Genomic DNA, 50716 nt, shown 5'->3' with positions numbered 1-50716 from the left:
CACATCACACAACAAATAAAGTTACTCAAATACACATCGTAAACTCCGTGAACACCATGGTTCCCCTTCATTTACATCGAACATCGCAGTTTTCCCCAATTCTCAACCATGTGCTTTCATCACAACAAATAGTTTTTTCACTACTATGGGAGATAATTCTATAAACACAGGTTAACTTTGTAACCTTGTGTTTGTGACTTAGATCTTTGAAGGTTAAAGCACTAGTTGGAAGATATATAGAGTGTCTAGCTTACCATACTGGTCCTTATCTCTATATTTTCAAGTTTATTTCAATAAAGACCAAACATTTCTTTGTACAAACCCGTACATGAGATTACTCGGCGGTACTGCATTAGGTCCAAGAACGCACAGTGTTTGGTCATAGCTGGTAAGTATTGCTGATTCTTTCACTGCCGATATACTCACATACATTTTGCTGCTAAAATCGGTAAAATGCCGCCTTTTCGAAGGCTTGCCAACAGCTGGCCGAGTCACATTTTCAATAACTGCAGTGATTCACTTGAAACAAATATAACACGAAACATCATTTTTTTTCAATATTTTTTTTTGATTCTCCGTGTTTGGAGGAACTTGTATCCCCAGACATATATATTACGACTGTGTCGAAAAGCACTATCTGTCTGTCTGTCTGTCTGTCTGTCTGTCTATAGTTACCATAGGTGTGAAACTCACAAGTTTCGTTTGGTATGGTAGACAAACGGGTGGAGTTCGCACCTTGGAACAACTGTGTAAAATGATCAGCACCTTATGTTTATGCTGGGGACACGGGCGGCCCAGTCGTCTAAGGCACCGCGATTCGCTGTGCAGAGTTGCGTCCCTTGGACACGCCAGAAACCTATGGTTGTGGGTTCGAATCCCGGTTCGCCCCGATTATGTTTCTAGGTTTGTCAGCACCATACCCGTGCTCGTGGGTTTCACCGAAGTGGTAAACGTCTGAGACCTGCATCACTTCGGGCTTTCCTCCCACATTAAGCTGACACGCCGCGATATAACTGGAATACGGTTAAAAGCGGCGTTAAACCCAACTCACTCACTATGTTTATGCCATATGCCAAGTCTGGAAATTTTTGGGCCAACACCTTCCGACATATATGGTGTTTTATAAAGTGTTTGATTAATTAATTCAATATGAATCCAAACGACGCAAGTTTTCACATGCAACCATGAAACGTTGAACCTTTAATGATGATGCAGTGTCTTTTGCAAAGTAGTCTAGCTACTAGCGGCTGCTGAACACAGCTCAATTTCACATGCATCTTAACAAAAATAAACATATAACGTATGGTGTTGATACATAATGCCAGTTTGCAATCTGTTCTGTGCAAAACGAATAACGACACGATTTTACCGCAAACTTTATGCCAATCTTTTTATCAAAAGTAAAATCATGAATTGAGCTACGTACGTTGCTCAAACTGAAGCCATTTTACCTCTGCATTCTCAACATTCCAGGAATTATATATGTTATACTGTGAAGGATCAGATTCATTGGCAACTGGTCAAGTATGTGAACATGTTTACAAGAAATATGTCATCAATTGCGTGTGAGCCTCCACATGTATTAATCTTTGTGACTTCCCCAGGACCCCTTCTGACTTGACGCCGGCATCACCTACGGAATCAAGTTTGTCCGAACTATGCGTTCTGCGCTGTGATCGGGCATGTGGGCGTGTTCAAAATGTCTAGCAACTGTAGCTGCAATTTGTTTCCGCAGCTTAGTATGGCCTGTTTACCACTTCATGAGCTCATTGGCAAACCCAACACTTGGCATCCTGCCAGTGATTACATCATGTTCGTTCACGTGGTGGCATTCTTATACTGCAGACGTTCATACTACATTTGACACAGTTGCAGTTTGTACTCCAAGCTAGCGACACTTCCCAAGCCAGCACAGAGCATCGCCTGATAGCCAGCCAAGGAGAACTCCACCATCGGTAATTATCACGTTATCCTTTCATCCTTACACACATACTCTTAACCCTCTTGGTGCCATGGGACTATACATGGTCCCTCACTTTTCACACCCGCATAGTGCCAAGGGACCATATAGATCTATGGTCCCGAGAAAGTGCCCTTTTTAAACCGTGAATTTAGATATCAAACACTGAGTGCACAAAGTTAAAATTATAACCGTCATCACCCCAATCATCTTAGCTTTAACATCGTGCAACTCATACTTTATACAATGCTACTGATTGTGCTATATTGATTGCGAAAATATGATTTGCGAAATATGGAGAGATTAGTAAAGTGGCTTCTCGGCCTTTCCTTGCCATGTTTGAACACCAAGCGAATGACGGCGAATTTTGATTATGCACCCATGTCACATACACGTAAATATTTTCAGACAAAATCCTTGTTCATAAGAAATAATATGACCAGCGTGGTCAGAAAGAGATGTTTCTCACAACTGTGTACTTATTCACACAAATAAATTTATCATATAATGGGTAGGTTTCACGGCAGGATAAAGCCAACGGATAAAAACGATATCCGTTGGGGTCATATGCGGATAGAGATGCAAATATCAAAGGTCAAGTAGGGACTACTTTCAGTGTTTATAAACAGATTTCAGTTGGAACTATATTGGCTACTGTCACTGTCCGACTGACACATCACTTACCCTGTGACGTAATAAATATTAATGCGCGCATTCCAGGAAAACTCGCAATGTTTCGGTAATGTTTAGGCTCGCTAAATACAATGTTTATTCCTAATGCAGGATATTTACCATCCCCAAACACACTCGCGTGATAACCTCTATTTCTGTGCACTCCTTTACGATCAAGTTTATTTACACGTTTTGTATATTTTCATCGACTATCGGTAACGGCGGGATGGTCGGTACACATGAGAAAACGACAGTGTATATTTCCATTACATTTATGACGTTCATAGAATGAAATTATAACCATCATCACCCTAATCATCTCAGTATCAATATCGTGTAACTCATATTTCATGCAGTGCTACGGATTGCGAAATATGGCGAGATTAGTAAAGTGGTAACCGCGCTTCTCGATCGTTTTCTGCAAAGTTGAACTGATGTACGGAAGCCTTTTAGGGCCATTTGTTGTTGTTTTTAAATTTCGATACTATCTTGAAATTTCGATACTATCTTGAAATTTCAAGATATTAAGTTGAAATTTCAAGAAACTTAGTTGAAATTTCAAGAAACTAAGTTAAAATTTCAAGATATAGAAGTCGAAATTTCAAGATATTAAGTTGAAATTTCAAGAAACTTAGTTGAAATTTCAAGAAACTTAGTTGAAATTTCAAGAAACTAAGTTAAAATTTCAAGATATAGAAGTCGAAATTTCAAGATATTAAGTTGAAATTTCAAGATAATAGTCAGAATAACTGTGTAGAAATTCAGTCTGGCCTGTTTTTATATTTTTTCCCCCTTTTTGCTTTCAAAAAAGTATTAACTTGCATGAAGAAAGACACAAATAGTAACATACATTCATAATGTTTGTATTAAGGTACTTTTGAAAAAAATTTAACAGTAATCTTGACTTAGAAAGGGAAAATGTTAAAAAATAATGTTGCAAAACAGTAGGGTAATTTCAATTGGCAACTGCTAACTTCATGTGATGAATTTTGTAATAAAACTTATATCATTAGAATCACAAATGCTTCAGGAATACTATAACGCACTGTAACGCGATGTTTTTCGCCAACTTCCATGCGTAACGCGGTGGCGAAGAAATATTAAAAGCAGGAGAAATGTGTTGGAATTGGTGGGCAAGCCGTTCGCGTGCGTTCAAGGGAGATAGCCGAGTGCGGCTTATTTACCATCAGCTGCCAAGAAGAAGAAGCGGCATTAAAATATACACCTCTAAGTACATCGTCATTATTAAGCGTAATACAATGTTGCCTTCAACTAAAAGGACATTGGAGAGAGAATGAGGAAATTCTCAAAAGCTTTGACTGTCTCAGGTATCCAAGAAATGACATTTCGTCACATTTTGAGAGCTCTTAAACCACTTGAAAATTCTTCGACCGGACCAGCTGACTACATGTGCCTAATGTCAGGTCTCATCGTATGGTCAACGCAAGTTACACCCTGTGAATTAATTATGGTAATTCCTACAAATACAATCGTGATCTTTGCTGTAACACACAGGAAATGTTAGGTTATGAGCATGTCGGGCAGGTGTTCTGTTTTTGTAAGAAACTTGTCAGTGTCTCCAAGTTGTTTATACAGTGATTTATGGCACCTCGTTAATAAAATTAAAGCCAGCATTTCCTCGAACCCACGAATTTTGCACGAGAATTTTTAGTTGTTTATACAGGGAATTATGGCATTTCTTGAATCCATGAATTTTACATGACAATTTTAATAAAATGAGAATCACAAATGCTTACGGAACACTAACGCGGTGGCGCAAAAAAGAGGAGAAATGTGTTGGAATTGAGACAGCAAATTTCAATATATTAAAACCATGATAACGCGGTTGGTTTCCGTGGATATCGCCTGACAAATATGTATTTGGGATGTTATAAATCTGCCGCCAAACAATTGAATCGAAAATTACAGTCCCCCCAAAAAAAATTTCAGAAAAGATCGAAAGCAGGAGAAATATGTTGGAAATTGGGGGAACATGAGGTATTTTATTAGCGATTTGAATTGTGACAGCATATATGTGTGTGTGTAACGGCGATACTCACCTCAATTGCTCCCTTCCGCCACTTTATTATGTGGCGATACGGTACGGAATAATTCGAGCATGCGAAAGACGTTCGTGTGATGTTAGTCATGTCAGTCGGCATTTGTCACCTCGAGTTATCGGCACTGACACGATGTTTAATGCCAGAATATATACATGAGAAATCTTTGTCACATGTAGTAACCAAGCACGATATGTCCACGAAGATTTCCATCCGAAAAACCGTCAGAATATAACGATTCATCAAAACGGTAACCATTGTTGTAATCTGACCAACCATGATCCGGCAAAATAGATGACGGACAAAACGTTAAATTCGGGCGCAGTGGGGACGTGGCATTACACCTAATTTGCATATCATGTGACACAACGTTTCGTAAACAAACGCGCTTATTCTGAAATTAGAAATGCAAGCCTTTCTGTGCGCTTTACATATTATTTGGCATAATTATTTAGACTGTTTTGCTACTGGCTATAAATTATCGCCAACTCCCCGTTGTCGCACGGGATATCATCTTAATTTTGCTCGTTTTCATTAGAAGAGAGAAATATTTATCCGAAAATGATGAACTTGTGAGGAAATATAAAAAACAACAACCCACAATAATCGCCAAGCTCGAATACAGCTTTATCAAAGACATGCGGGCAATCGCGACTAATTCATTCGAAAATTAAAAAAACACACAATAACGCACTTCCGTTCTGGCACTGCTTTCTATCGGTCAGTCATTTCTTTCCCAAAATACAATTCTGAAACCTATTTGAGCTGTACATAGCATGGGTATATATCGAAGTCCATAGTATATAAGATAAGCATGTAGAGATCGAATTTGGGGAATATTGGTTTATCAGTTTGCAGACGACAAATTGGTAATGTCATTTGTATAACTGAAGCGTATGCGTGATCACGTAGCACGTGCTGTTAACACGACGGGAAAGTTATAACAGAGATCAACTGAATCTTATTTCACGAACTGAAATCACGGAGTGACAGAAATGGCGATAACTGGTCGGTGACCAGTAGCTCTATCATGTCTGCAATGAGGTCATGGCACAACGTAAAAGTGATCTGTGCCGTGTATGTATTGAAATGTTCTGTAATGAGCATGTCGGGCAGGTGGTTCTGTTTATGTAATAAACTTATCAGAAGTTGTTATACAGGGATTTATGGCATTTCCTTGAATCCACAAATTTGATAACATTAGAATCGCAAATGCTTACGGAACGCTATAACGCGGTTGTTTTAACTATTTCCGCCACCTTCCATGCGTAACACGGTGGCGAAAAACATTTAAAAAGCAGGAGAAATGTGTTGGAATTGTGACAGCAGATTTCAATATTTTAAACCATGATAACCATGATGGTTTCCAAGGATACCGCCTGACAAATATGTATGTGTGGTTTTATTATACATATGAATAGAAAACAACAGTCGTCAAAAACGGCGATTACAAGAAAAAATGGCAAACATTTTCAGAAAAGATCAAAAGCAGGAGAAATATTTTGGAAATGGGGGGACATGTGGTATTATATTAGCAATTTTAATTGTGACAGCATATATGTGTGTGTGTGTGTGTGATGGCGATGTTCACCTCAATGTTCCACTGCATTATGCAAATGTTTACACATATGAACACACGGTTGTTTTCGACTATTTTCGCCAACCTCCATGGGTAACGCGGGGGCATGTGGCATATGAATTTTAATAGCAATTAAAATAATTGTGACAGCAGATTCAAATATTCAGAACCACGATATCGCGGTTGATTTCCGTGCGTAAAGCATTACCAGTATGGATCTGGGGTTATATTATATATGAATCTGCCGCCACACAATTGAAATCGATAATAAAATCCCGACTGTCCTCATTGGATAAATGTAGCTTAAATATACGATTAGCAAGCATCAGATTCCAACGTGTTGCGCATATGTCTTTTACCCTTTCAACTGGTGGTTCTTTAAGGGACCACCAGTTGAAAAGGGTAAAAGACATATGCCTGGCGAATCATATTTGCGTTACCAGTGGTGCTAAGCGCTTGCGGGCCTTTTTTATAAGGCGCCGAGACAGCAACAACGAACTTGTGGTAAAAATAGTTTTACGGAGTTTTTGCTCAGTCGAAGTAAAACGACGATTACTTGATTACTTCCATGACTTACGCCGTGGCGAAAAAAGATTAAAAAACAGGAGAAATGTGTTGGAATTGGTGTGCATGTGGATTCAAGCAATTGAGATACGATGACATGCCAGCAACCCATGCTTGCCATTAAAGGTTACCATGCTTGTAAAAGGCGACCAACGGGATCGGGTGGCCAGGCTCGCTGACTTGGTTGATGCATGTCATCGATCCCAATTGCATGGATAAATGCTCATGATATTAATCACTGGATTGTCTGGTCCAGACTCGATTATTTTACAGACCGCCGTCATATAGCTAGAATATTGCTGAGTGCGGCGTTAAACAAACAAACAAACAAACAAACAAACGATGACATGCATCAACAAAGTCAGCGACCCTGACTTGGTTGATGCATGTCATCAATCCCAATTGCGTGGATCGATGCTCTATAGGTCAATCACAGGATTGTCTGGTCCAGACTCGATTATTTACAGACCGCCGTCATATAGCTGGAATATTGCTGAATGCGGTATTTAATATATGTAGTGTTGGAGGGAGCGTTATTTACATAAGCCAGTTTGGCCTGTTTACATATCTCAGTTGAATAAAATATGATTAACCTATTATTACGTGTTGCGGGGTTTCTTATTTCATACAAAACCAATGTTCTTAAACACCTTGGGTGAAACAGAATTATTTCCTTGTTTTTAGCGTTGATTTCATAATGCTTGTATGCGTAGGGGATAACATAAGATTGTTATTTGATATTGTTAATATGCTGTGGGGCATTTGATATTTACAGTCCACATGCCCACGGTGATTTTCTAATATATATTTCATATGCATACAGTACTTCTAGAAATAATGAAAATTACCCAATCGGCATACACATCTGCCATACACAGGAAACTCTTCAAACTTAGTACATATAATCTGTGTCATATGGAAGGGTGCAGTCAAAAGAAAAAAAATGTTTTATGAATTTTCAATTTTTTTATACATTTTTCAAACCCTAACGTTCGTCTGAAAACTTTGTCCGCGCGATTTCTCTTAAACTATTCAGTGGATTCATCTCAAACTTAGTACATATAATCTTTGTCATATGGAGTCAAAAGAAAAAAAAATGTTTTTATGAATTTTCCAATTTTTTGATGAATTTTTCAAACCCTAACCCTATCCTAGCTATTTAATTTGTAACTACTGACACACTAGGCGGGTCGGGGGTATTAGTGAGCAACGCTCACTTTTGCACTTGTTCGAATAGGCTTATAGACGGTCGGTGATTTCCCGCCGCTGTGAATTCGTGGTTTCATTTTCCAAATAACAATATTCTCTTTGACTGAACTAGAAAGCATATCTAGAACATCACGATTGGAAAATGTCTACGGCGACCGACGAGTGAATGAGACCCCTTGTTATTTGACTAACAGTGTTAGAATATTTGGCGAAGTTTTCTAATTTTGGTATGTTGTATGTTGACATGTGCTTTTCATATCTGTTTGAAGGCTTGATATTCCCAAAAAATAATGTGCATTTAGTTGAGTAAGGGAATGTATTTTTTACAGTGAGAAAGCTGTCAAAATGGATCCAATCTTAAACAACCTAGATTTTCAATATTTCAGCTTCATCTGTTAGAATCTCGAATGGTTCAATTTATAACGTTAACAGAAAAAGTAATTAGATCTACTCACAATATATAGATAATCGATTTCTGAATGACAAAATGTTTGCAGTGTAAATGTGATTTCGTTTTGATGTTTTATATAGTTTTATTTATGTCTTTTTTCACTCTGCATTATCTAACTTACCATACCTCGATCTGTGACATAGTAGTAATTACTTTGTTGTGTATCCTTAGTATGAAATAGATTTTTTTTTAAATAAATATTTGTCTAAGAGCAAAATCAAAGCATTTTTGTGGTTCCTTTTTCACAATTTAATTTGTATATCTTCCCTCCAAGCTGTAGTCTAGCTAGGCCAAAATTAAGAAAAAAGGGAAAGATATAATAACTGAAAAACATTTATATTAAATATTTTGCTGGTTAAATTTTCGAAGTTCTATACCAAGAATATATTTTTCCTTTTATGACAAATAATTCCATTACCTTCACTGACCTACGATCATTAATTATTTCAAATTTTTCCTTCAGTAGGTTGGGATGGAATGGGAAACTACTGGAAATAAACTATCACGTATGTCCTCAGATGTACATGCACATACCTAGCTAGGTGTAAATACACTTCTAAAGTCGTATTTATAAATCAATATGAAAGAAAAAGTGGTATTTCATGGACTGGCCATGCAAGTATATTTTGAGCAAAGGTCTAAGTAAGGCAGCCAAGTACGGAATACTAGCCGAGACGAGGATGTATGTTTTCTGGTGGTCTGTCATAGTGAAACAAATGTGTTCATAGTTTTGAGCACATGAACTGTCGATTTATATACATTGAACACTACTTTAATCGAAGTAATTAATATTTTCGTAATTTTCTCTTTCACTTAATCTAGATATTATTTATAATTGTACCGTAAAACAATAATATTGCCTTCTTTCACCTGTACTGTGCAAGTTATCGTTTCCTTGTATTAGATCTAGATCTAGCCTACTCTACTCTTCTTGAGTAAATATTAAAATTGTCCAATTACATCTCGATTCAATCTCTATATTTATATTTAAACCATTAACAAGACGTCATGACACCCTAAGTATCAATAAGCGGTCCGTGTGATTGCACAACGAAGCAATGACATATGGCGCCCGAGTTGCGAGTGATCGAAAATAGGTTTGTTGAGTATATTTTCGCTGCCCATGAAAACGTTTCGACAATTTTGATTAAATCTACATGTACTTACTCTTGGGTGGTATTACGTTAGTATAATCTTGTTAATTATTAACAAATAATAATGATGCCCGAAATTGAGCGATGTCAATTTGAATATTGTTAAAGCTGTTTAGCGATCTTTCACATTTTGTCCTTTGAAAATGTACGATGTCAATTAACCCGTTGTTATAAAAGAGCACGGTCACTGAAACATACATGGACGTTACCGGGATTTCTTCAAGATATTCATTCCAAACTGTCATTCGTATTGTGACATAATCTTTGAAAAAGTCTACGTATGAATTAATCACGACCATTTCCGTCAATTTTGTTTTGACGTCAAAAACACGCACATTTTCATCGGGATGTTTTATCGGTAACTATAACTCACGGAAAATTCTCAGTGAATGTGTACTTCAACATAAATGTCATATATGTCTATCACTGTTAGGACATGTACTTGCCAATGACATGAATTATTATACATTTAGATTCCAAACAAGGGCGCTTGCTTGACTTGCTTGCCATTTTTGGGTGCTTTCATATTAGGATTAATGTAGAAAAGTAGAAAACTTATAATAGCAGTCCTTTTATCGATGGCTAGGCAGTGCTTATATCTTTTGGATTTGGTGACTTTAGAAAGACAATCAATCAACGCGAGTTGCATGTTATACAATTTGGTTACACTGTGTGAAGAATTAAGACGTTGTAACACTTTTGATACAATGTATACGTTTTTGAAACCGCGACGTCAGCACAGTGCGGCACTGAGCGGTATGCAGGCTGATTGACGTCAAGGCACCATAGCACGGAAATTGAGCCAAGCGATGTAAACTGATTTGTTGCCCAGGTCCTGTATTGACAGCTAACACTTTCAGTAGTCATGCCTGCTTATAGCAGGGGAATCCCGCCTCCTTCTGGTTCTACAGCGTCTATGGAGAATGTAATTTGATACCAGGCTGAAACACCACTGATCAACAAGAAAGTGGTGTCATTAGAAATATCTTATTTACTCAGAAGTTAAAGTAAAAGAAGCCCTTACTTTTTCACATATGAATTCATCAAAGGTCCACCTCCAATTACAAGTAATAACCAAGACATGATACAGCCTGGCTCCAGTAAACGGTCCAAAAGTAGTATGTTCACACTTCCGGTTGTACAGTTTTCCCCTGTAGTTCAAGTTCAATATCAGCATCTTTTTATCTCAAGCTATATAAGGCATTATTCTACATTTTGTATTGGTTGTTGGTGTATTTGGAAAAGAGTCAATCACAGAAAAAGGTGGAGCTTTAATATTGTGTAGCAATCTGGTTGGTTAAAGATTGATGGTTAAATAGCTGTTTCTGGAATTTACTTTGTGTCAACAGTTTACACTTTATCGCTGATATGTGTGATCGTGGTGAAAGACCTGTAACCCTAGGTCAAATATATCGTCATTATTTTGTGTAAATATAATGATATCATCTATTCAAATGGACAGTTCTTCATTAGGGGTAAACTATGTGACTGGAGGGTCACATACTTTGAATTCAGGATCTTTCTATCTCAAAAGTGTTGTAAACAAACTGTCATTGCTATACCCTTGTGGGATAATTAAATAAACAATTTAATAAATTATACTGACGCTTGTACCCTGTCGAAATGAAGAAAAACATTCAGAAGCCACTAGTTGATTCTGCCCCCATAATGAAGTGTTTAGGTCATGTGACCAAACCAAGACGCCGGATTGGTTGGAAATGGAAAACTGTCGTCTGCTCCAAATTGCCATACATTTTTAGACTTATATTGCAAGGTAATACCAGGGAGATGCTTCTTTGTATTGTTTCTTGATTGGATTAAGAAAGTGGTATATTTTTAAACATAGAGATATGAAATTATCATCTGTATATACAGTTTGCGTTGTACTCGTCTTCCAAACGTGGCATAATATCTATACATGTACAGATACAGAAATTATAGTTTCAATCTCATTAAAATCAGACCTTAGTTCTCGCTACCGCTAAACAAAGATCTGAAGACATCCCATTAGGTGTCACGTCAGAACGACCTTTCATCCGACCAATCAGAGCGTCACTTACCAGGTCATGAAAGTGACAGTCGGAATGTGATTTCTAATCATACAACCTCGAAAACATTAACACTATATTCCGAACGAAAGTTACGTGTTTAACGACTGAATCCATACAATCTAGACCATCTATTAGCCATTCCAGAATGTTCTTTTGTTCAGGTTTCAAATTTGTAATCGAGAATTTGTCAAAATATGTTTCGAAGCGTAGTCGCCAATTTGAAATTAGTGCCGTAAAGCACGAGAAAGCTGCCTTCTGATTGGTCATTCCATTGGTCGGTCAAAGTTCACGGAGGAGGTTCGTGCATGGTTGGACTATCTTGTTGACACAACTAAATATATTACATGTATTCTTTTAACAGATACACATGTCAATGGAATTTTCTGACTTAAATCAAATATGGGGCTCAACACTATCATGATTTTTTATCATGATATGGCAAATGAGTCAACATGGTAATGATCCTCAGTTAATAACCTATATTTCCTCTTTAATCACAGAATTCATGCCTGTTGAAATTAATGGAACTGTAACATAATAACATCTTTGTAAATGCATGAAAACAATATCTGTGATGTTTACAGTTTGTAAAAGTTGTATCATATTGTTGTTAATACATAGTATCCTTGTGTATTTTTGAGCATAATTAACAAATGTAACATAAACATTATGATTTTCCTGACAATCTGTCACTAACATAACAGTTTGATTCTGTCTGTGATGATTATATTTAAAAGATCTGATACTGGAGTATATTGTTTTGTGTTATTCTTTGACGAATGTACTAACACAATTATTACTGCAGACATAGGAGGACACCATGTTTGTGTGTAACTACTCTCTGCCTCTCTAATGGGCCAGTTTCAGATATCACATTTCGCATTCTCAAAGCGAGGTCATTAAAACGCGGCAAAATAAAGAAAATGGGGAATACCCTGCTAAAAGTGTAGAGTGAGTGAGTGAGTGAGTTGGGTTTAACGCCGCTTTTAACAGTATTCCAGTCATATCACGGCGTGTCAGCTTAATGTGGGAGGAAAGCCCGAAGTGATGCAGGTCTCAGACGTTTACCACTTCGGTGAAACCCACGAGCACGGGTATGGTGCTGACAAACCTAGAAACATAATCGGGGTGAACCTAAAAGTGTAGAGGGTTAAAGGGGCACTAATCTCTGGCTTCTTCTGGGCTGTCTAACACTGCCCGCTCAGGCTCACTAGTGGCACATGGTCCTGTTTGCTGCACACAGATCACTAAACAGGTAAACACTAAACAGCGTCGGTCTCAGAGAGTAGATGGATGGTTGACCACGTTCAGCAGCTTGGCTCCTGGGAGTTTCTAGGGCTTCGATCCTGCCCCACAAGTAGTAGATATTTGATAAGTATCCATCCTCACATCCTCATTTGATGACGTCACAAGTGCACCTATGACGTCACACAACCTTGACCTTGAGGGGGGGGGGGGGGTTGTCATGCGATCAATGACCTTGTATAACCTTGAACAATAACCTCGTATAACAGTTGTATCAACAAAGCGTTTCCGGACAGTTGAAAGGAAAAACACTTGTGTAAACACAAGATTGTTTTGAAAGGAAATACTTAAATCAATGAGGGCGTATTTGAAACGTGTGGCTGGGGAGGATGTGTTGGGTGTTGTCAACGTCAATACCTCATTAATATGCAAGATAACTCATTAATATGTAAATGTATAAGTGATGTATCAGGTTAATTAGATGAATATAGGGGCAACTGACCAGATGCAACCATGCAACTAATTATTGGACCATTCATTAACAAAGAACAATGGATAGTAATGACTATCTTTATATGGAAACTTGACATCCTGCGCGAAATGGAATGTTATTGCGACTGCATTTTGGCGCCTTTTTGCACCTTTTCTCCATGTGCATTCGGGGGCTGTGTCTGCTGAGATTATCAGCCCAGGAATAAGTGTATGATCTATGTCAATATGTGTTATAAAACTCAACAGTAGTGTTGAGTGACTGACATTTTCACTCTAACCTTGCTGACAGATAAGACGTCCGTTTTCAACATGAAGAGAGTTTCAGAGGATATATTTGGACCTATGGTCATTTTCACAAAGCGTAGCAAGACCAAGTCCAGAAAAACATGTCGGAGAAAATCAATGGCATCAAAGTGGTCGCCGAAGAGACTGGTTGCATCTAAGAAGAAAAAGAAGACAACCAAGAAGGGAAAATGACTACACTGAAAATACAACCAGTGTCGAAAGTAAAGGCTGTTGTGAAACGAATCCGACCTGCCTTGAAGCATCGCATGGCTGAAGGAAATAAAAGAATGCTTCAGACCCTCTCATTGCGCACTTATCGTATTTGATCACTATGGAGGTTACCAACTGTCCAGACTGTGGCAAGAGTTTTACGCGAAAAGATAATCTACAGAGACATCAGAAGCAGGTGCACAGGTCAACTCAAGACTCGCCTTCTCTTCTTCCTCCTCTGGATAAACACCTTACTCCTCCTCCTCCTCCTATTCCTCCTCCACTGGATAAACACCCTCCTCCTCCTCCTCCTCCTCCTCCTCTGGATAAACACCCTCCACCACAACCACCACCCCCTCTTCCTCCTCCTCCTCCTCAGGAAACCTGTGTCGAAAATAAAAGCTGCTGTGAAACGAACCCAAGCTGTCTTTAAGCATCGCATGGGTGAAGGGTATAAAAGAATGGTTCAGACCCTTTAATCGCGCACTTGTATTTGATCACTATGGAGGTTACCACCTGTCCAGACTGTGGCAAGAGTTTTACGAGAAAAGACAATCTACAGAGACATCAGAAGCAGGTGCATAGGTCAACTCAAGACTCGCCTTCTCTTCTCCCTGGATAAACACCTTACTCCTCCTCCTCCTCCTCCTCCTCCGGATAAACACCCTCCTCCTGATCAGGAAATATCTCCTTGTTTGCTTTCATCTCGGGAGCACCGGCGACACGGACGATTCAAGTTCCTTATACCCTCCAATAGCATCGTTGTTGGAGCCAGTGGATGCAGAAAGTCGGTGTTTGTCTTCAACCTATTACGTCGTGGATTTCTCAACCCCTTCCCGACTGTATTGTCTGGTGTTATACTGTGTGGCAACCTCTTTATGATAGCATTCTTCAAACTTTACCCCAAGTACGGTTTGTTAAAGGAATACCTTACAATCTCGACAATGAAAACTTCTTCGATGCCCGTAACCAGAACATGATGGTGTTGGATGACTTTTTGTCTGAAGCAAAGAATGACAATCGGATTTCCCATCTGTTTACCCAAACCTCCCACCACAAAAATGTCATTATCTTTTTGCTATTGCAAAACCTGTTCATGAGAGGTAAGGAATCAAGGGATATTGCTCTAAATTCTCATTATGTCACACTTTTCAATTCGCCAGTGGACAGACAGCAGGTGAAGTTATTCGCCAGAAGAATATTTCCTGAAGACATTGGTAAATGTATGACTCTTTATGAAAGGGCTGTTGAAACCCCTTACGGACACCTCACAGTGGATCTCAAACCTGGTACAAGTGAGAAGAATAGATTACATGTCAACGTCTTGACAACCAACGACAATCAACCTGATCACAGTGCTTCACAACAACAACAACAACAACAACAACAACAACAACAACAATGGGTAAAAGATGTCTCTCTAGCATTAGACCTTCAGACAGGCCCTGACATTCGTGCTAATCACACTTCGACTTCCAAAGAAAGGTCTCTTAACTTTGACGACGACAACGTTGAAACAGCATCCATCTCGAGTGATGACAGAGGACCTTTTACCATGGCCACTGCGTGTACTGACTTTGGCGTATTGATAGACAATATGCACGATTTACAGCGACATATCAGATCGTGGTGTCAAGCAAACGACGACTTGAAATGCAAAAGAAAACGTCTCAGATACGAGAGTGACGACAACAGTGACGACAATGAGGAACGACTTCCTGAACATATAGGTGGAGGTCTCGCTGTCAAACGTCGTCACAGGAAGCCGCCAAACACCGACGTGGATGCGGAGGAGCGGCAAAATGTTGGTTTACAACGCATCTGGAATCATGTGAACAACATCAAGCACGACGCGATGAAACTCAAGAGGAAAAAGTACAGAACAACAGGTTCGAACAGAAGAATGGATTGACAGAAAAATGAAACAGTTGTGGGAAAGTGAATTGACCGACAGCCTCAAAAGTGTCATGGAGTTCACCCAATATTTTAGACAGGCGCCTCTATTTCAACCCATCCTAGACAGCCTGAGCGATATGGATCCTGGCACTGATCAATCTATTATCAAAAACAAGATCGCTCGTTTCACGAAAACTGTGATGAAAGACATTCTGACTCATGTAGACATACCCGAAGCAGAAAGTGACACTGAATCTATCTCAGCTGCCGATGATGGCGATGACGAGCAGAGCAAGCAAGAATGAAAACCTTGTTCTGGTGTTACAACCCTTCAGTCGAGATTTTGTGTTACCCGCAGCAATGACACGGAAGAATCGGTCACCAAGTCGAGGTAAAGGAAGAACATTTGGACTTATCCATGTATTAAAAACACGACCTGTCATTACGTCAAAACAGATTTCTCTAAATGACAGCTTCCTGGGGTCAAAGAAAGGCCTGGTCGTATACATCAGGAGACCGGTCAAGTTGGGACCTCCGGGACGCAAACATCTATAAATGTCACAAAGATGGTCGTCTCCATCAGGTGCATCCGAGTGGTGTATTTCATGTTGAGAATAAACGCTTTAACCTTTTCTAAAATCATTGAACCGTCAAGGTTATTAATTATTTTGAAAATCGTTCAAATCACTCGAACTCTACACTTGTAAAGACACACACACTGTGCTGTTAATAAAAGCCTTATTACAGTTTATATTTTGTTCTTGTTTTAATTCATATTTCTCTGATGTCATACATATGGTCAATATGCCTCTGGAAAGCAATTATCTCTGCAAGCCGATCACACGACAGTTACCATACATTTACCAACACGAACTTGTCTGTCGTAAAACCACACTGTTAACACTTCAATTCAAGGAGAACCATGAACCTACAATGTGTGAGTGAGTGAGTGAGTATGGATTTAAGCTGCTTTTAGCAATATTCCAGCAATATCACGGCGGGGAACACCAGAAATGGACTTCACACATTGTACCCAATCGAAACCGGGTCTTCGGCGTGACGAGCGAACGCTTTAACCACTAGGCTACCCGACCACCCTCCGTACAGATTCACATCATAGATCCTTGGTATTGAATAAGTATCCCACCTCATTCGAGGTGCTCTGACGTCAGCACTTACAAAAAAAGAGCTCTTTTCAACAAATTGTCACAGGATAGGTTTTCAATAGCCTATTTAGTCAGAAATTTGATTGTTAAAACGAACAAATGTCCAGCTTGGCACTCAAGGGGTTAAACTTTTGGAACTATATTTAAATGAGAATCTTGCGTGCCGGAGACTTTAGAAAATTGGAATCTTTGTAAAACTGTTTAGTGTTAAATATTATTGTTTAATCACGTTTGTATACATGCAACGAATAGATATTCTTGATATGAGTGTATTGTAATTTTGTTTTGTTTTTTAACATATACCAAAACCTGCTACAAAACAGTCAATAAACCTTGTGATATTCGCTGCAAGAGGTTGCGAGTTAAAGGTGATGAACACTGTGATGTGACATGGGGAAATAATAGAAAACATATACAATAATTGGTATCAATAAACTTAAGAAATTTTGATTCGGTAAAATACAATGTATAACGGTTAGCATGGATTTTTAAAATTTTCCGACTCCCAGACGAACTCGCATTAGTTTTTTCGTTCAAAATCGAAATGGATGTATTTATTAAATCCCAAATAGTATGTACGGATGTTAATCAAGTGCTATTCGATAACTAAACTACTGAAAGATGCATATGAAAATCATGTAGATGTTGCTGAGATGATCTCCTGACTTCTACATACTTTTTGGAATATATTAGAGATAAACACAATTTATGAAAATTATTCTTATAACTGCAAATTAACACGAATATACACTCATACTGTAAGTAGGTCAAGGGTCAGATGCATTCGGGCAGTGTTTGAAGTAAAATGCTCGAATTTCAACTCGTGAAATAGTCGTTCATTGGTTTCTCCTGCAATTAAAAATACTCTGAGTCAGGCATAATAGACACATACTTTGGAAGATATCCTCTCTCCGACTTTAATTTCTCGTTCAAAACACTGTATTCTCCCACCGAATATCATGTTGCCCACTTGATTTGGTTATAACGCACAGAGACGAGGTTTCCAGCTAACACCTCTGAAATTAATGCTAGGCGTTTTATAGTGAGGGTAATAGCGAGTCTTACATATGCGTGGGTTACAAGGTTACAAGCAGTTTCGCAAATTGCTACTCACTTTTCGTGTAAACTGTATGGTGAGATATGATTTTACTTGGTGTGCACAGGAAAAATATACTCCCCCTCCTTTTTATGTTTCTGTGACACCAGGAGACACCCTCCAATGTAATAAGGACGTATTATCATATATTGGGTCAATGGGTCTGGTTTAGAAAATGCTAAAATCGAACTTGTTCTTATTTTAAAAGTGCACAGTTAATAACAAGTTTGGTATTTGTAAGCCGAATTCATTGGCCCAGTGACATAGTTTATCATGTTGTCGTAGCATAATGACGGCTTTGTGAAACAGCATCTAATTAAAACGGACACAAATACTATTCAAATTGCTTATTAGGGAGATACTCGGCGCTTATAAAAGACTCGGCTCTCATTAGACACAGCGGCCGGTAGCCAGCCAGCATAGTACCTCTGCCACAGGCCAGCGCCATATGACGATTCGTCACATCTTTCACAGTCTATTCAAGATATTGCGTATGCTTTTCATCCGTTTCATGTTTGACAAGTCTGCACATTCTCATAGACAAATGTCAAAGCATGGTTACGGTTCATTAAGAAAGTAACCTCATACGTGAAAATCGACTTGATTTTGCGTAGTTATCCTTTGTTTACATTGGTTGTACGGCTCCACGTGCTCTCATCGAAGCCCAAAGGAGAGCTAGCGATACGGTCACTTTGGTGTATAAATATATATTGTCATGCAACTCATTGTCGCCGGTGCAGTATCATATGTATATAATTATGCACAACAATATGTAAAGCGCCCCCTCCCAAATACTTGCATTAGTCCGTTCTATACTGATTTCTGAAAAAGCATGTTTGTTTACAAACGAGAGAAAAGTTCGATCACGTGATATCCCAATTAGGCTGTGGCAGTGGTGTTAAGCTGAGTCACCGCTGCGCCGGAGTGTGAGCGATAGTCTGTTGATAAGACTATTTCCCTTACCACCACTTAAAATGAAGATTTAATTACAGTTGTATTTGTAATGTTATTCTTTTCTAACTAAAATTAAAAAACGAAGGTTATTTATTCAGATTTTAGTGACATAAATGTGTAAGAATTGCGGTGATGTAAGGTCACTAAACATATATGTTTGGTTCATATCAAACGCTTGTTTGAAGGAAAGTATTATCTCAAAAGTCGTGTCGTACAATGAAAATAGACACCAGAAACGTTATTGTTTTTTGGTTCAAATGGCTTAGCAACAGCATCGGATTATCCTACACTAGTCTATTAAACTTCTATAGTAAGCAGCAAAGATTTTGTTTGTATAATTGAACAATAAAATGTCTTACCTTCATCTCATGGTGAAAATCCCGCTCTCCAAATATGATGTGACACTTAGTTAGTGTCTATAAGATATTTACAAATTTCTTTAGTTCGAAAGTCAGTCGCGATCAGTGATTTATTCACTACAAATTCACATTCAAAATAGTACCCACGTCCTCTTCCAATTACTCCTCGAATGAAATCGTTATCAACACGGAAACTCATATCATTTTTGAATTTATCAATTCTTTTTTGGGATACACCACGCAAATCGTACTTAGAAATGATCTCCCTTCCTTCCATGTTTTTCAAATAAAATGTATTAAGATAAAATTAAAAATTATTTCAAAACAAACTTAATGAAATTTCAAAAAACAAAATACACAATAAAAATGATAAACAACAACAGATATGACTCAGAGGGCACAAGTTCACGAAGTCATGTTTCTGAACTGAGAATGAATATGGTATTTACAAACCCGAGTCTTGTACGATCCTTCGGAACAAACACACACACACACACACACACACACACACACACACACACACACACACACACACACCGTTCTTGCTGAAATGTCTGTGACCTATCTATCTGTCATGATTATATCACAGGATATATAAGTGAAACCGTTATATCATACTTCCTTTGAGAAAAATCAAATCTTGCAATGCTTAGCAAAGCCCTTAGTCTGTTCCTAAAATCACACATTTAATACTCTCTCTGTAATGAGTGTGCTGACTAACCCACGCCTATTGTTATTACATGTGTATACACTACATGTTTGACATTTGATAACTACCGTATTTCCTCAATATCAGAAGCCGGTCTGTATTAGAGAACCGAGTTCTATTGTAGGTAATAGTTGTTATAGGCTTTTATTCTTTCTTCAGCTGGTCAGATGACTCTATTAGCGGTTCGGCTTCAAATAGAGGAAATATGATAAGCCTGCATCTTTCAAGAGCCGTAAAGAATATCAGGAGACACAGCACTGCAGCGTTGTCATACATTTTGTTGTGTTTTTTTGTTGCTATATTGGGTATACTGTTTCAAACCTATTTGTTCGTGTAAATAAACGTCTGATGTATTTTCCGAAATGTTGCGAATTCGAAGCTAATTGCTGCTCCCTACTGTCGAAAGGATCTTGACATTGCATCCACATCCCTAGAACTTGAGACATGCAAAACACCTGTACACTTTCTCATATATTTGAGATGGGTGGCGACAAGGTGCATTTCTTCTCGACTCATGCATAATGATAAGTTTTGCGTATATTTTAGATAAGATTTAGGGAATTTTCTTTCAAAAGAGCGAATTTGCGAATCATGGCGGTCACACTAATCTTTTGATGATACTACATCGAATTTCAGATTTCAAATTGGCAATGATCCTCAAGGTCTGAGTAATCAGATTTTAGACTTTAATGTATCTCATCAAGTGAAGGATATTTTCATCTACTTCCTGTCCGAAATTGACCAGTTTCCAACAGAAAAGTTTCTCCATGGCAGACGCAGCCCGAATGCGCATGGAGAAAAGGTGCAAAAAAGGCGCCAAAATGCAGTCGCAATAACATTCAATTTCGTGCGCGATGTCAAGTTTCCATATAAGGATATTCATTACTATCCATTGTCCTTTGTTAATGAATGGTCCAGTAATTAGTTGCATGGTTGCATCTGGTCAGTTGCCCCTATATTCATCTCATTAACCCGATACATCACTTATACATTTACATATTAATGAGTTATCTTGCATATTAATGAGGGATTGGTGACCTTAGTTTCCATATAAGGATATTCATTACTATCCATTGTTCTTTGTTAATGAATGGTGAAGTAATTAGTTGCATGGTTGCATCTGGTCAGTTGACACTGTTTTCATCTACTTTAACATTCCACGCGTGTGTGTGTGTGGTCAATTAAAGCAATACATTTGTGAAACAGTGCGTGGAACAATGAGACAGACTATAAGGGGGTCTTGCGACCAAGCGCAGTGTTTTTTCAGGTTATCTAAGTTGGAATCTCGCTTCGAAATTATGGTATAGTGTGTATTAGAAAACTGTTTCACTTAAAAGAAAATCAATTAGATGTTGAGTTACGACAAGTGGGTTTAAATTTATAAGTTAGTTATTGAATTTGTTTCAAGTAATTAAAGAAATTTAGAATACACAAAAAAAACACTCTAAAGTCTTGAAATCTGAAAAGTGTTAAACATTTCTCAACCATTCCGTTCCAAGCGAGTAGAGGCCTAACACAGGCGTAGTAAACAATTTTCCATATAAGGACTTTCATTACTACATTGTTAGATTTTGTTGTTGACAAGGTTAATGTTTGAAATATCAGTCCTCGTGTTACAAATATGTAATGAAATTAGAAAAAGACACACACGCACAAAAAAAACTTTCATTTTGAACAATAACCTCACTGTTTTTTCAAAGTTGAGTTAATAGTACGAGACTTCCTTATATTTGAGATTGGGGGCGTTAACTCATTCGCCTTTCAGTTGTGTAAACAAACCCATACACTTATTTCCGGGCTGATAATCTCAGCAGAGGCAGCCCCGAATGCGCATGGAGAAAAGGTGCAAAAGAGGCGCCAAAATGCAGTCGCAATAACATTCCATTTCGCGCGCGATGTCAAGTTTCCATTTAAGGATATTCATTACTATCCATTGTTCCAATGGTCCAGTAATTAGTTGCATGATTACATCTGGTCAGTTGACCCTGTATTCATCTAATTAACCTGATACATCACTTATACATTTACATATTAATGAGTTATCTTGCATATTAATGAGGCATTGGCGTTGACAACACCCAACACATCCTCCCCCACCACACGTTTCAATTACGCCCTCGTTGATTTAAGTATTTCCTTTCAAAACAATCTTGTGTGTGACTGCATCCTGCTCTCGACCGATATAAACTGTGAATATATAGTGCAAAGTCTTTGAATTACATTTTGAAATGATGCACATAAGGAAGAAAATTAATGGATGTTAACTAATTTCAAATTTAGAGATAAAAGATTCTTTATTTTCTATAAAGGCGATTCTGCCCGCGTTTGAAATCTACTTCCGCTCGGGGTTGGTAACATTTTCCCAGCTCGCAAAATAAACTGTCGATATTTCGGTAAGTAAGGGACATTAATCGAATGTCGATGACTTGAAAATGTGTACAAATGTGTTATTGATCAATCTACGGCCAGATATGCGCTTGACTGTCAATAAGCGTATAATCAAAAAATCGCCTTGGATATCGAATGTAAACAAACCGGCAAGATGGCGAGTGACACTCCTTTTCTCTACTTACATATAGGGGGTATACATTTTTATTTACTGACCAATAACGAGTTCCTGTGAGCGAGAACTAATATCTGATTTTAATGAGATTGTGTTGTTTGCATCAACACTGGAACAACCTTCAATAAACACTCAAGTGTGGCCGTGTTGTGTTTGTATTCTTAAGGGACCATTAGTTGAACATTAGCACATGTATTTAGTGTACAGCCTTCAATAAAAACTCAATTAACGCTTGACGAGGATTAATCACAATGAACCAATTAACTTTTCAGGCTTGGTGGGGCAGTGGAGTAGCCGAGTGGTTAATGCATTTGCTCATCACTGCTAAGTCCTGGGTTCAATTCCGCACATTGTAAGAATCTATTTTTTCCGTAACCTGCAAGAAGACTCGTCCTCTATCGATGAATGTTATGTGCGAAAATACGAGAAACCAATGAGAATGCGCGTATGATTTCAAGATCTTCGTCAAAGAATCCCTCAGAAATAATTTTTGATTTTTACATATGTCTTGCATCTTAAAATATACCCAAGACACAATTAAATGTGTTCAATCATACTGTATAATTCCGCATGTCCCGATGTGCTTTAAATCGCATCTGAAATATATATAATATATGGGGAAATATATGTGAACCATTACGCAACGAGTTGACAATTGTTTTAGGTATGCCCGTTTGCGCTAAGACGGAACCCGGTCGCACAAATGGCCATGAGAGGGGCACGAGTCGCTATTCGGTTTGTCCCGGAATAACACGAGTTTGTCACGATGAAGTAATTTGTCATTATTTTATATGTAACTGTAATTTTTTTCCTGATTCATGTACACGCGACTGAATTATTTATTCATAGTAAAGATAATGTCCACAATGGTAGGTTAAGCCATAAGTCAATATTTGTCTCTGTAATTATATTGTTCTGATTTATGTACATACGATTGAATTATTGATTCATTGTAGAGATAATGTGATATATTTTACATAACTATATCTTTCAACAATGTTTTTTAATATTTTCTAATTGAGCATGGGTTGAGTGGCAATCATCACAATTTACTGTACAGAGTTGCATCCATTAGTGGTACCAGGATCCGCTGCTTGTGGGTTTGAATCTCTTCATTTATTATAAGGTGTGCGTGCCCTATTTGAAAGAAATAGTTCCCCCCTCCCCCCCCAAAACACGCACACGTGATAAATACCGGCCCCCACCACACACGCCTTAGCAGCTCCCCCCTCCAAACCACACACACGCCTTACACTCCTCCCAACCACACACGCCCGCCTCCGTGGTCTAATGGTAGAGCGTCCGCCCGGAGAACGGAAGGTCCGAGGTTCGATCCCCAGCCGCTTCATACCAAAAGACGTTAAAAGATGGTACTTGTTGATACCCTGTCTGGCGCTCGGCATTAAGGGGCTAAAACAAGGACTGATTGGCTCGGAGTCAGTATACTGTGTCTGAGTTGGGTATTCATGTTAAACTGCGGCATGGTATTTCAGTGTGCTAGCACTATAAATCGGCATCAGTCCGGACTAGTACAAGCAGCCACACACACACACACTAACACACTAACACACACACTAACACTAAAACTAACACACTAAGACACAAATACACGTGCACGTCGCTATATAAGTGCAATAATCTTGGACGCGACGTTAAACCCCATTTCACCTCACCTCACCCAACACACACGCCTTATCCGCATCGATTTGCAACCCCTGTATCGAGAAACATACTGTACATTACGTTACAAGTTATATTGGCGTGCAATAACGCGAATAATAACAGAAACTAGTGATACAACAGCTTGTGCCGATTCTCTGGTATTTCCCGGTTGGCTTCAAACATCATAACATTCAAAGTGCCCTCAACCATATAGGATTCTGCCCTAGATTATCCCATCTTCCAAACAAACGAGACTAATGTGCGACTCGTTAATTATTACATTGACGCATGTGTCATTATTTTTAAGATACGCAGGATTGTTGTAATTTCTGAGCGAAATAGAATTACTGAAACAGATACGAATGTAATAATCAGTCCAGTGTCAAGACATTATAAATAACTGCTGCGAAGAAGTGATGTCCTAAGTTTAGTCATACACATTTTGACGTCATTGCACTAACCTATATGCTAAGTTCAGATATGTGAACATGTGCTGTGGTGTCCATATCAACCCAATAGCTAATAACTACGAGTATCATACTGTGTTGTGTGTGACAACAATAAACAATTATTGCAGGTCAAGTCGGTCTAGTCTGATAATAAAACTCAGCGATTTGCCTGATATAATCGCCACAATTGTTGTCCAGGATTGACAATTGTAGGGTCACAATAGGCAGTTTCACAGGTAGTCGGCTTCAGTTAACGACAGTAGTTAAGCAGTTAAGCAGCAGGACTGTAGAACTGCTCCTGGCTTCTGATTGGTCGGTGGGGTCACGTGAGCTCTGATGACGTCTCTTCCGATGGGGTGTGCGCAGGGCATGATGGGTCCTGCGTGCGTATCCAAGATGGCGTCACATCCGTTTCCGGTGGCGCGCGCATCCAAGATGGCGGCACAGCCGTTTCCGGTGGCATGCGCACCTCCAAGAGGGCGTCCCATCCGTTTCCGGGGAGGAGGGGGGGGGGGGGGAAACCCCAGAGAAGCGCTCGTAAAAGGTGAACAAGATCGACATTGAAGGAAGCGCGTCTAAAATCTTCTCTTTTTTTGGTTCTATAAATAGACGTGGTGGGTGAGTGGGTGAGTAAGTGGGTGGTGGTGGTGTTGGTGGTGGAGGGAGGTGGGTTCTTTGTTTGGGTTTCAGGGTCGTCAAAGCATGAGGATGAAAAGCGTTCTTTCGGGAGAGATGGGTGGCCCTGAAAAGGGCCGTTTTTGGGAAGATCACTTCTTCACCTACATACACGCAGTGGTGCAAAGGCACGGGTGGACTGTCATCTTCCGTCTCACAGGACACTTACTTGTGTGACATAGTCACATAGGACAGTGTTGCAATAGATGCACTGGAATGTGCCATCCCATGCCTTTGTGCCAAGGGCGTAGACTGGCCGGCACCCTTGGCACCTGTTGCAATGCCATGGAGGAGGCAATGTTGGTACTGTTTCTTTCTCCTCCAATCTGACCCTTTGCACCACTGAAATGATCTCCAAATCCCAGTTTTCTGTGTTATTTTGCATGCTGCTGCTGCTGATTTTCTATTTTTCACAAGTGACACGGATCCATTTGAATGGTTGTTCTCTTGTTTTATAGGAGAGGCACTGATACACTGCTTCCTGGTTGGTTCGCCAGGCAGCAGCTCCGATTGGTTCGTTCCGGTTCCTGGTCTGCACCTCGGTTTTCCAAAACGGACCGACCCCTGTGTTTCTTTTCCATAGGAAATGGTTTTTACCATGGGAGAGAAAGCACAACCTCGTTTCGATCAATCAGAGGTTGTGCTCGGACCATGCTGGGCTCTGATTGGTCGGCAACCCAGGCTTCTGATTGGACAGATTTTGTTCCGGTTTTTTTTCTTGGGTAGTCTTGGTATTTTTTAGGTAGACGGTCGTCTGAATGCTAAAGGTGGACCGTCATGGGTAGACATGAACGTGATGTGGGAATGCCAACATGATGTTGTCACCCCCCATGCAAAACGTGGTGTCATGTGTGTGTCTTGGCCGTGAGCGTGGGAGCTGGGCTTGGGTTGGTGGCTGGGTAAACGGTCATGGTTATTAGTGTATGAACAGAACAGAACAGAACAGAAGTTTATTGCTCGTAAGAAAATCACACAGAGTGATTACAGAGCATACATGAGGTTGAATGTATACACAACCACACCAACAATAATATCTAATAATATATACATACATGAATACATACATGCACCCAATCACACATAATGCATTTCTATAATACATGTATGATCTGCATAACTACACATGTGAACACATAAAATATACACATATATTATATTGTAGAGTGAAATTCACAAATTTTAACGTCGCAAGAGCAATTTTCCAGCCATGGATCGACGATCCTATGATATTTAATTATGTTAATAATGTTAAACCTTTTTTTACAGAACTGAGCCAGTTTTACTAGAATGGGTTTGTATGAACATTTCATTAATTGATTGTATTTTAGAGTGGAGGGATATTTAGTATAGTATGCCGGAAGGTATTGTTTTCGAAGGTCATTTAGTCTTGGACATACTAATAGAAAGTGAAATTCATCTCCTATTTGGTCGTTACATAAAGTGCAAGTTCTCTAAGTACTCTGTGTGTTAAACCATCTGCCTTTCTCAATTGGTAGTCTATGATTTGATGTTCTCTGTTTAAGAATCCAGATTGCTTGTTTCAATGGGAGAGATAATAGATACTGATCAAACTGTGGTTTGTCTTTTAGCATTGTATAATATTTGCCTTTAGATGAAGAACAAGCCTTGACATTCCAGCTTTGATAGAAGTTGTCTATTAAGGTTTGTTTAACGTTTGTTTTTGGCCAAGAGAGATTTGGAAAAGAGTTAGTATCAAAGACAAAATTCAAACCAGTTTCATATAAAATATTTTTAATTGAGGTGAGCCATGGAAATGCAGTATTGCTAGTCATTGTGAATTTATGAATTAGCAGATAGATGCGGCTAGATAGTTTATTAGGCGATACAATTAGTTTGCTCCAAAAAGATATCGTTCTTATTTTTATCTGAATCGTTAAAGGATGTCTACCTAATTCACCATATACTAGAACATCGGGTGTTGACTGTTTTAATCTGAGGATAGATTTACATGGATATGGGCGAATTTTTCGCGCGGACGTCGGAGAAGTCGGTCCGCGCTGAGAATTTGTATCCCGATCCTAAATTGTAATAGTGTGGATTTTGTATATAGTAACTAGGCTGTAATTTGTTGTTTTTTTCCTAAAGTTTGCTTATGAGATTTGTTGATTTAAGGAATGTGGCTATATGGGAGAATTTAGCGGGATGATTAAAGGGGTTTAGAAGCAGTGTCATGTTGTTTTTGAGCTGGGGGGAAAGAGAGTTGTATAATTGTGTTTGTTGTTGTTTATATTGTGAGGAATGGTTGAATATGTGGTCTAGGTTTTCAGGTGTATTGCAGTGGATGCAGTTTGGGTGTGGGTGTCTCTTTTGTTTATAGAGAGTTTCGTTTAGATTAGTTTGGCCGCTTAGCATTCTGTTTACATTTTTTTCTGTTAAAATGGACTTTGTAAAGTTGCGGCACTTTGTGACTGGTTTATTGAAGAAGGATTTTATCAAGGTTGACTTACAATTTTGAATATTAGTTTTAAAATTTTGAGATAATGTGTTTTTCTAATTAGTGATTTGATCTCGGCTTTACTAGTGGTGAAATGTATGCTTGGTGATGGTTGGGTAGTGGTTAATTTTGCTGCTGTGTCTGCTAGTTGGTTGCCTGTTATGCCAGTGTGTGCAGGTGCCCATAGGAGAGTTATTGTTTTGTTGGTTTCTATGATTTTTGTATGTATGTCTATAATGTTATTTATTATGTCTTGCCTTGATTTAGATTTTTTATTATGAATTTGGGTTAATGCACCTAAAGAGTCTGAGATTATAAGGAAGTTTGTGTCGTTAGATAGTTTTATGTTTTATTGTATAGCGAGTAATTCAGCTGTGATTTATGTCTTTTATGTATATGTTTGATGGGTCCGTGTGTTTAATATTTTCTAGTTTATAAGTTTTAATGAGTTTACATAGATGTGTGAGATATGGTGCTAGGGTGTGATTGTTTTTGAATTTCTTTAGGGTTGCAGGTCTGAGATTGTTGTATTTGGTTATGATTTGTTTCAGGATGGGGTTTTGTTGGGCCCCAGCCCAGTAGTTAAGGATGGTTTCATGGCGCCTAAGTTGGATGGATGTAGTTCCTGATATTAACTGGAGAGAATTTAGTGCGGTACGGGTTCCAGTGCCCAGGGCTATTTTAAGGACTTTATATTGAATAGAGTTTAGTTTATTGTTAAGTCTTTCTGATATGGAGTTGAGGACTGGAGCAGCACAGTCAATTTTAGATTGAATAAGTGATTTGTATATGTTTAATAGTGTTTGTTTGTCAGCGCCCCAATCAGAGCCGCTGATGGCTCTCATTAGATTTAAATCTTTTTGGCAGGATGTGACAAAGTTATGAATATGGGGAGCCCATGTTAGTTGATGGTCAAAGATGATTCCCAGAAATTTAGCTTCCTTTTTGAATATGATGTTTTGATCATTGAGGGTGAGTTTGGGTGGACAATTTGGCATGTGTCTGTTTTTGAAAAGTAAGCCAATGGTCTTTTTAGTGTTAATTTGGAATCCCCACTGGGCTGCCCAGAGTTCTATATGTTTAAGAAGGGGTTGAATTCTTTTTTGGATTTGTTTTAGAGATGTTGACGACGTCCAGAAGGAAATATCATCAGCAAATTTTGCAGTGGTTATATTTTTGGTTTTAGATGGAAAAATGTCGTCAATCATAAAATTGAAAAGAGTTGGCGAGATTATACTTCCCTGTGGGGTGCCGTTGTCTAATTGATGTGGGTCAGATAGAGTGTTGTTAGTTTTTACTGTAATGTTTCTGTCTGTTAGGAAAGAGTGAATGAAATTTAGAATTCTGCCATCTATGGCTTTTTCTTTAAGTTTTTGAATTAGGCCATGATGCCAAACCATGTCAAATGCTTTACTAAAGTCGATGAAAATGGCCACAGTGTATTGTTTCAGGGCGAGTGCTGTTTTAACGTCATGTTCTAAATGTAAAACATGGTCTAAAGTTTGTCGCTTAGACATAAAACCACTCTGGTCCTCATTAAGTAGGTTTAGGGATGAAATTTGGAATTTTAATCAATTGTTTATGACGGATTCCATTATTTTACAGATATGGGATGTTAGTGAGATGGGGCGATAGGAAACCGGTTCTCGTGAGGGCTTGCCTGGTTTAAGAACCGGTACCACTAGGGCTGTTTTCCATGAGTGGGGGAGGGAGCCAGATGTCCAAATTTGATTGAATAGTTGTAGAAGAAGTTTTTGAATTTTAGGGGGAAGGTGATTAAGGATAGTGTAACTGATGTTATCTGGGCCTGTGGCTGGGGCTGTATTTTTGTTATTGATGGCTGTTTGTAGTTCATGAATATTTATTATTTTGTTGAATGGCATGTGAGTAAGGGGTGGTCTGTGGGAGTAGGTGTGGTGGTTTTTTATAGTGTCTTGCATGAGGGGGGTGTGGTTGGCGGAGCTGCTAGTGGCCACGAAGTGAGCAGCCATGGCATTAGCCTTTTCTTTGTCGGTATTTAGATTAGGAAAGGATGGGGCTGAGAAGGTTTTGGAAGTGCCCTTGATGGCTTTAAGTTTTTTCCATAAAAGTTTGGTATTTTGTTTCCCCATTTTCAAGGAGCTAGTAAAAGTTTCCCAATGTTTTCTTTGAGCTGCTCTTATAAGTTGTTTAGTTGAGTTTCTGAGATTTTTGGCCAAAGGGAGTTTGGTAATGTCCCGCTTGGCTTTATTTAGTGCTTTTTTTCTAAGTTTTCTAGAATTTTCTATTTCTGAGTTCCACCAGGGGACAGGGATATGGTGCGGTGAGATTTTAACTGTTGGGATGCATTTAAGGGCTATGTTATGTATTGTATTTGTAAAGTTTGAGTTGAAAATGTCATTGTCGCTGTTTTGTATATGGTGTGTGTTTATTTGATTGCAGAGTGAGTAGAATGTTCGCCAGTCAGCCTTTTTAAGATTGAATTTGGATTGCTGGGAGGTAAGATCTGAAGGGGGGTCGGTTTGGTATTGAGTTTGGGATAGGGGTGAGATTTGGGTGGGTAGGGATACAGAAATTTTGATGGGTATGTGGTCACTGCCCCATGTGTCCGAGTGGACCTCCCAACAGAGTTTAGAATGGAGATGAGGGGTGGTGAAGGTAAGGTCTATTGCTGTGGGGTTTGGAGATGGCTTGTGGGGAACCTAGTGGGATGGTTATCGTTTAAGCAAATAAGGTTGTTTGATTCTGTCCATTCTTGAATTAGTTTACCAAATTTATCTGAGTAGTTTTTTGTGCCCCACCGTGGATGATGAGCATTGAAATCGCCTAGAAAGATGGTGTTTGGATCAATAAATTTGGTTAAGACTTTAAGGTCTTCACCTGTGAAGGGTTTTGTTTTACTGTGGTAAACATTTATAATACTGATTTTAGTTTGGTTTATGGTTGTTTTGATGGCCAGGCATTCAAGGTTTGGAGTGGGAATATCTATTGTATCATAGTCGAGATGATTTTTGATGAAAATGCCCAGGCCACCGTGTGGTGGTCCGGGCAGGTTAGTGGGACGGGGTCTATCTTTCCGAATGAAAACATAGCCTGGGATTTTGAAGGCATTTTTGGGGGATAGTTTGGTTTCTTGTACTGCAATTAATAATGTAGTGATTTTTTGAAGGGCAATGAGGGCCTTAAGCTCATGCCCATTGGTGGCGATCCTGTAACAGTTCCACTGAATGAACACCATTAACTGGTTTTAGAATGAAGGGGAAGTTGAATGTTATGGTGTTCCGGGGCTAATTTGGAATAAGTTAGGCGGGGTTTCATTTAAGGGCCCTGATGGCTGCTTGGAAATTTTGGAAAGTTTTGTGGTAAATGTTTGCAAGGTGGGCTAGGGAGTTGAGTTTCTTGGGGGTGGGTTTTTTAATAAGGATGGCTGCTGAGATGATTTCAATAAGTTTGTGTGTGTTAGAGTTGAGTTTTTTGGGGGTGACTATCAGTTGGGTGGTTGTTTTGAGTGTTTGGAGTTTGTGAGAGAGTAGTTGTTTTCTTGTTGTGTTTATCCTTGATTTGTTTGTTTCTGTGTTGGGGATGGTTTGATGGGATTGGAATGGCTGATTTGGCAGGGTGTTGGGGTTTGGGAAGGGGTAGGTTTGACTGGGACGGTATGGGTATGGGGAGGTTAGGGTGGGGGGGGGGGGGGGAGGGGGGCGGTTTGGATAGAGAGGAGGGCCGGGATAGGGGTGGGTGGGGAGGGTTTGGGGGGGCCTGGCCAATGGGATTTGGGAAGGGGGAGTGGTGGGGAGCTGAGGGCGGGGGGTGGGTAGCAGAGCCGTTTTGGGAGCTGTTTGGAAGTTTGGCCTGGAAGGGTCGTGTGTGGGTGGTTGGGGGGGAGGGGGATGGAGGAGATGGGGAGGGGGGTGGAGGATGTGGGGATGGGGGGGGGGGTGGTGGTGGTGGTGGGGGGGCTGCTGGAGCTTGGGTTGGGTTTTGGTTTTGATTGGGCAGGTGTTTGGTGTGGCTGTGTGTCCTTCTATTCTACATTGTGTGCAATATGGGGCCCATGTGCATTCTGCGGCTTCGTGTCTGTACGAGCCGCATTTTTGACACATGGGTGGTTGTCTGCATGTAGATGTTGGGTGTGTGAATGAGTGGCATATGGAGCATCGAGGGGTTTTTTTTCTTATTGGGTTGACTTTGTAGGTGAGAGTGCCGAAAACAATGTGTGTAGGGAGATCTGTTGTTTTGAAGGTAAGGAATACTGTTTGGGTGGTTGTCCTGCCCGGGATAGGTGTAAGATTGTTTATGTTTTTGAAGTTGATGATCTTGGGTTGGGAGTGGAGTTTATGTATTCGTGAATGTCCTCTTGTGTGTCCCTGTGATCAATATAAATAACCCCTTGTATCTGAGTGAACCATTTAGGCACCTGCCATGTTATGTTGAGACTGTCTATTATGGGTTGTCTGCTGGCATATGTGAGTGATTCTTGGTTAGGAAAGGTGAGTTTGAAGCCCCTGCCGCATTTGTTTATGTGTTTGTAGGTGATATTGGCTTTGTGCAGGCAGAGGGCGAATTTGTTTGTAGAGAAAGTGTCATTCAAGGGAGTGGATGTGGTGGAAAATGCCAGTAGGATGTGTTTGGGTGTTGTAGTTGTTTGCGGGGGGGGGGGGGGGGGGGGGTTGTTGTGAGCAGGATTTTTTGGTTGTCTGTTCTATTTCAGGGGGTGAATGGGAGGGGCGTTTTGTTTGTTTGGGTGATGGGTGCTTGTTTGCAGGTGGGGGTTGTCTAGCCTGGTTTGGGGTTTGGGGTTGTTGGATTATGATTTGGGGTTCGATGTGCTGGTGGGTAGGGGGATGGTGGTGAGTGGTGGTTGGGTTGGGGGTTGGGGGGAGGGGGGATGTTCCTGACGGGTGTGGGGGGAGGATGAGATTTATTAGATGACAATATGTCGTCAGTGGTAGGATAATACAATAATGGCACAAGAGTACAAAAAAGGGGAGAAAATAAGCATGCAGTAAGGTAGGAAGGGATAAAGGATGGAATACTTAACAGTGATAAAAAGATGGCGTTTGTCTGCTGAGCCGGTGGTTTTCTAGGCGGAGGGGCGAGTGAGTCTCCTAGCCTAGAGTTCGAAATCCCTTGGCGTGGATATGTTCGTAATCCCAATATGGTTTTGGTAAACGTTGAGGGTTAGAATACAGCAAAATGGCGTCCGTTCATGCCGGAAGTAAAAATTGCAATGTTTTGTGTGTTTTTGTGGCCCACTCGAGTGGTTGTTCTCTTGATTTATAGGAGAAGAACCGGATCGAAAATCATTGCTTCCTGATTGGTCCAACCCGCAATGCACTGATTGGTCCATTCCGGTGCCTGGCCTGCACCTCGGTTTTCTAAAATGACCCGACCCTTGTGTTTCTTTTCCATAGGAAATGGATTTTACCATGGGAGAGAAAGCACAACTCCGCTCGGGTGCTGTCTTCTGATTAGTCGGTGCTGTCTTCTGATTGGTCGACAACCCAGGTTTCTGATTGGTCAGATTTCGATCCTGTTTTGGGGAAATGTTGTCTATAAATCAGACGTTCAGTCAATCTTATAGTACAGACGTTCATCAGACACGCATCGCTATCATGACAAGCAACCAAAGTATGCCTTATCGTTTGGAGAGGAAAGACACCACACGCTCCACACGGTTAAGAACTGATAACCATACCTATCGTTTGACTTTCAACCCAGACTACTTGGACACCGTACCACCGGACCGCGTTCCCATGGAACTGCCTGCTTTATTTGACAGGGTGATCGATGACTTTTATCTACAGATGTCAGGCCAGAAGGGAGATCGTATTGGTCTAGGTATCGGTCATCCGGCTTTGAACACCTCCATACGGATTCCCTTTCGTCGCTTTGAAGATCTCCATGGGTTAGATATTTTGCATGCCGTGGAAAAAGTCCGACAGTCCAACAAAGACCTGAACATCGATGCCACCCAACGCCAACGCCATTTATACCATCATGATCAGCGCTACGATGTCATCACTTCCATCCCAGCTTTTTATGCATCTAACCATTACTGCGAATGCTGCGACCACCGTTACGACCATGCCGAAAACCATCACTGCACCAAGCAATACCGCTGCCACCGCTGCCACCGCTGCCTCCACTCTAGGTATTGCGGAGACCAAGGAAGAGCATGGGATCCCTTGCTTGATATGTCAACGTTGGTTCCCAAATCAACAGTGTTACACCCAACATCTCCAGTCACCGTCAGAGGGAAAACCCAGTGCCTGTCAATCGATTCACAGGTGTTCGACATGTTTTCACCTGGTCTGCGTCTTGGAGACCCCCATGGCTCATCATGAGTGCTCAGATGAAGAACATCCCTGCTTAGTGTGTTGAGAACCCATGACCCCAGACCATCGCTGTTACATGACACCCCTCCATGAATAAAATGAGGATGAGGAGGGGGAGGAAGAGGAGGAGGAGGGGGAAGAGGAACAACATCACATACGAGACAACGTCAAATATGTGTTCTATGATTCTGAGTGCGTGGTGCAGTTAGGATGTGGACGATGTATCAGTGAAGTGAGCAAGGAGTTGTGCAAACACTGTCCATGGAGAAAAGAAGGGTATGGTCCCAGCTGTGAGATCGTGTTTCGAGGCCACACCACGCAACATGATGTGTGTGTGTGGTTGACCACGCTGGCTGAAAAACCCAAGAAGAAGAAGAACCAAGAGGAAGTGGACGCGCCCACCCCGTTGGAGGAGGAAAAGGGGAAGGAGAAGACAAAGAAGACAAAGAACAAGAACACCACCACCACGACAGTCCAGAAGGAGGACCGCATTTACGTGATGGCACATAATGCACGATCCTATGATATGCACTTGATCCTGAAGGGCCTGTACCCCCTTCTGGTGCTCCCCACCAAAGTTCGAAATGCACAACAAATTTTACAGGTGACCCTGGGACGCTTGTGTTTCGAAGACAGTTTAAAGTTTCATACCTTACCCACTGAAAGCATTTCCAAAGAGCTTTGGGCTGAAAGATCTGAAGAAAGGGTATTTTACACACTTTTTCAATACCAAAGCCAACCAGACCTACAGAGGTCCCTATTCACCAGCCGTCATGTACAATCCCGATGGTATGTGTCCCGCAGAACGCACAGCCTTCCTCCAATGGCATACCCCAAAAAAGCAAGCAGGAGCCTTGTTTGACTTGCAAGGAGAACTCTTAGCCTACTGCCAGAGTGATGTGGACATTTTGAGACGAGGATGCGCTGACTTCCGACGAACGCCATAAGCTCGGTTCGCATGGATCCCTTTGTAGAGGTGATGACAGCCGCTGCGTTCACCATGAAATCCTTCCGAAAACATGACCTGAAACCCAATACCATCGCCATTCTTCCACCTCAAGGTTACCAACACAAGAGAAACTATTCCCAGTCCTGTATGCACTGGTTCAATTATCTGATGGAGACGGACCCCCATCTGCAACTCCAGCACGCCAGGAATGGAGGTGAAAAAGAAATCACGTGTGGAGAAGGTCAACATCGGTACAGTGTGGATGGCTACGTTCCAGCGACAGGCACCATCTACGAATTCCTGGGCTGTTTCTGGCATGGGTGCCAGACCTGTTCCAGACGTCTCGTCTACCACAGACGACTAAATCATTTTTTTTTATTTCATCACAACGGATCGAAACTGAATCGACATGGACAGCTACAGAAAAACCGGATCGAAATCTGACCAATCAGAAGCCTGGGTTGTCGACCAATCAGATACCGCGCTCGGACCATGGTGGGCTCTGATTGGTCGAAACGAGGTTGTGCTTTCTCTCTCATGAGAAAAGAAACACAAGGGTCAGTCCAGTTTGGAAAAATTGAGATTCCGGAATTGACCAATCAGAAAGGAGGGGTTCAGTGCCTTTAAATACGACCAACGCTCTCCGGTCATCACTTTTCACTGAACGGCCCAAGCAACAACATCGTCCCTCTGATTGATGTTCTTCACGTTGTTTGGAGAGAGTATCATCAAGTGTTGACACACATCCGTGAAGACTTGGAAAGAAACAACGAACAGAAAATCCAAACAACATCATGTCGAAAATGATGAATGCCAAGACACAGAGCGACATGCATGGTAAAGGAAGCAGTGGAGATGAGAACGGTGACATGACTGCTGAACAGTGGGGTGAAGTGTACGACATGTTGTGTGCAAAGATAAAGGCCGACGACGCGTACGCCAAGATACGTTCAAAGATGAGGAAACTGACTGAATCCAAGAAAGTAGCACCGAAGAAGACGATAAAGAAGACCCAGAAGAAAAAAACAAGCAAACCAGCAGCAGCAGCAGCATCAACAACAACCACAGCAGCTGTTGCCACCACAGCAGCAACAGCCACCACAACCACCACCATCACAACAGCGCCAGTCACCACTACAGCAGCAACAGCAGCAGCAGACTCCGAAACGAAAGGGACATCCTTTTTGAAACCTGCAACACCTGCAACACCTGCAAAAAGACGACCACGGAAGAAATTGTCTCTGAAGATCTCTCATCAAGAACAGCTGTAAGTACCATGCTATTCTTTGGGATGTGTATGCCATGATGATGAAGTTGATGAGGATGATGATGAATATGACTATTCATATTATTCTTTTCTTGTTGGATTGACAGGATTGACAGGACCCCTGATGTCAGTTCAGCGCAGTCCGTGTTAGAACAGTGGTGGGAACAAACCCCTCGGGAGCCAACCTATTCCCCGAATGCGCCTGTGATGATGACGACCGGTGACAGTGATGATCATGAAGCGCTCAAGCTGGCAACTCTCCTTTCCATGGATCTGGACACACCCACCCTGCTTGATGCTTCTTGGTCACCAGCATCACCGGAAGATTTTCATGTCTTCTCCTCAGGTATGCCCATGGTTTGCAACGATGATGATGACAAAGTTGACCAGGATCCTTATGGAGAAGCTCAACTCACTCCCCTACAACGTGAATGTAGTGCCTGCCAACACAACAACATGTTAAGATACATAAGCTGCAACAGTGGTCAGGTGATGTGTCATGTCTGTTTCAGGGAGACCATAGACTGTACTTGTTTTACTGATGGACCTCTCACATGTTTGGGACCTGTTTGGGAGAGTATGATGGAGGACCACATCTTATGGTGACCCCATCTTCACTCGAAGAGTTTGAAGATACAAGAGCTTGAAGATGGAAGAGGAAACGTTTACGCGTTGTTGTTGTTGTTGTTGTTGTTGTTGTTGTAGGGACATGCAAAGCACTCCCTCCTCCATTGTCTTTTCGTATTTCCTATGTATCTGGTTGTGGTTGTTGTTCATTATTAAACAGTGATTGATTGAACTGACTCTTTGTGTCTTGATTGATCTCAACTCCAATAGAGTGCCGAACCGAGAGTAGAGGTTGAGCTGAGATGTCGTCTACGTTGTCTGTCTGTCTGTATGTCTGTCTGTGCGTCTGTCATGTCAGTGCACATGCTCGTTGTAAAAGTTAAGAAAAAAGTAAAGAATTATAAAAATAGATAAAAGAGAAAGGCCATGCTTGAAAGATCAGCTGCCTGGTGCATGCTATTCCGGTACACACCACCACTACCACCGTGTGTCATGCCGTGTGTTACTCAGCCAAAACACAGGATGACGTCACGTGTTGAGGATGAGGATGATGATGATGATGAGGTCATGACCTTCCGTTGAATGGGGAGGAGAGTTTCATAAAAGCAGGCGAACCCCCAGACCTTCTTTCAGTGAAGCCACAGTCATCATTGAGTAAAGACGGTCTATGAATGCCATGCCATCCTCCCGAGATGTCCCCGATACCGAGTGGGTGTCTGAAACGGCGAGAGAACAAGCGAGAAAACGCACAGACTTTAAGGACGACACACTCTTTATGGACGACACATATGGCGACTCAGTGACATTCTGGAGGGACCTTTTCCTTCTTACACCTTGTGTCATCGTTCTCATCCTAACTATGATTCATTTCAAGAACGTCTGAGGTCTTTTCAAACGTGGCCTAAACAGATGACCCAGACCCCTTATGACATGGCCATGGGTGGCTATTTCTATCAAGGACGAGGTGACCGTGTTATGTGTTATTGCTGCGGTGTGACACTCCGCCAATGGGAAGTCACAGACAAACCCTGGAAAGAACATCTGAAGCACGCCAAAGTCCCCTGCGAATATTTGTGTGTGTTTTGTCCTGATGGAGAAGTGAACGAAAAATACAGACGTTTGGTGTCCCAAGAAGCACGGAAGAGAAGAGTCGAGTGTCTTGTTCACCCAAAGTGACAAAGTTTCTTTGTTTTGTTTTTTCAAACGGAAGTTTTATGTTGTCTGTAGGATGAAGAAAAACAAAACAGGATCGAAATGCACACCCAGATAAAAACCGGATCGAAATCTAACCAATCAGAGGCTTGGGTTGTCGACCAATCAAAGACCGCGCTCGGGTCCTGCTGGTCTCTGATGGGTCGAACCGGGGTTGTGCTTTCTCTCCCATGGTAAAATCCATTTCCTATGGAAAAGAAACACAGGGGTCGGTCCGCTTTTGCAGACCAGGCACCGGAACGAACCAATCGGGGGCGCTGCCTGGGGAACCAATCAGGAAGCAGGGTGTCAGTGCCTCCCCTAAAAAAAAAAAACAAGAGCGAAGCCACTCACACACTGCATTCTATGAAATCAATCATGTCACCTCGATACAGTTGTTTGAAGTGTCAGACCGTCAGTCTCAGTTATCTGCTCTGTCCTGAAGTGACATGTACCGAGTGCCACGCTCAAGGTCACCGTGACTATGTCTGTCCGAAGATAAGCAGACAAGATAAGCAGAAGACTCCCCAGGGCCCCTGTTACAACTGTCAAGTCGTGGGTCATTTCGCTGCAGATTGCCCAGAACCCAGTCGAAAGAAGACTCCCCAGAGCCCCTGTTACAACTGCCAAGTCGTGGGTCATTTCGCTGCAGATTGCCCAGAACCCAGTCGAAAGAAAACGTCAGCAGCACCGTCCACGTCGACACCCGTGACACCCGTGACACCAGTGACACCTGTGACACAAGTGCTTCCTCTCATAGAAGCCATGCATGTCGATGTCCTCGACCTAAAAGAATGCATCACACAACTCCGTGCTGGCATCACACCATGTCTAGGGAAAAGAAAACGGGACAGAAGCCCCTCAAGAAAACTCTTCAAAGCGCCGACAACACCTTCAGTCCGAGGATGAGATGGAGGTAGAGGATGAAGAAGATAGATCATCTGAGCAAAGTGACTAACGCATGGGGCATGCTGCTCCACTGTTTTTTTCCAGTTTCCAATCGTTTCCAGTTTTTTCCAGTGTTCAAGTGTTCCTACCGTTTCCTGCCGTTTCCAGTTTCCAGTTTGTTTTCCAACGGCCCTTTTCAGGGCCACCCATCTCTCCCGAAAGAACGCTTTTCATCCTCATGCTTTGACGACCCTCAAACCCAAACAAAGAACCCACCAGCTCCCTCCCACCACCACCACAACAACCCACTTACTCACCCCACCACCACCACCACCACCACCACCTATTTTTAGAACAACAAAAAAAAGAAAGATTTTAGACGCGCTTCTTTCAATGTCGATCTTGTTCAACTTTTAGGAACTCTTCTCTGGGTTTTCCCCCCTCCTCCCCGGAAACGGATGGGACGCCCTCTTGGAGGTGCGCACGCCACCGGAAACGGATGTGCCGCCATCTTGGATGCGCGCGCCACCGGAAACGGATGTGACGCCATCATGCCCTGTGCACACCCCACTCGAAGTGACGTCATCAGAGGTCACGTGACCTCACTGACCAATCAGAAGCCAGGAGCGGTTCTACAGTCCTGCTACTAACGACCATTGTGTTGCGAAGTTAATAATACGGCGATAAGAACTGTAGACGCCAATCCAGGTAGTCATGTTACAAACAGTTTTCTGACTTTCTAGCCCATGACGCCTCATGAGCCCTTGTCGCAGTGGACAACGGTGCTTCTTTATCTGAGCTTGGGATCACGGGTGGCCCAGTCGTCTATGGCGCCGCGATTCGCTGCGCAGAGTTGCGTCCCTTGGCCACGCCAGGAACCTATGATTGTTGGTTCGAATCCCGGTTCGCACCAATTATGTTTCTAGGTTTGTCAGCACCATACCCGTGCTCGTGGGTTTCACAGAAGTTGTAAACGTCTGAGACCTGCATCACTTCGGGCTTTCCTCCCACATAAATCTGACACGCCGCGATATAACTGGAATACTGTTCACATCGGCGTTAAACCCAACTCACTCACTCATCTGAGCTTTGTTAAAGAGGCAACTTTAAGTAAGTCTTCATCATTTAGTCCCGAAAATGCTGAAAAGTCTTTTCCCAGGTTCCTCTACTACCCTACCCCCACACGTGCTTCATTGTTATCATCGACACGACCAGAGAAAGATGAATTTCTGCATCAAGGACAGACATGACCTACGAGTTGAAGTAAATTAACAACAATGCAGCCGTGTGGGGTAATTGGCAACCTGATTGTCATATAGAATATTTCACTAAGCAACAGAGCCAAACACCTCTCATGCTGGCTTTACATGAGATAACGGGATATATGTAATGTATAACACTCCACGTGACTAATACAACATGTAAGAATAAGATTAGTATTGTCGAGTCTGCGCAGATCCAGCCTTCATGCCTGTCAGCGCAATATTACCTCATCTGGTGTCTCGCCAGCGCAAACCTCCCGTTTGTGTAGTCCTAATCTGTTTGGTGCCATGACTGGTGCCATGAGATATACTTTCCCAAGCAGGGACTGTGTCTAGTGTCACGTATCGAAAATAAGACAGCAAAAGACGGTTTATTATGACAGTGCTGCCATCCCACTTTGCCAGACACGCTTGTGCCAGGATCCCGCTATGGAGGCGAGGATAGACTGGATTTACCTACAACCGACCGACACGCATGGTAAGCATGAGGAGGTTGAACCAGTCAGTTGTACTACTTAGACCGGACCAGTAGTGACCCTAGTGTGTCAAGATGTATTCATTTCACTCATTAATAGAAAACGCGATTTCTCTCATCATTCCAATCATTATGTAACATTAGCAGTTTTTTCAAAAGCTTATTCTCTCAAACAGGTAGGACATCACTACAATAGCATGTCTGTCTCACACGGATGAACGAGTCCTGAATCAATCAATCACATGGCAAGTCAATATCACGCACGTGTGGGCATGGATGTTGGTCAAATCATTATAGTGCATGAATCGCTTCGTTGGTCACAATGACGTAAATCAATTTCAGTAGATAGCTGCAACTTAACAACGATCTTCTAATGATTGGTTTTGGTTGGTTGGTTTGCTGTTTAAAGCCGCACTCAGCAATATTCTGGCTATATGGCAGCGGTCTGTAAATAAACGAGTCTGGACCAGACAATCCACGATTAATATCACGAGCATCGATCCACGCAATTGAGATCGATGACATGCATCAACCAAGTCAGCGAGCCTGACCAGCCGATCCCGTTAGTCGCCTCCTACGACAAGCATAGTCGCCTTTTACGGGAAGCACGGGTTGCTAAAGACATGTTCTACCATGGATCTTCACGGGTCTTTCTTCTAATGAAGAAATCCGCGTTACCTGTTCAGGGAGTATCAGGACGAATAAGGGACAGGCCATTTATCACGGGTGGATGGGTCAGAGGTTTTTGATGCACGCCTGTGCTGAAAAATAATGACCCTTCCTGAAAAACAAAACAAAATGCAAAAGCACTTTATTTTTTATTAGAAAATGTCCATGTTACCATGGCTCTCCCTAATTATGTGTATGTGTTTTATGACTCTCGTCTAGAGACCCTCCCTTGATTTCCTCTGACCCACCCACAACCTCAACCCTGACCCTCATCGTAAGGGTCGCTCAACATCGTCGACATTAAATCTTGTTTTGCATAAGAAATAGTGAACAGACATGATTAAAAGAAGGTATAAATATTTAACTGTGTAACTCTGTGCGAGAGGACGTTGTCAGCTACACTTACATATTTCATGAGTTTAGCCCCTCTCTTAACGAAAAGTAGAATGACTGTACTGTGGACCCTTCACGCACACAGCTGCGTTGATATTTGTTTAATGCAGGACTCACGAATCTTCCAGTAAATACTCGATTCTAGACCAGACAGTCCAGTGATTGATATAATGAGCAACACTCCACGTTTGGATCGACGACACGCTGTCGACCAAGCCACCAGGCCAGACCACTCCATTTAGTCGCCTCTTACGACAAGCATAATGTGCTGGTGACAAATTCTAAGCCGGATAAACGTAACATCCGCCTATTGATATGATATAAGTCATAAACTCCGACAAAAGTGAGCGTGATTTTACACAGTTCTTACCAATATTCCATATCACGACGGGGGGGGGGACATCAGAATCAGTATCAATATCATTACCAATTAGCAATTTGGACTGTGAAGATAGAATAGGTCTTCAGCAACCCATGCTTGCCATAAAAGGCAACTATGCTTGTCATAAGAGGCGACTAACGGGATCGGGTGGTCAGGCTCGCTGACTTGGTTGATGCATGTCATCGTATCCCAATTGCTTGGATCGATGCTCGTTATGTCAACCACTGGATTGTCTGGTCCAGACTCGATTATATACAGACAGTCATCATATAGCTGGAATATTGCTGAGTGCGGCGTTAAACAACAACAACAATAACAACAACAACAAATCATTAGAAATTTGTTAACCTTGCACGTTATTTGAGAGAAACACGTTGTCAATCACTTTCCATGACAGCAAATTTACGACATTTAGAAACGACAAACGGCTGGTACTCTGATGCACGACAATAAATCAATAATAAACAAGCCAGCTGCTGATAGACAGAGCAACGACTTGAGGCTACATTCAAATATGTCTCCTGCAGTATTAGACTAATATGCCATGCGTTTGTGTTAATTTACAATGCACCTGCGATATTCTACGTATGATACTATTGGTATATCCGAATGTTTCGTTGTTATTTGTTCCAGATACTTCCAAGCGATTACTACCAGTATGTCTTGTTCTGTAAACGCCTGCTTTGAGACTGTGTCCGGATTCTTCCAGAGGATTTTCAAAAAGATTGGTACTTTTATCGGAACGTATCCCGTGGCTCTCATTATCGGATCTGTCATTGTGGCGATTGGTCTTAGTTTTGGCATGCTTACGTTATCCAACGAGACTGACACAGAGACACTGTACACGCCCATTAACAGCAGAGCATCACAAGACCGAGTTCAGTACCAGGCCACGTTCCCAGACGCCACAGGAAGCAACTACCGACGACATGCACTTACGGCTCTTGACATGTATGGCCGATTGTTGATAAGCAGCACGACAGGTGGGAACGTGTTCACTCATGCTACTGTTGAAGAAATACGAACCCATGTCAATGAAATCAAAAGTATTAATGCAACCTATGACAATGTAGTGTTTACTTACAGCGATATCTGTGCTCGGCAGGACGGTAGTTGCTATGTTTCAGGGGAGTTTCTCACAACAGATGCTGTGTATAATGCTTATCTGTCTGGTGGAATCACCTACCCAAACTGGAATAACATAGACATATCAGCATTTCTTGGACAGGTTGATTCGACAGGTGGAAAACTGGTGTCTGCAAAGTACCTGAGTATTACGTTTGATTTACGAATGGACTCAGGGGTTAACAAGGCAAAAGCAAGCGCATGGGAAGAAGCGTTCCTGAAGAGAGTAGCAAGTTTAAACACAACATCAATAAGAATAAACTATGCTGCCTCCCATTCGCTTGACAAAGAGCTAAACAAAAACACAAACGGAGACATCGTGTTCTTCTCTATAACGTTCACATTGATGATCACGTATGCCACTGTCGTCGCCGGCGGTGATGTGGTGTCATCGAGGACGTGGGCATCATGGGCTGGCGTTCTTGCTGCTGGATTTGGCATATTGTCTTCATTTGGTCTTGTCAGCCTTTGTGGTGTCAAGTTCGTCAACATCGTTGGTGTGACACCATTCTTAGTCATAGGTATGTTTTGGACTACACCAGAACGGGCATAATTTGCAAACCCCTTAAGTGACATAGCACAAGATGGTTTAATAATCCTTAATACCATTATCAAGTAGAATTTGCAATAGACTGTCCTTGGATATGGAGATGATACTTGTTCCCCGTCAGTTAACATATATATCTCACCGACTGGCCAGGCAGTTGATGTCTTCACGAGTGGCGCACGAAAATGTTACCTGATGAATAGTATCATTCAATCAAAGTGAAATTAGTTCCGACATGAATTGTTATTTTATTCGAGCGAAATATACATTTTAATATATTGGATTAATTTTAATACACTTGAACTCCCATTGTTCATACACAAGTCATTACTCAAATCCTCTTGTTGATGAAGGTATCGGTGTGGATGACATGTTCCTGTTGATGTCCAGCTGGGCGGAGACCTACCCTCATCGAGACAAGTCCGTCGCCGAGAGGATGGGAATGACCTTTGCCTCAGCGGGTATTGGTATCACCATCACGTCCCTCACTGATCTCCTGGCCTTCTTAACTGGCGTGTCTTCTGTGTTTCTCAGTGTGAGGAACTTCTGTGTATACACAGGTTAGTATGATGTATATACGCCCCAAACCAGTTACACCAACCTGGCTTCAATTAAGATGTCAATTACCATCAATTCAAATTTTCAGAATGACACCATTCTCTGCTTTTGTCTCTACGTTGTCCGGTAAATCAGTACTTTATATAATCAGTACTATTGTTATCTCCATAGGGGGCACGGGTGGCCCAGTCGTCTAAGGCGCCGCGATTCTCTGTGCAGAGTTGCGTCCCTTGGGCACACCAGAAACCTATTATTGTGGGTTCGAATCCCGGTTCTTTTTAAAGTTCGCACATGCTGGCCAGTTGCACAGTTCAAATAACTGTGTTGCGTTTATTACAATATTTTACCGCCTCCGTGGTCTTGTGGATAGAACGTCTGCTTGGACATTAGAATGGCGCTCGGCAATAAGGGGATACAAAAATGGCGGGGTTAATCATGTTTAGCTGTGGCATGGTATCCCTATGAAACTAGCATAAGCCCTAAGTAGTACAAGCAACGGAATACACACGTGCAGGCTCGTCACCATGTAAGTGAAACAATCTTTAACCTAATGTAAAACCCCATTTCACCTCACCAACCCCGGTCTATTTCGTGTTCCTTTAATAACTCATTTTGCGTTCATATTCGTTGTACCTATATTCTTCTCATTCACAGGAGTGGCCGTCATCTTCTGCTACCTGTACCAGTGCCTCCTCTTCTCCCCCTGCCTCGCCATCCATGGCCGTCGGGTTGACAGTAATAAACACTGCATGACCTGCCTAAAAACCAAATCCAGAGGCGAACTCAGGAAAGATGGCGCCTCCACCTGCAGAGTGTTCTGCTGTGGAGGCTCACCACCAACAGAGAGGGGTCAGGATGAACGCTTCTTTGAGACACTGCCACGGAAGTACTTGCCACGAATGTTGCTGAATATGTGGGGGAAAATAGTTGTTATTTGTTTATATATTGTTTACCTTGGTTTTTCCATTTGGGGAACAATCAACTTTAAGGAAGGGTTGATTCTGAAGAATCTTGTTTCCTCAACCTCTTATTTTTACTCATACAGTGAAACGTATGACACATACTTCTCAGGTGCATTCCCAATCCCATTTGTCTTTGGGTCGACAACGGACTACACCAATGCACAAACTTTAAATAACATTGATTCGCTAATACAGAATGCAAAGTCCGACAGTAGTGTTGATGCTGACTCCCTCATCTGCTGGTTACACAGCTACAGGAACGATTCAAGTTACGATGGCAGCAGCTCCCCGGCCTTTGTGTCGGGACTGAAAACATTCCTTGCAGCAAATACAGTGTATGAGAATGATGTTGCTTTGAACTCTAGCAACAGTTCTATTACTGCATCTAGGTGCTACCTTTTCTCAACGAAAATCAAGGACTCCAATGCCCAAGCTGATGTTATGGTTCGAATGAGAGCTCTGGCAGACAACTCACCTCTCTCTGTCTACACCTTCTACCCATACTACATCTTCTTTGAGCAGTATGTTTCCATCCTACCCAGTACACTACAAACTGTGGGCGTGGCACTGGTCGTCGTGACTGTGGTCACCTGCATCTTCCTTCCTCATCCTCTTCTGGTTTTCCTTGTCGTCCTTAACGTCGTTTCTATCCTCGTTGGCATCTTCGGGTTCCTTTATATCTGGGGACTGAGTCTCAGCTCAGTGACAATGATCCATCTCATCATGTCTGTCGGCTTCTCGGTTGACTTCAGTGTGCACGTGTGCTCTGCCTATATGATTGGAGAAGGAAGAAACAGGAGAGCGAAAACTGAATCTGCCATTGTCCATGCAGCTGGTCCAATTTTGAATGGTGGAATGTCATCCTTTCTGGGCATTCTTGTGCTGGTGTTCTCAAAGTCCTACATCTTCAACTCCTTCTTCAAGATCATGTTTACAGTGATCCTGTTCGGCATGCTGCATGCTGCGTTCCTTTTCCCTGTGATACTCTCCATCCTTGGGCCAGTGACGAAGTCAAGGGTTGCAGAGTCCCCTCAGCGCACCCGATCACCATCGCCTGCTATGGATTACCCTCTGTAGATATGGATTCCTAGTATATTTGTAGTGAAGATATAGACTATTCGACAAGAAATTATTGTGTGAATGCAAGCATTCAAGTGTACTGGTCCCTGTTGCAAGATCATGACCAATGAAATACAGTAAACTACTGTTATAACGAACTCAAAGGGGCAACTAAGTTTAGTTCTTTAGAACCGGAGTTCGTTATAAACATATGCACAACATATATACAGTAAATGTCCGGGACAAAAAAGTTCGTCATATCTGTCAGTTTAGTATAGGCATGTTCGTTATAAACGTAGTTTACTGTAAATATGATGATGATTATCCATTTGTATTTATATTATACAGTTGAAGTATTATAGATTCCTTCCAGCTAACGTACTGCTGTATACAGTGTAGAGTTGCATAACATGATGCTCTGCTGACCATTATGCTGTTATCCTTTTACACCAACAACAACTTCATCTCTATAACAACAACATGACAAAGTCTACCTTGTTATGTTATATATCAGATATAAATTTCACAATGGATGGATATATTATCATGGTGTTGTGACTACAATTGTAGGGGTTGTAGCACTTTCTCTATTATAGGAGTCATAGCTGTCGGCAACTCGTCGAAATTCCAGGTTGGAAGTGGTCCCCAGGAATCTATGCTGGCTGTAAGAAGCGACTTAGTGGATCGGGTGGTTAGGCTTGCATGAATATACGCTGTGAAACGTTTCGTCGCATAGACACGCCAGGATGTTCTAATCATGATATCAAATCACGGCACCGACTGAATTATCATCCAGAGCCATTCTAAATCATACGCTCGTGGGTGCGACAGTTAAGGTAATGGTCTACATTCTGCATCATTCTGAACGTTCTTTACACAATCTGACGAGTAGTGAGTGATATGACTTAAATACTGTCCATAGTTATCTCCTCCATATCGTTATGGGGATGGTATAATGTCAAATAATCACAGGCCAAGTATGTAACCAGTCTGTAAATATATATTGAACTGTTTGAGTGCATATTACAACAAAATTTGTTTATACCTATTTATATCATTGTTGAAAATCCATGTACTAAAATATTTATTTTGTTTGTATATATAATTCATAATTGCAATATTATGTAAGGCAACATCGCCGCTGTCTTTCAAGAAATGTTTATGTAAATAATTCTCGTTTTATATTTGGCAGTTTGTCTATCAAACCTTTATCAGTTCAAATGAATTTTGAGGAACCCATAATTTTCAAAGAATATTCACCAAGGTTATTTATTTTTGCTACTTTATAGGAATTATAGGAACACAGAAAGACGTTTATGACTATCTTGATAGACCATACTGGGTCAGATAAACGACGTCGACCTCCCTCAAACTGACTTGGTTGTTATAGATATCGTACAGTCCCAGTAGAGGACAGTTTCATTCTAAACCTCTACCTGGTGTTGCTGATTTAGAAGATACTGAAGACATATTTTAATAGTATTGAATACCATCTGATATTTGCCAGTTTCATGTATGCCCAGTTATGGCGTATCCATGTCTGCCAAATCAGGTCATACTGACATATCGTTGACTTCAATACACGTTGAATTGATGGTATATGATTATCGTTTAGTGTGGCCACTCTCTGGTAGATACATCAAGTACCACGAGTGAGACGGTAGGCAATGATGAGACGATGCCAGTTTCGAAATAAGATTGCAATTCTGTGAACAGAGACTATTGTGGGGATCAATTACATGACCGTTCAGCTTCGTATATCACAAGAGAAATGGTAAAAACTACCTTGGATTTTATTTAAAAGTCCTATGTTGTCGGACGTTTAGAAATCACAAACATTTGAATACCACATACTTTCTGTGACATACATATATTATGGTACTTAAGAAAGGGATGAGAAACAGGCCCAAATGGGTGTTGACAAGAGGCTGCAATAATGGGTTAAAAATAAGATCTAAATTGGTTAGGTAAGGTTTACTAAAGACACACGATTTTCTACGACTTGACTCGCGACAACTTCTTTAATACTGTAAAGGCGACGTTTCGGTATAGATCCTGATACAAGACTGGTCTACTTTGTCATCCGTCACCTTCTAAGTAGTTGGTTGGTTGGTTGATTTGTTGTTTAACGCCGCACTCAGCAATATTCCAGCTATATGACGGCGGTCTGTAAATAATCGAGTCTGCACCAGACAATCCAGTGATTGACATCATGAGCATCGATCCACGCAATTGGGATCGATGACATGTATGTATCAACCAAGTCAGCGAGCCTGACCACCCGATCCCGTTAGTCGCCTTTTACGACAAGCATAGTCGCCTTTTACGGCAAGTATGGGTTGCTGAAGACCAATTCTACCCCGGATCTTCACGGGTACCTTCTAAGTAAGACCTATAAAACAATTTATGACTTTTGCTATGGGGCCTATTTTTATTGTTGTTGTCACATGTTATGATTTTAAACTTTGTCATGTATATAGTAACATAAACTGTCAATTATTCATTGATCCTCTGTGGTTATATACTGAATTCACAATTTAGTTAGGTACGTACAGATGTCCTGGTTAACATTTGCGTTCAACTGGGGAACAACGCGTAACACTGAGCAATATATTCGCTGATAAAATGAAAAGATATACAGTCAAAATTATAAGTAAGGATAAGATATATGTACAATAAACTTCTCTATTGCAATAAGGAGCATGAGTGGATGTACTTGTTCATCCATATATCTTATCCTTACTAAGTACTACCACTTTTAAATGTCTCTCAAAGACGTTAGTCAAGATTTTGATATTTACGCTTCTCGAGGCATTGCAATCGGGACATGCACAATCACAATACATCAACAATTCGACCAGTCGCTAGACCCCAAACCAGCTTGCGTTTGTTTCTTGTACCTAGAAAGCATTCCTTGGATTGTACAGACACTATGAAACAGAATCACTTTGAACCAAATTTTAAAATGTTTTGCTTGTAAGTTGACACCCTATTCGTGCATAATGTGTTTATGTTTTTCTTCTGTTCTAAACACTTATCATATGTGCATGAGATGCAGTAAAGGATTTAATAGTTTTCAATATTGCCATGTTTTTTGTATCATATTTTTGTGGGGGCATGGGTTGCCCAGTCGTCTAAGGTGCCGCGATTTGCTGTGCAGAGTTGCGTCCCTTGGGCACGCCAGAAACATATGATTGTGGATTCGAATCTGGGTTCGCCCCGAATTATGTTTCTAGGTTTGTCAGCACCATACCTGTGCTCATGGGTTTCACCGAAGTTGTAAAGGTCTGAGACCTGTATCTCTTTGGGCTTTCCTCCCACATTAAACTGACACGCCGCGATATAACTGGAATACTGTTAAAAGCGGCGTTAGAACCCAACTCGCTCACTCACTCACTCACTCACTCACTCATATTTTTGTGTCAGCTTTGAGAAGAATGGAAATAACGAGCTATACTCTCGACAGGACCAGTGATAGTAAAAGATACCTTCCAGGATTGACAACATATTCGGGAGGACCAGTGAAACTAACAAATTATGAGGAAGGAAAATATCAGTTACTACAGTCAAAACAGGTACATAAACAAACATCTGGTTTCATCTGGTTAAACACGAAATTTTGAGTTCTCACGACCTCGGTCTTTGTCCAGTTAAGGAGCAACATTTTGAGGTGTATTAAATAGAGGTTATTTCATGTGTCAAGTGAAATCTCATCCAGTGACAAGGAGAAAGGAGACATTTTCATGAGTGGCGTGACCTCTCATACCTTCTAAAAGTAAATCTGGATCCTTGTTAGGTTTCTATGAATAGATATATGAGAAACCATTTTGTCCAAACATTGTAAACATACTCTGAGACATATTAAAAAGATGAAACTTGGCAAAACTGATTATCAAGGTTAAAATAAAAGTGTCAAATGATCTTAAAGTGAAACACAACACGAGAGAAAATGGCATCACAAGTCAGCATCCCGTGTGTCCGCCATGTGCATTGATGACTGCCGTGCAACGTCGATACAGGGAATTGATGAGGCGGTTGATGAAGGCCATAGGCACTTGAGCCCACACTCTGAGGAACGCCTGATGCAGTTCAGCTGCAGTTTTAAGCCTTGCTCGTACGTCATTCAGCTGTCTTTGAATCTCGTCCCACAGGTGCTCAATGGGATTAAATCGGGACAGAGGGCAGGCCA

At 41.2% G+C, this 50716-nt stretch overlaps 2 protein-coding genes across 3 annotated transcripts; both read left to right on the top strand.

Moving 5' to 3' along the window:
- The first annotated feature begins 1812 nt into the window (after window positions 1–1812).
- Window positions 1813–49649, top strand: LOC139473605 (patched domain-containing protein 3-like). Its single transcript, XM_071256277.1, has 4 exons — window positions 1813–1955; window positions 42910–43922; window positions 44302–44508; window positions 45161–49649. The coding sequence occupies exons 2-4, from the start codon at window positions 42935–42937 to the stop codon at window positions 46543–46545; spliced, it is 2580 nt and encodes an 859-aa protein (XP_071112378.1). The 5' UTR covers window positions 1813–1955; window positions 42910–42934; the 3' UTR covers window positions 46546–49649.
- LOC139473606 (integumentary mucin A.1-like) lies at window positions 35576–37215 on the top strand. Of its 2 annotated transcripts, XM_071256279.1 has the most exons (3): window positions 35576–36449; window positions 36557–36795; window positions 36962–37038. In XM_071256279.1, exons 1-3 carry the CDS (start codon window positions 35977–35979, stop codon window positions 36970–36972), a joined length of 723 nt encoding a protein of 240 aa, XP_071112380.1. In that variant the 5' UTR covers window positions 35576–35976; the 3' UTR covers window positions 36973–37038. The 2 variants fall into 2 exon arrangements, with proteins under 2 accessions (XP_071112380.1, XP_071112379.1); XM_071256278.1 differs by having other exon boundaries at window positions 36557–37215.
- Window positions 49650–50716: the final 1067 nt, after the last annotated feature.

This window comes from Haliotis cracherodii, unplaced genomic scaffold, assembly GCF_022045235.1.
Source record: "Haliotis cracherodii isolate W230 unplaced genomic scaffold, xgHalCrac1.p SCAF_3, whole genome shotgun sequence".
NCBI classification, from domain to species: Eukaryota; Metazoa; Mollusca; class Gastropoda; order Lepetellida; family Haliotidae; genus Haliotis; species Haliotis cracherodii.
This window is presented reverse-complemented; position numbering and strand designations above follow the sequence as displayed.

What these genes read in the sequence shown, in the direction of transcription:
- LOC139473606 (XM_071256278.1), top strand. Translation starts at nt 35,977, where the DNA reads ATGTCGAAAATGATGAATGCCAAGACACAGAGCGACATGCATGGTAAA. An exon ending in ATCTCTCATCAAGAACAGCT is followed by an intron (nt 36,450 to 36,556) that starts GTAAGTACCATG and finishes TTGGATTGACAG; the next exon opens with GATTGACAGGACCCCTGATG.
- LOC139473605 (XM_071256277.1), top strand. Translation starts at nt 42,935, where the DNA reads ATGTCTTGTTCTGTAAACGCCTGCTTTGAGACTGTGTCCGGATTCTTC. An exon ending in GACACCATTCTTAGTCATAG is followed by an intron (nt 43,923 to 44,301) that starts GTATGTTTTGGA and finishes TTGTTGATGAAG; the next exon opens with GTATCGGTGTGGATGACATG. An exon ending in GAACTTCTGTGTATACACAG is followed by an intron (nt 44,509 to 45,160) that starts GTTAGTATGATG and finishes TCTCATTCACAG; the next exon opens with GAGTGGCCGTCATCTTCTGC.